This window comes from Sander lucioperca, chromosome 11 (genome assembly GCF_008315115.2).
Source record: "Sander lucioperca isolate FBNREF2018 chromosome 11, SLUC_FBN_1.2, whole genome shotgun sequence".
In the NCBI taxonomy this organism is placed as follows: domain Eukaryota; kingdom Metazoa; phylum Chordata; class Actinopteri; order Perciformes; family Percidae; genus Sander; species Sander lucioperca.
The window spans coordinates 17,783,538-17,855,626 of NC_050183.1; the positions used below are offsets into that span (position 1 = coordinate 17,783,538).

Here is a 72,089-nt window from a genome sequence, read left to right on the forward strand (position 1 = left end):
TTGCGATACTCAAAGTGTAGCCAAGTGACTCTCAATTGTTTTTTTTTCATTTCAAAGACCGAACAAGACAGATTTTTCTCTCGTAGATCCTGGTGGAGCTTTGCCAACCACAAGCGCCTCCTTTCCTCTGATAACTTCTGGCATTCCTCTCCCTGGTTTTTAATAACTTTTGGAAGTCGATAATATTCCAAATGTTTTTCTCGGTCTGACCTATTGGTACAACCTAAAACACGGCAATAATTAACCATTTTCCTTGACGACGTTCGGGCTCTACTTCAGTGCCTGTGCTTTGTTGTGATGCAGAGTACCTCCAATATGGCGACTTCCAGTCGTACGACGCGTCGTGAAAACCCTCTATTGTTTTTGTCGGAACATGTAGTCCTGCAGACACTGCTGTGCTGATGGTGTCTCCCTGTAATTAAAATATTTAATTTATCTTTACAATGGATCAGTATACATCTGCTACAGTGTAATGGCAGAAAGATAAAAAATAATGTTGCTTGATTTACCTCACTGGCTTACTCCATTAGATTTTAGTCTGGTAAATAAGCACAGAGGAGGAATCAGGATTGTAGAGCAGGCGAGCTGTGAGATCGAGAACATACGCACTGTAAAATTGTTCCATTATAAAAGTTGCATCTGAGGGACATTATAAACAACCCCTGCCAGGGGATTTATTAGTACTGAGCAAAACCGTAGAGAGTAGTAGCAGGGACAATGTCCTTTTTCACTCTTCCAAAAAACCATTAGTACAGCACTCTGAGTAGCTGTGAGAAAGAATGGGAACCATGCAGGGACAGAATGAAGGGGAAAACGAAAGAAGCTGACACATACATGATTGCAAAGGGGGATTGCATAAAAGAAAATTATGTTCTGAACTTTAAGAATGAACTTTAAAAAATGTATCAATGTTACACAAGAGCCCACTTTCAATTTTTTGTTAACAATTCACAGTTTTGGATTGGATGGTGTGGCTCAGAGCTGGTTTCATGCAGATCTGTTTCTGACAGAACTCAGTTCCTTGTCAATATCGATTTTTGTTCTTTTCAGTTAAAGTCAGCTTTCTCACACTGTCAAAGCTGATTAACACTAAACAAAACATTATAAACGGACATGAGGAAACTTGGTAGCCTAGCAACATTAAGCCTACAGACAACCCATAATACAGCACTCTTATAGCAAAAACACCCTGCACATCGAAGCGCCACAAATAGCCTGGAAGAGCCATAAAGCAGAGCTATTTTCATTTTAGCACCCATGTTCGCCGGCCGTGTGTTTCCGTTGTTAGTTTTAATGTATAAAGGTCACTCTATAACACATGGATAGGTACTTCCTATTCAAAGAGAACATCTGCTGTTAACTTTAGAATACATTCATTTAAATGTAATATCCAGAATTGCCTTGTATTGTGTGTGTGTTTAGCTCTACATCAACTCAAGTGACGTCTACATTACAATCTTATTTTAAGGTTGTTAAGATCTTAATACGCTCCTAAATGTGTATACTTACTCAAATACTGAGAAGAAGATATGTTACATTTCCAAAAAAAACGTTATGTTCACTAATTGTCCTTCCTGTTATTCATCAAAGCAACTTCAATCTTAGAAATAAATAGATTTTTGGCTAAAAAGTAGATTGATTTTCAAGCGTCACATGAACTATTATACAAAAGTAGGGGGTTTCTCGTTAGCAAACTACAGCGAGACTAAGTAACTTTTGAAACAAGAAACAACACATCATTCCTCTTACAAATGAAAAGTAGACTCATAAGAAATAAAATACACTTTTGTTCAATTCAGTACACTCAGTAGTGTTGCTGCTACAGTTTTAATCATCTGGGTATGACCAGTATCGTATAGCGGCTTGTGTTAGCTAATGTTAGCTAGTGCTAGCAAACTTTAATTAACTGGCTTCTAACTGACATTTAATAGCCCTTCTCTACTTGAAATTTGAGCGTGTCACAGATAACTATATGGTTTTATCACATCATTTATAACAGTAAAACAAGATGTAAACTTGGAAAATGGACAAGAGTTCTCTTAGGCCACGTCCACACGTACCAAAACAATCTTTTTTTCCCCCGTCTTCCCTGGCATAGTTCAAAGAAAATTAGCCTCCAAACGGATCCATTTGTAAATGACTCAGCACACTACTTCATATGGCAGGCATATAGGTGTCGCTGTTTCTGCTACAGAAATTCACCAAAAACTTAGAAGAAGAGGCAGAGCATGCTTGTGCGCCGTATACAAACAGACAGTAGAAGAAGAAACCAAACACAAGCTAACTAGCTATATGCTACCTTCGATGCTACTGTGCTGTGTGGTTGTAGGCATTAGGACGAGGTCGAAGGCTAGTGGTTCGAGGAGTGTGGTGATGACATCATCGATATCGATGATGTCTGAACGAAGCCGCGAGGGCGGCGTTTTCAAATTTTTTTACAATGGGACCAGGTTTCAAAAAAGTACGTCTTCAGGCAGTGCATTTACAGGATTCATTTGGACGATCGGCCAAAACAATGCAAAACATGTGCGTTTGTGCACCAAAAAGCGTTTCCGTGTGGATGGCCCCTTAGTCAAAACTTTGTCAATATACATGCATTATATCTCTCCTCAGTTTTTAAAGTTAGTGTTGGCTGAACCAGATGTTATGACTGGAGAAGTCTACAACATTTATGGGTAAATAATAGTCTTCAAAAGTGAAAATGTGAAAAGAAAGCAAATAATTCTGTCATGATTGTGAGTTTCTGTTATGTTCTGTTTCCTGTTTTATTTTGTAGTCTGTCTTTTCTCCCTTGTCTTGTCTAGTTTTACTTCCTGCCTTGTGTTTTCCCACCTTTTTTGATTGTTCTGCCCAGCCCTAATGTGTTTCACCTGTTTTCCAGCCCGTGTGTCACCTGTCTCTTGTTTGCTCATTACCTGGTGTATTTAGTTTCTGTGTTACCCTTGCCCTGTGTCGGATCATTGTTTTCTGTTGCTGTGCTGTCGTGGATTCTGTTTTGTCATGCCTGCTGTTCTTTCCTGTTGTGGATTAGTTTTTTGTTTGTTCCTGCCTGGCTACCTTCCTGAGGACACGTATCTTGTAAGACTGTTTTCTTGTTTAATAAATCACCTCTAAACTGCATTTGGGTCCAAGCCTTGCTTTTCCTGACAAACCGTGACAAATTCATTTTAAAAGTACTTTTCACAATAAATAAAATAAAATACAAGTGATTGTAGAATTTCAGTGTCTCTTTAGAATTTTTAACCCTGACCATGGACCCATTTAGAAATGCATTTTTTTTTTTATGTTCCCCCCTTTATTCATGTTTCATTGCTTGACTCTTGCAAGAGACATCAATTTAAATCAGATTTATGTAGAAGTTGTGCGACTAAGAGTTGCATTTGTATGAAACATTTATAGTTAAATCAGAAATTCAATTCATCAGAACTTGCAGCACATTTTGAAGTATGTTAATTGTAAACCGTAAATATGTAAACATCCATCATGGCAATGTTTTGCTAAGGAAGACAAGTGAATCTTAATGAGCTAACTAACATGGTTGCCTTGCTCATTGTATCTTCATGTATGATTCATGATGACCTAAAGTGACTTGGAACCTCGATCTTCTCTGACAGCTAAGAAGGCAGTTGTGGCGTATCCCACGGTAAGACAATGACCCTTACTTCAACACAGATTGGCAGCACAAACTTCCCAAGGATGACAGAGCATTAGAGCAACAGCAAAGGTTATTTCATTGCATTTAGCCACTGACTACATTGTGTGTCACACACGCCCTAGGCTGCTTTCAACAAGCCCGTCCTGCTGAATTTTATTAAACAATTTCCAAGCCCAGTCTGACATTTGTTTTTTTTTCTCTGAGAATTTAATGCTATTGCCTTTCTCAGTATACTGCGAGTGTCTCGTGTAGATTAGAAAGAGCACAGGCTAACAGAACCCAAAAGCCACTCAAGTTCAAAATGTAAGGGCAAATTCCCCATCACTTCAAACCATAGCGCTGTCACTTTGACGGGCCATAATAGTTATTAAGCTGACAATGCCATGATGACTTGAGCCTCAAAGAGAAACGTTTCATAAGGATATGGGCCAGAGCTGTGGCATTGGTCAAAGCTGTCATGGAGATGCCAATAGAGAGAGCCTTTCCTGACCTTGTGGAGGGGGGTTTATGAGTGGAAGAGATGATAGTTTTTGTCAGCATAAAGTTATTGTGCTTGCTGCTGTAACAGGATGATATCCTGACTCTGCACTGTCTGGAATATACACCCTCCCCTGATAAATTTCATCTCTTTATTCCTTGGAGTGGGAGCGCAGCAGCCCAGAACGCACTCCCTGTGGGTGAAAGAGGAGGATTAGGAGCTCCTCATGTGCAAAGCTGTACGCTTGGAAGTTGTTTTCTTATGTTGATAGAGTGAAACAATTTGTCTAGAAGTATGACCTTATCCTTTTTGGCACTCGCTTTCCATCAGAGTGGATAGCACTGATAGTGCGATGGATTCCAAAATGTGCTTTGTGAGGATGCAACCGGCTGACACCGAGCAGAAAAACAAGAACATTGCATCATCTCTTCTATCACTCAAAAGCATTTAAAGCTCTTAAATCATGTGCCATTGCACCAAATTGGACTGACAACCACAGGGAAATTGCTGCTGAGTTGTAAATGGATTAACAAGTGGAAGAATTGCTCTTTTAGCCTTACTAGTTTGGCAAAGGCTTCACAAATTAGTTTTCTTCGTTGAAAGGAACCCCATTAACAATTTGGGTGGGGAGGGTCCTCACCCAGAAATCTTTTGCACCTATTTCTACCCTTTTCTGAATCAATATGCTGGAAATATCTTTATGTAAAGGGAAACATAGATTACAATCCAAATATAAAAACATAATGGAAAATATTGCAGTAAGGCTCTCAGACACTGTATTGCTTTCAACTATTTATTCTCCTTTGGATCGACTTTTCTAATCATTTACTCCTCCCTCTTTTGTGTCTTTTGTTGAGGAAGTAACCTCCTTAAATGTGCATATGACAATTATTCACCTCAATGATACATTCATTTTAATTTATTAATATACCCCTGGACTGTAATATTTCAGATGTTTGAGCTTGGACATGAGCTAGATTTCTGCTCTGAAAACTTTGTGCACATTCAAAATATAACTCATCCCATCTGTGTTCTGAGGTTTGTCGTGATATTTTCAGAAAAATAAAGTTATAATAGGCTATTACAAGAATAAAGTCACAATATTTCTGAAAATCTACCTGCACCATAGTCTGCTGTGCATTATGTAATTGCTCTGCTGATATGGTAGATCTCAGACCGTCTGGCACAGAGCCCCGTTTGGGTCTCTGAATGAGACAAAGTTTAGGGAAGTGGCTGTACGCTGCTCTACATCGGAGGTGGAAAACCGAAACTACTGCAGAAATACACGGAGCACAAACGCGTCACATCTTCACGTGTCACAGCTTTTTACAGCGAGAGTGGACACTAAGCGACGCCCGGGTCTGTTTCAGAGTTCCGTGTGTTTGAGTCTGAACTGTAGACTGGACTGGTCACAGTTCCTGTGATGTGACGTTTATTAGTATTGCGCTCCTAAACTTTGTTAATGGCATCAATGTATTAGACTGATTTGGCTAGGATTCCTGCAAAAATTAAACCTTTCACAGAGCTTTCCTCACGTAGAGACAGTTGCTAGGTGATAGCAACAAATACAGCATGGTCGGACCCCGCACGTAGCTGCCCGTTCTGTTCGCCTGGGGAAAAAAAAAAGTAAGAACTGAGTGCGCTGGAAAATTACTTTCCTTCTTAATGTGCATGTGCCATTCTGGGGCTTTTTTATTCTATTATACTTATTTTTGTAAAAGGGAAAAAAAGAGTGAGAGATCCGGGGCTATTCATAAAACATTCGGGGCTGTAGCCCTGGCAATGACGCCGCCTCTGGTCGATCCACCGCATGCACACAAAATGAAAACCTCCAAGTGAGACGGCAAAGCAGATCTCTTGTCATTGAGTTACTTATGCTGCGTACATGTGCTCCTCGGATAGTCCCATTTCCCTAGGTGGGTCATTGATTCTTCCGACTTTGGTGTGTTCATGAGCTTTAAGTTGTAATGTGGAAACAACATGGATGCTACAAAGATGTGTTGTTTTGGTAACACTTTATAATAACCATCACTAATTAATGGTAAGGTGAGAGTTAATTCATCTTTAGTTAATAATATTTTACTGTTAAGACAATTCAATTATGATTTATGTTTACTAATTATTAGTAATTCTGTAATGTTATTTTATCATTAGTTTAGTGTCCTATACAATAAGTTTATAACTTCAGATAGTTAATTCTTTGTCAGTGGTTAAGAATTGTTTTGTAAACCGTTTATAAACATTATTTGAATGGCTATTATGTTGCAACTAATGCTTATAATAATAATAATAATTAATAATAAGTCAATGATTAATAAATGGTTTATAAAGCATCAAGTAACATTCATTTGTGCCCATTAAATCTTTTTTGCGATCTATAAAAGAGATGATTATTTGAGCACTGATAATAGCTATCTAATGTTTATGGATGCTTTACAAAGTATTTATTAACCATTAACAAGGTATTTTAATGTTTTAAAGTTTTTATATTGTGATTTTTGTCGCAGACTTGTTGCTGCACTACATTCCCTAAAACCACTAAAATATTGCTTTACCTGACTTGTTATGAGGTTTAATGCTAATAAATAACTTTAAATAACTAAATAATATAGGTCACTCTACGTGGACAGAAGCTTATGGTTACAACCTAATACCATATTAGAAATTGCATGTGAGACATTTTTTTTTTATCTGCAATAAAAGTTTCTTACCATCAACCCAACATTTTGTCCATGTGATTGCGTAGTATAACGCCAGCTCAGCAAGTCGTTGCAGATATTCCGACCTGCTGTTCCAACTTTAGGGTGTGTTCACGTTAATTTTCCCAGTTGGGACCTTATTTTTCCATTTATTCCAACACCACATGAATGCAGCATTAGTAACAAGCTAATATTGATGCATTGCTGAATGGCTCAAAACCAATATTAAAACATCGGAACTATGCTTTCAAGATACCAACTTTTTTGTATTTTTTTTTTTTTTAATCATTTTAATAAAAAGAGCTAAATGCTCCCACCTCTTAACAACTCCACGCTAAACGCCTGAGTATTGGTTATACAATAACTCAACCAACCAACAATTACTGTACCCTGACAGGGTGAATGATGCCACATCATCTATGTTAAGACCCCTAACGATAAATTAACCATTTGGAAAAAAACTCCAATTCTATAAAAGGTCCATGAAATGTTCTCAAACAATATATTAGGGTAACACTGGCATTTTTTTCTACCTTAAAGGGACTAGTGATATATCTGCACATGTTATAAAAATTTACAAAACAAACTAGAGGTCATAACACTTTTTTAATTCAATGTTTTTTATGTTATCTGTTCCCTTCCCACCCAGATTGCAAATCTGCCTTTCAAGGAATCTGATGCGAGCGACTAAATCACCATCATCTCCCTTGTGGAGAGCGATAATGTGTCAGCACTGCTCCCTGCTCTCTGACCCCCCCCCCTGGACAGGTTTAAAGGTTGCATTCTCCAGGTCACATTCAGCTACACCGCTCAAGTTCACCGCTCCAGTAGACTGGACTTCTCATGTCAGCTGCCACAGCCCAAAGCGCTACATGACTCTTAAATATACTGTATATTCCTTCCCCCTTTTCCCTCACTGCACCACACTGTAGGGTCCAAAATGAGATGCATGCTTCTAAACATCACTGCTACTACCGACATCCTGTGTGGAAGAAAATGAGCATATTCATCTTGTGAGCCGAGTTTATCTCATGCGTGTGCTATACTCAATTTCGATGTGTCTCTTTTCCTTCAGAGTGACAAATGAGATGGAAAATGATCACGTCAAAAACACACTCGCACACACTTCTTTCCTCCACAGTGGTGTCACAACTGGAAAGAACAGGATGAAAAGACGCTATATCAAAAAGCGAGAGGTTGTCACAGAATGGTGACATTTTGTGTACAGCGTCATTATGATAATGAACATGCATTCTCTATCACCAACACCTCATGGGCACCCTTCCTTTTAATGTACTTTTCTGAAGGTAACGGCCGCTGACAGTCTTATTTATTGCATTGCATAGCAGGGTTATTTCTGGAAGTCAGAAATAAAACATCTGCTACAGGGAACTGTGAAAAATCTATATCAAAGCAGCTTTCTACAATGTGTTATTGGGCGTCATGGGAAATAAAATCTGTGATGAAAGTAATAACATCTACAGATGTCCCCTTGCTTAGGCCTGTTTGTTGGCTCTGAATATGCATGCTTGCTTTTTGATTGACTGAACAATGATGAATCTTAAATATTAAACCAAAATCAAATCACAGAGAAAGATGCAATTGTGCACGACTTTTTTTTTTTTTAAATGAGCTGAACAGCCTGCTTAAATCTACCATGAAATAAAGTATTCATTCTCTGATTGCATATCTCCTCACACATGGAGTGATTGGGCCACCACTGCACCTTAACAACCCTGTAATGATCCAAAACCACTGCAATCGTATGGCACTGATGCATGACAATATTATCATTCAAAAAGCCTGTTGAGCCCCTCTGCGCTCGTCTTAGCCAAGATCAAATGCTATCTACTCTCATCTCTGGAGGTATAACAATTCATGGAATTCACACTCAGAGATTTTTAACAAAAGCTGCTATGCCATAGTCAAGCCCGACGCTATTACAAATTCTTTCAGGGGAAATGATTAAATGACTTTCATTTACCGTGGTTTTAAAACTTAAGTGCATGTGCAAATCTGCCCTCCGCTGAGACCGGCTTGGTAAAAGCTTTTCTCTGTTGCTCTGGTTTTTCAAGCTGATCCCAAAACACACCTGCAGTCACACACACCAACACACATGCACACACTGCATGCAGTCTGTGCACTTACTACCTGCCATTCACCTTCCTACTCCAGGGCTCCAATTTGCCAGTTGCCATAGGAACGCCTACGAAAGACACATCAGATATTACTGTGTGTTTCTCCCCTTGATCATGTTATTGATGGAGCCAAGGCTAATGGCATTTTCTGTACCTTAGCAACACTTTACACAGACTCAATAAGTTATGGGTGTTGTTTTCATTGAATGTAGAAGTGTTAGACAGTGTCTGTGCCTTAAAACTAGAAACAAATCACTTACCCAGCTCACCTACAAGGTTGCTCAATTTTGGCTGCTATTTTTCTGGGACTGGCTTGCAAAATCCCCCCCCCCCGTGCTGGCAGAGAAGAGATTGAGAATGTGAAATAACAAAAACACAACATTGCTGAGCGCTACACTGAATAGCCAGGGTTTGATTTCTTCAAGTTAAGAGCATCAGTTTTGTTAAAGTGCAGCTGGGGCTGAAAAATGAGAGTCTTGAGAGATGGTGTCAGAGGCTGCACCTGCCTACTGAGCCTGAATAATGCACTCAGACCACAGGACACCTGCTGTAGCCTGTGCATCTGCAGCACACACACACACACACACACACACACACACACACACACACACACACACACACACACACACACACACATTTTATATATTTTCTTTGAGTCCACATTACAAGTCAAATTTAATTAGGAATCAAATTTCTTGAATGATCCAACAGATTAAAACAGATTAGCACAATGTTATGAATTATACAATCATAAGGGTACAGGAAACATTTTTCCAAATAAACATGCTTCCTATACTGCCCTACAAAGCAAAAAGGCAGTAACTACGCAGAGTGCAGAACTGAGAAAAATGACTTTAAAGTTATCCTGTCATCCAGCTAAGTAGTTGTAGGTAGATTATTGGACATGTGGCTGTTTTTGTTACTTTATATTAGCTTATTCCTTGTACATATCAATCCTCATATTTAATTTTATATTTTACCCCTATTTTGCAGTTACTGTATTCTTGCTTTGTATTACTTACCAAAAACGTGGCACCATACCAAGGAAAAAGGCAGTAACTACAGATTCTCCAAAAACTATTTTGCCACAACTTGGGCTCTGGGTGTGTTAGATACACTGTATTTGAAATAGTTGGAACCATTTGTTTTCCTGAACATGGATATACCAAAACCAAAACTAATTTGACCATTTTAGGTCAATATTTTAATAATAGTTCTGGTGCTGAAACGGCTGCTTAAAGTCTTACATTGCTAAGCTGTTATCAAGTTATCCTGTCATCCAGCTATGTAGTTGTAGGTAGATTATTGGACATGTGGCTGTTTTTGTTACTTTATATTAGGTTATTCTTTGTACATATCAATCCTCATATTTAATTTGATATTTTACCCCTATTTTGCAGTTACTGTACTCATGCTTTGTTTCACTAGGGATTTTTGCAGTTACTGTACAAACGACTACCATTTTTCTCCAAAACAACACACATTTGAGTTAAGATGTTTTGTCACATAACAAAGGATGCCTTGAATGTCATGAAAATGATAATAACTCATTTTTGACCAAAAATGAGTTACTGCCTTTTTGTTTTGTAGGGCAGTATAGTTGCTGAGATTGAAAAGTACTTCGGCCACACACGCACACACACACACACACACACACAAAATTGAGAATTATCTGTCAAAGACAGGAAAAGAATATTATCTCTTCTCTCTTCATCGCTTTTCTATTTGCGCAGATGAGTAAGATCCTTCATTCAGTATTCATATAGGACCGACACTACTCAAAAACGCCTGCCATTGTCATGAGAGGGAGCTGGCACAGGGAGCGAGCAGAGTTTTTTGATCAGAACAGACCCAATATACGCTGCAGGTCTCCACAATGATGCATGCAGTAAAACACATTGTCTGTAATGGTGTCAGATGAAAGTGGGACAATAAACAAGCTTATTTTACTCATGTTGACTTGTGCTTGTGAAGAAAAAAAAGAAAAAAATCATGTCATTTCGACTGCAAAAAAACAACATCCCCAAAGCGATCACAGCTTCAATTATTGATAGCTTCTGCTGTTGAGCAGTCATCAGATGGTTGTCAAGCTTAAAGTGAAGGTTGGGAGAGTGGAAGGAGGGTGGATTTTTTCATGCTTTCTGTGCTTATAATTTCAAACCAATTACATGAAGGGGGGGGGCTTTGGTGGAAAAAACTGACTGAAGGGGAATATGAAAAAGTTGCTTCCTACTATAAGTTTCTTGGGAGGATACTTAGGATGTTTCATGGTTAGAAACAGAGCTGGAGAGAAAAATAGAGAGAGGGATTAATTGATTGTGATGTGGAGAAGAGAAATGAGCGGACACAGGATAGAAACTTGCTGTGTCCCACTTTTGCATATTTCTTCACTTCAGGATTCTGGCTTCCTGCGTTGGAGCAGTGCAGAGCCCGACTCATCAAAACTAGATGAGTTATATCTCTCTACAGTGCAGCAGCTGTCAGTCTCGGCTCGAACACGCTCCTACTGCCAACAGACAAGGGACGTGCACCTTACTGTATCACCTGTGTTTGGCTGTTCTGCCATTAACTCAATATCCATCAGTCAAATTGAATTTGACGTGTCTTGTTATTGGGAAGGAAGAGACAACTTGGACTTCAATTGCAGACTGGAAGATACTGAGTTGCGTGGGGCTTTCAGTGCAGCAGTGCAACAATTTGATTCTCTTTATGATGATTTCAATGTTGAAACAGGCCGCACAACAAGAAGAAATTTAGAAATGAAATAACTTAAATTGATATGTAAAGTTATATATCATGTGGAACACACTTATTTGCTTTTTCGTCGAGAGTTAGATGAGAAGATTGATACGACTTTCGTAATTGTTCTATGAATATAAGGCTACAGACTGCAGCTGGTTAGCTTAGCATAGCATAAAGGATAAAACCCCATGTAAAACAGTAACTTGTCATTTTCTCATATTTGTTTTTGCTTGTTGAGAGATTTGGTTAGCTTCAGACAGAGCCGGGCTAGCTGTTTCCCCTGTTTCCAGTATTTATGCTAAGCTAAGCTAACTGACTGCTACCTGTAGATAGATAGATAGATAGATAGATAGATAGATAGATAGATAGATAGATGTCAAACATTTCTTTTCAAGAAAACAAAGCAAAAAAACAGAATACAAATCTGTGAGCAGACTCATCATGGTCAGGTCTCGGGCCAATCACTTGCCTTCTCTGCATTAAATTTCAACCCCATGCTAAGACTACAAGGTAACCAATTGAATAAATGAATAAAGCCGATCCACCAAACTTCTCACCATGCACCGCTGCCCTGGGGCCACAGTGTTTCTGGTTGGCTGAGTTGATGAGTTTCAGTCCGACACTGCAGGTCAACTGCCCTGGGAAAGCAGGTGTCTCTCTTTCATTGAGGAGCAACACTGTATGTGTGAGTGCATGTGTGTGTGACAGAGAAAGCATCTGTGTACCTATATACCATATGTCTGGGCCTGTGCATGTATATGTGCACGCTCCCACCCCCAGGAGGGCGGTAGGAACACAACCCGGGATTTTGTGCGACACCTGGAGCCAGGCTTCCTCGACCTCATTTGTGCAGCCTCTGTGATTGGCCAGTTTCTCCTGTATTGTTATTGTGTCTTTTACAAAGAAAGTTGTAGAGTGGCCTTTAGCTCCCACTAACTGCTTTGCTTCCTTGTATCTATGAGTTATACTTAATTTCCCTGGATTTAGGAGCAATGTCTGTGAAAAAGCAAGACAAATGTGGACACAGTTTGAGAGTGTAGAGTGACAGGTTTAGGTCTGCAAAAAATAAGAATAGAGATGACTTTGGAGAAAAAAAGGGGTTATCAGTGTTTTAAGCCCCCAACGTCTCCTTCCAGACAGTGCTACCTAGGATTAGGCAATGGTTATGGATAGGGTTAGGGTTAAGGTTAGGGTTAGGGTTAGGTGCCTCGAAGTCAACGGTCGCACCGCTGCCTGGATGAAGACGTTGGGGGCTTAAAACACCATCGAGTGAAAAAAAGGGGCAGAGCCAATGAGGAGAGACAAAAAAAAAACCTTCGGTTCCATCTTTTTTTTTTCAGCACACAATGGGACAGGCTGATGTTTGAGTGAGCACGAGCCAAAGCCAACATGGCAACACACAATTAAAGCCCTGATGGATTAGGACACAGTTACCAGCAACAGCGTGTCAACATGGCCCAGGGTGGTTGCTGCGAGCGACATATCGAGGATACTGCGGCTACGTGTTGGAAACAGACTAATGGGAAGCGATTTGGGGTTGGCCCAAGACATAATTACCGTCCCCACCTCTGCTGTTCAATGAGGCCTGAGGCCTCCTGGGATACGCCTATTTCAGTCAGGTAATGGATAGCCCATGCCCAGGAGCGGATGATCAAATTGTCTGCAGCAATCTGCTTTTTTGCTCTCCTGATTGTCCCCAAAGACATAAAGAGCTGACCCAAGGATTTTTTTTTTTCATCTCTATTAGGGCCAAGCCAGCTTAAGAAGCAAAGCTCTCCCCCACCGTCACAGTTGTTGTATGGTGGCGGTGAAGTGTGTCTTTGTTTTTGTGCATGAGTGTTTGTGCTGGGGACGGTAGCAAAACTTCACTGTGATTTATGTGTTGCCATGCTAACAAGAGCATAATGGAGTTGTTTTTGCATATACATGTTTGGGCTCTGAGGGGCCAACTGTATGGCTGGGACAGGGGAGAATACATGTATGGACCAGAGAGAAAGATGGAAGAGAGAGAGGACAAGTCCATATGATAATCATTAAATGTGTGTTGATCATTCTTGATCTTTTTACGTGGACGACGTCTTGGGTTGAGAAGTCACTTTATTTACAGCTGAATTACCATTCTTAACCTTCATCAGTGTTACTATAGCAACCAACAATCATAACGCTTAAAACTAAGGACAGAGTAGAGGCTGGTGTAATATAAAAAAATATGTAGGCACTATATTAGCTGTCTGTGCCAAAAGTCTCAGATCTGGATCTTCATCCTCCAGGAGACTAGCCTTACCTCTTGTCTCTTCTCTCTCTCAGTGAATACTTTTCTTGAGTTTTGCCTCTGTGTGTATGTGTAGTCTGTTCTCTTTCCAGGCCTGTAAAGATAAGGTTGTGTGGCCCTGATCCTGCTTTTAAATTTGGTAGCAGCTGAGAGAATGCTTGACGTCTTGCTGGATCCTATTCTCTCTTTCTCCTGAGGCTTTCTCCATTTTTGTTTCTGTCAAAGTTTTTATTCTTTTGAGGGTTTTTCCTTATCCATTCTGAGGGTCTAAGTGTAAATACACTGACTGAGGGCTATGTTAATAAAATTGACTTGACAATAATTGTCACTTTATGGTTCTTAACCCAGCACTTGGCTTTATCTTAACTTGATACTTTATGACAACACAATTTGCAAACTTTCAGCTTGTACTATAATACAGGCTTTTTGTTATGATGTGTGGTCTACAAGCTCAAGGCGAGCTAACCTCCTGATGACATCATCAAGGGCCATTTTCTCAGACTTCAGAAAGCTCTCTCCAGAGCCACAGAGGACATTATACCAGATGAGTAGTACTAGCCATGACTATTAAACTGACCAGAATGTGTAGAATTGAAGGAGTTTACCTTTAAATCTTGAAGAATTAACCAAAATCTTTGGGGATATGCTAGTACACAGCATTCATACTGAGAAAAAATAGAAATGGAAAGAAAAACCAATTGTAGTTTATCTTTAGTCCAAATATTGTATGTATCCAACCATGAACCATGTAAGAACAAAAGCTCACTGAGCTGAATGCATCGTTACATACAAATGTTTTTTATCTGACTTGGGAGAACACAATCCTTTTGAATCAGAAATCAAGGTTTACAGGAAATGTGATCTTTGTTTTGACAAGCACACGCTTCTGCTTGATGTCCTTTTATCCTTCAGGGTTTACACGGATCAAGAATAATTGACAATACAGTATATCTGTTAGACGCTGATAGGAGGAGAGAATAAAACCAAGAATTACTCTCTTGCCCTCCCACAGCGACACGTCTTAGTATTTTAACAGACGAAAAAAGGATTGAGCAGTGTAGATAAATCCACGCCACACAACTATCACATTGTTTGCTATAATTAAACTCTGCCATCCCTTGTGGTTGGGGAAAGAGACTTCAGTTAGTGAAAACATGTCACAAGCTCCTAGCAGGTTGTTTGTATTGTCAGTGATAGTTTATCAATACCCTGGATCTTAATCTTGCTTTCTCTGGCACTGGGGGTCCCCGAGCCTTTCTACATCGACCTTTACCCAACTGGCATTACAACATGAGTGAATGACTTCTGGTGCGGAGAGAGATTGTCTTTAAATCCCCATGGAAATTATCCTCAACGCCAATGTTTTGCTTCCTATATCCGCTTTTACGGCCTTTTAATGAAACCGTAGAAGGAACCCCTTTAAATTTAGCAATTACTCGTAAAACTTTAATGTTAAGACAATGAGTCTAGTAAGGGGCCTTTCAGAGACATGAGGTCACCACTGATTTAAGACTATGCCATGCTATAATGTAACATGAGGATGTGGATGATTCAGAGTCTTTCATTTTGATAGAAAAAGTCCACTAAAGGTTCATCAAGCCATTTGTACCCTCAAAACATAATAATGGCAGCCATATTGGAAAAGAATAGCAGTATGGAGGCATTTCATCAAAATCAAAAACTATTTCCCTTAGGGTGAGCTCCCACTTCTTCATGGGGCCTTGACACCAGAGGTTAGCGAGAGGTGATTGTCTCTCTATCTACAGCGAATAGAAGAATGGACTCCCACGTGTACCCGCTGGCCCTGAAGGCTATCAGGTTCAGGCATCTATACCTTGAAAATGCTCCCTGTCCAGTGTCCCCTTTCATTCATCATCGGCCTTATAATGTCTGGAAGAAATATGCTGCTGTAAGTATCATCATTCATGGTTGTCACAGGTTGAGTCCCCCATTTGTTCTGGAGCCATAAAGTTCCTGTAATTCTTTCAGGTAGCCTGTGCAGGCCTCGGAGTCTGACAGTTAAGTCTATTTACACAAAAAGACAACAGGGCATTGGCAGTTTGGGAAATACAGTAGAATGACCAATGTGGGGAATTTGTGAATTTTGTGATTTTGTTTAGTTTTGGTTCATGTTGGACTTCAAAAAGCAATGTTTGTTGTGTTGTGTTAACATGTTATTCTGATGTTTTTTTTACTCATTTCATCAGCAAAGGACACTTTCCTTTGTTTAATTCGTTTGGCACCAACACATTTTCTCTTTTTTTAACGTCCCATCAAGTTTTTCCTGAACACGTAAGGGACAAAATAATGACATGTTATCCCTAGAGTATGATGTTGTGCTATATCAAACCAACTTGGCCTTAAAATGACTTGTTAACTGGAGAAAAAAAAATGTTGTGATAGAAAATATCTATGAATAAGCCAAAAAAATGTATTGATTTATTCTGTTGTGAATGGATTACCTACTCCTGCTGTTCTTACAGTAATTGCACACATTTGTTATTGCTTTGATGGTCAAGATTCATACTTACACCCAAAAAATACTTTTACAGTATACACTTACTTTCTTACTTCCTTCTGTATGTAAGATGTTACCTTTGATTTACACTTTAAAAAGGAATCCAAGACTTGACTTTGGAATGTAAACAAGTTATTTTTTACCAGCAACTTTTTAATCCAAACTTTCTCTCTACCTGCCTAGTCTCACTTTGCCAGACCCTCCTTCAAAGCGCGCTGAAGGAGGGTCTGGTTAGTCCACATAGCATTCGGGGATGGTAGGAAAATGTGCTCTGGTTTAATGGCATTTCTTTAAACCAATCAGAATCGTCATGCGGTGGTAAACTCCACACAGAGCCACTGCAAAATAGTTGTGCGAGAAAACTCAGATTGGACAGATAGTCGAGCTAGTTGTCTCAATTTACCCTGCAGAGATCTGAGGACCAGTCAACAAATTTAAAATTCCAACACAAAGAAAGCAGAAGGAAACGGAAAATACATGCATCCGGTGGAATTTCCTGCAGCACCAGAGCAATCCCGGAAGTGGAATGCGAAAGATATAGACTACTACCTGCCTAACCAACCAACTCAACCCTGTCTTATGCCAGCCCAGTCTCATTGCAGTTCATGAAATGGTGACGTTATTTAATCTATTGATTCGTGTACAGGGACACGATTTTCTCGTTTTTATCGTGGTGGTGAGCACACATTTTAAAGTAATTTATTGCAATGGGAAGCATCTTTCGTGATAACAGCACGATTATGGTAGCGAGTAATGTTGAAAAGCCAAAAATCCACGGAGACCGGGGATCGCGTCCCACGTGTGGCAGTTCCTTTCCGCATTCTTCTTCTCCTAACCACAACTGTCCCGTTGTTGTCGCCATCTCCTGTGTGTGATGGTTCCTTTTCCCGTTGTTCTTTTCCAAACCACAACTGTCCCAATGTAGCGCGTCCCGCGTGTAGCGGTCCATCCCGTTGTTGTCGCCGGCATGTGACGTTTCATTTCCCCGTTGTTGCGTCCCCCAGAGCAGCCCAGTGTCATGGCAGTTGTCGCCGGCGTTTCATTTTGTCGTTGTTGCATCCCCCACAGACCGCGGATCGTGTCCCGGCGGCCGTTGTCACCATCTACCGCGTATGGCGTTTCATTTCCCCGTTGTTGCGTCAGCCGGCTGAAGCCCAGTCTCATGGCAGTTCGTGAAATGGTCACGTTCCCATTTTGTGGTGACCACCACGAAAAAAACAAGAAAATTGTGTACCTGTTGACGAATCAATAGATCAAAATAACGTGACCATTTCACGAACTGCCGTGACACTGGGTTGCTTATGCGCTTGTGTGAGAAAGTGGCGAGTAAGCTGGCAACCCTGCTAAGATTAGGGAAGTGCTCCATAGCCATCTGCTTCAACCACTTTCACCCCACACTACAAACACCAACAATTCCCAAAGTGGATACACTACTATGCAGGGTAGATTTACTTACTGCTTAACAATTTATTTTCTCAAACATGATCAAACCTTGGCTTCTTTGGTCCCGCGACTAGCTTTGCAACCTTGGACAAAAGCTGCAGACTCAAACGGAACCCCTTATTTAACCCTTGTGTTGTCTTCCTGTCAACCTTTGTTTTTGCTTTTTCCAACGTTTTAAATTGTTAAATTTTTCTTCTACACATTTTCAGCGCTTATTTCTGTGTCCCATATTTTCTGATATGAAACAAAAATTGAAATGGGTCAATTTGACCCGAAGGGCTAATAGCATCACCACAATAAAGAAACACAATTGCCTTTTACAAAAAGATGGCCAAAAAAGGTAATCCCCAGTCATTGACATCTGCTTCTAGTTCACTGATGGCACTCCAGCTCCACCCAACCAGAAACCTTCAACATGACAACATACACAAGCCATGGCAGAGACTCTAGAGATGGCACAGGTGGATGAACTCATCTCCTCTTAAACTGTAAGATGATGTAAGCAATGCAAACCATGGGTAGATATAAAATTAAAGAAGCTTTGTGCTGTGGAGAGACATTTATGATGGGTTTATGGTGTTGTCATTTATACATATGTTCATTTGTCTATTTTCTTAGTTTATTGTGTGGTTTAGAATATTTTAGAATATTTCACTGTGTCATCTATAAAAGACTGTCATCTTTTCTTGTTTTTTGTCTGGGTGGGTGGTGATGACGAAGGGGGGGTGGGGGTTCATGTTGCAAATTATATGTTTTGTCTGTCGTGTTTAAAGTGCCCATATTATGAAAAAACACTCTTTCTGGGATTTGGGGTGTTATTTTGTATCTCTGGTGCTTCCACACGCATACAAAATTTGAAAAAAAACAACATCTATGCTGTTTTGAGTGAGATATGGGTTTCTGAATGTGTCCTGCCTTCAGTCTCCGGGTGAGCTGTTCAAAATCTGCACGGTTTTCTACGTAACTAGCCGAGACGAGGGGCCTAGGGGGCTAACCGTTAGCATGCTAGCTCGTTCTCAATGGCAAAACACTGCTACAACACACACAAATTCACCCTAATCTACAAAATAAATTGTATAGAACTACTTACATGTCCCTGTTCTGCAGGTATTCCACACAAAGTTGGAAGTGCGCCCTCATTTAGAAGAAATCTCCCGGCTAATCCTGCCTTGTACAGGACGAAGTTGCAGAAACAGCTAGCTAGCTCATGTAATCCTTACCTAGCTACTGCGCATGTGCAACTGACAACAAAGATGTTACAGAAGTTGAGATGTCTCACTCTGTAGCTAAAACAGAGACCTGACACAGGGTGAAAAGAGGAGCTGCAGCAATGTGCAGTACAACAAAAATATGGTGTTTTTTGAAAATTAAACCATGTAAACCTATTCTGAAACAATCTCAAATTACAATTATGAACCTGAAAATGAGCATAATATGGGCACTTTAAATTAAAAAATGTAATCATACAAAAAAAAAAAAGATTTAGATCTTTGATTTTGTTGGCAATTTTTGAAATTATGTGTCACTTCTAGAAGAGCCATTTTTTTTCCGGCCCAAAGAATTGTACATGTGTGAATGAAAATTGAATTTAAGTGAAATTATCTTGTCCTGGAACTGCTGTTGCACGCATGTGATGCTCAAGATCAAGAAGTGCATCCCTCTATGCCCCCAATCTCTACAGAGAATGTACCATTCACATCTCTAGATACACCATCTGAGTTTCTGTTGCTGTCTGAGCAGTGAATAATCTTTGAAATGGCTAATCATCCAGAAGACTGAACATGTGAAGTCTTACTGATACATCTTACGAAGAAATTGTGCTGTTAGCTTCATCACCACCATATGCTGTGTCTCAAGCGTTATGTTGGTAGAAGTTGACAAATGTGATAATTAGCCCAGCATCTTCAAACTGCAGCCTTGGTTGATGCATCAACATGTCATCCAGTTGACTGGCCAAAGCTTCCCCAAGAATAGGACCAAATATCACCTCAGATGTGTCAGATAATAAATTAGCAACACCCCCGCTGCCATAAATCTGTTGACATGACAACAGTTTTAGTGAGTATCTCATCTTGTCCTTCTGTGCAGTGCATTGGTGTTCACATCTTGTTTTGGATCATCCTTTGTCTGACAGATAAAACTGATATAATCTTAACGTTCCCATTGTTAGAACCATGCACTGCTGGCATCATCAAAAAAATGAGCTTTTGTGCACTGCCAAAAATCATTATATTATTATTACACATGAAATATGATTAACATATTGATAAATAATCAAACCATAAATAATTAAAACTATTATTATTAATAAAATCATGGTCAGCCTGGGCTACAGTAGGCTTACCTTCCTAATGCCCCTTTGCTAACTCAAATTGTGCTGCATGACTGACTGGCTATACAAAACACGTTAAAGTTTAACAAAATGGATATGGAACTGAATCAAAAATCCCCATCTGCACCACATGCACCAGAATCTACAGGATTTACTCCTTCAAACTCAGAACCACCATCAGTTTTTAATATCCTAAGCGACTTCTCCAAGCACGATCAACATGTTTCTCTCCTTGCTTAGTCTATCCACGACGTTCCACTTCCGGGATTGCTCTGTTGCTGATTTTACTCTTTTCGGCCGGACGTCTGGTACCTTCCTCTTTCTTTCTGTTGGAATTTCTGTCTAAACTGAGTTTTCTGTTGCACGTGGGATCTATGGCCATATAAAACAGAGTGCCCACCCATAAAAACCATGTGCCCCCTTGCTTATAATTGTCTGACGCTTCTGATCTGAATATATATAATAATATATATCAGTGAATGACTCAACTTCCAAGTTTAGATTTTCTATTTGAGAACAAAAGCTCCTCTCCATCCTTGCCATCTTTTTTTTTAAAATCCTTTAGGTACATCAAGGCTCCTTGGTCCCCCTCGCATATGTCTTATTTCTTGTTTACCTTCATCTATTCTTGCTCATATTTTCTGGTCTTAGTTTAAAACAGCAGTATCTTCATGGTCAGCATGTATAGAGTGAGAGTAGGATAGATAGGCAGGAGTTTCATACTGCAGCTTTAAATCTGGTGTAAAATTTTGCAAAGAAGTATACACCTGAGGAAATTAATATTTTTCCTGTCAGGCTGCCATGCCGTTTATAAATCTAGACAGCTTCTGTTTATCTGTTCTACAACATGCCATGTGAAGATGTTTGGATGAGCTGTAGTAGCTGGAAGACATAATAAGATTTGCATAAAAATTTATTTGACATACATTTGATAAATGCAGGCTTAAAAAACACTTTAAATTTGAAACAACTTGTGAAATACTGTGGTTATTTTACCCTGTGGTTGTTTCCAATGAACTATAATTGCGCTATGACATTATAGCCAATAAACATTTTGTCCTTGCTTATACAACTAGCAACTAAATAAATGTATCACATTGAACATTATAAAGGGTACGTAGAGGTTGGGCTGAGTTAGGAACTGTTGCTGATGTTGGCCGGTGATGTTGCCCTATACAACTAAACTTGACATGACTTAACATGACTTTTATTTTTTCATATAAAATCACTCTGATGTTCCTTGTATATAAAATGTGCCAAACACATTAAGGATGACTTGATGTCATTTCAAGACTCTGTGGTGGATTTGCTTTTCTGTAATCTTTGAAAATTGCTTCAACAAAGTACTGTTTGTAACTCAATTATACAAAGGAGGCATAGTGACACTGTCACCTCACAGCAAGGTCCTGGATTCTATTCCCTCTCTTAGAAGAATTTGCATGCTGTACCCTTCTCCTTTCACAGTAGGTTACAAAATACATGCAAGCGGACTGGAGACTCTAAATCCTCCAGAGGTGTGAATTTTAGATTGAAATAACCGTGTAAACCCATTAATGGCATGGTAACCTTTACAGTGTGTTCCCCTGGCCTGCCTTCAACAAAATATACTGTGTATTCTACCTGTCATGACCCTAAAGTACAACACAGTAAGGGCAATAAATTTATGAATTACTGAATATTAAGATCTGATAAAAGTTACATAAAACTACAATTTGTTTGCAATCAGTAATTCCCTTTCTTTTTAGAATGATGAGATTAACATTTACAGTTTGAAACTCAGGTCGGATTATTGACAACAGAGAGTTCCATGGAGCCACAGACACCCACGACCACAGGCATAGATTTACTGTTTGTCAATTGGTTTTGTTGTAATGTCATTACATGCAAATGTGTTGGGAAATATATATTATAGTATAATATAAAACTCAAAGGTGGTCTTAAGGGGACATCTAAATTATTATAGTACTGAGGGCCTGTCTTGTAGGGGGACCGGTTGTCAGTTCAGTTTGTGTTTACATGCACCTACCCAAATACATTAATGTTAAATCAAATTACCGCAGAGTCATTTACACACAGCAAACTTGGGGGCAGAAATATTCCAACATAATGGAGCTCCTATGTAGAGTACGCTGTGTGATTTGGGGTTCAATAGGGGCTCACAGCTTCTACCTTCAGGACCCCAGTGGGTTAATCCAGACATGTTGGGAAGAAAGCATGGATACTCCCTGGACAGGTCTATCACAACAACACAAGTCTACAAACTCACATACATTCACACCTACAGCGCAATTTATAATATAAATTTCAGGAAACTGGAGCACATGGAAGAAACTCACAAAGACATGGGAAACATGTACCTGCTAGGACCGTCTTGCTTGGGTATTGGTGCTAACTAAGCTGCTACCGTTGGCTATCACAAAGCTATTATTAAAGTAAATGGAGATCAACAGTATTGGATAGTAACTTTAGCCATAACAGTTCTCTTTTTTTTTTTACCATTTGGGGGCAGCGGAAACAAGTTGTGAAAATAACACTGACATATTATCACCTTTTAATTTGATAAGGCAAACTCATTAGCAAACATTTGCCTATTTACACATCCAAAAGTTATGGAGCAATATTATCATTAGTTTTGTGTCATGTTTCTGGCCACCGGGGCAGATATAAGTCCAATATTCACGTTCTCTCTCTTTTTCTCTCTCATTTAGCTCCGTTGTTGATCTTTACCAAATCCTGAGGGAAATATATGTCTCTTTAGCTGCTAAATGCTTCACTATGTTCACCAGCTAATCTCTTTCCGTTTGATGCTAAACAGGTAATGTACAGGTGCTGTTAGAGCAATTTAGCTAAAAACAGCTACTTACTGCAGCCGAAAACACCATGAGAGCTGCGAGAGTGAACCAAAACAATAAAGTTGCGGAACGGTTTTTAAGGTCATGTGTGTCTGTCTGTCTTTTTCAATTCTTAATTGATTCAGATTAACAAATTTCTATTCCAAGGATGGCATTCCTATGTCCTACTCTGTAATATATAAATACTAAAAGGTGCATACATTCCAAGTAGTGCTGATGTGAAATGGTGCATTTGGCCACTATATGATGCCATTTTCAAAATGGGTCTACAGGGGATGCTTGAATCATAGGTCAATACAGCAAGACATATTGTCACTAATGGAGTGCATGGTTTGTAGGGGACAATGTGTTTACTCATGCCTTGTTTATATTTACAAAGAAAAAAAAATTCCCTGTTGACATAATTTGATGAACAACCACTTTAAGAACATCAGTCTGGTGAGACATATTTGGCACAGGACCCCCTTTGCTAACTTTCCATTCTTTAACAATTTATCACACTGTCAAGTAAATCTTTTCTGCTGCTGCAAGCATTAACAATTATAAATTCAAGCTAGTGATTGCTATCAATATTTTTTACATGGGTGGGTCTACTAAACTTAATCAATGGTGATAAGAATAATTTTTTTTCAATCATTGCTGCTAATGTCATCAATTATGCTCAAGTCCACAGTACAGATGCTAGCGCTGTTTTGTTTCTCAACTGCATCTGATTTCTTTTCACCTGATGTAAGCCATTTTGAGAGCGACTGGAACAGCTCTAATCATAAACTGACGCAATTTCAGAAGCAGCGTAGAGAAAGTGATGTTTTGATGTTCAGTGTTCATTCTTGTGAACTCATTTGCATGTGCCTAAATAAACCTGGATGTCAGTCAGTTGTCTGTCAAATTAAGAGATCCCTGATGTGAAAATCATGCTAAGGTGGTGAGCCTGGTGTCTTTTACGAAATCATGCAAATGTAGAATGTATGCAGTACTCATATTTTTTAATGTAATATTTTGAAACGAGGGCTGTCAATCGATTAAAATATTGAATTGTGATTAATTGCATGATTGTCCATTAGTGATTAATCACAAATGAATCATCACACATTTTTTTATCTGTTCTAAATGTACTTTAAAAGGGACATTTTTCAAGGTTTTAATGCTCTTATCAACATGGGAACGGACAAATATGTTTCATTCATGCAAATGTTTATTATTGCAACAATCCAAAACAATGACAAATACTGTCTAGAATATTCTCCAGAATAACCTTAAAGTAACTGTATGTTAAAAAAAAAAATCTAAAAGCATAATATGGCAAACTCAAGCCCATGAAGCAACAACAGCTGGGCATATTGACCTGAATGTATCATTACTTGGTAATACTAACACAATGTAGTGTCCCACTTTACACTTGTACTTTTAACTTAATTGCGTTCCTGGAAGGGCTGCGGCCCCGCGAGCAATTGCAGTCATTCAAGTCAATGCTTGATATGGCACGTCCCACATGCTTGCGTGATGCGGCTCTCCGCTCCGCTAAAGATACGCGCCAAGACTATTTTCACGCGAGCTGCTGGGCATTTGAATAGCCGGGCAGGAAGTGAAACAGGAGAGCATCCAGTCAATTTAAAACATAATAGACACCACAGATAATTTTTATAAGGACACCTGAAAAGGTAATGGTAATTCAATTCACATCGACAGTACATGCAAATAACTTTAGGGTTGTCGAGAGAACCATCAAGAAGGGCTTTGAAACTGAACTCGTCATTCATAATACCCTTTTTTATCCATTTCTGCTTAAAGAGGTTTATTTCTGATAGCCAACAACGTTACTGCTACAAACTACAAACTATGGAGCGGGTCGAGGCCCAAATCACAGAATGCGCATGTGTTAATCGCATGTCAAAAAGTGCCGTTAAAAGGAATTTGCATTAATTCGTTATTATCATGTTAATTTTGACATCCCTAAATAAAACACTGTCATTTTCATAGCACAACAACCACTAAGTGCTAAATTTTTCACAAAACAGCATTGTCAATCAAAGTGCATCATGTCAACAGTCCAAGGCAAGCATCAGCACCTGAAGCCAGAATGACTGATGACTTCCTTTATTATCCTTGCATGTTAGAACTGTGTGACCACTTCACAAATCAATAATCACAAAAACCCTCAGTCCCTCCCCCCTTTCCGCTGAAACCCAAAACGGTCTCCTACGCCCCTCCCCCGACAAGGGAGAATGAATGTGTGTGCATGAGCAGTGATTGACACACAGTTAGACACCCCCCCCCGGCCCCAATTGGTGCATCTGAACAGGAAGCTGTGGATATTTGCAAATCGCACTACACGCTGGAGGTGGTGCCAGAGGAGCCAAATTTTTTTTAATTACCTGCTTCATGTAGTTCTACTGGAACATAGGGTCAGTTTCAGTTTCTTATCTACTGCACCTTTAAATGTCAACACAATGTCTTACAATCAAATAACAGTTTTCATCTATAAATGATATACTAATATATTAGTTTATGTTGACATTTTTGTGGGATACAATGCATAGATGCAATGTTAGTAATTCTTAGTAATGTGTACACTGTCACAATTGATTTAAATGCAGAAGATGGGAAAAAAAACTCAACAACCCACTTAATCAATTGCCTTGTTATCAGCAACCAACGTCTTGTTGCCTAATACAACACCACAATTCAGACAATCATCACAACATGTAATTTTAATTGAATTATATACACTTTATGGTGGTATTCATTTTACAAAGAATTAGCTGTTCCTTTGAAATGGAATCTTAATTGATGATGATAATAATAATACATTTGATTTATATGGCACTTTTGATAACACTCAAAGACAAGTTACAGAGTTTAAAAAAAAGAAAGAAATCCACACTAAAAATCCCCACACATTAAACAAACATTAAAAGCAGCTCTAAAATGGTGAGTTTTTACTTGTCGTTTAAACGTGGACAGATTAGTGCGGTTGCAGATGTGTTTGGGGAGAGAGTTCCAGAGGGAGGGGGCAGCTATGGAGAAGGCTTTGTCACCCCATGTCCGGCACTCGGTCTCGACTGGTGAAGACAGCAGTTTGGGAATTTACTGGGTGTGACTGTGACCATTTCCTGCCAAAACCCCATGATGCTTTGACCTTTTCCTTAATGACTCAGAAATGGTGTTTAATTACTGTGGCTCACTTGGTGAATGAAATATATACAATTCCATCATTCTGTTAGTAGTGCCACCAGCCCATTCCCTGAAGTCTGCAATCCATCATGCTGACATGATCTGGCATGTGCTTGTTACATGTAGCTGACAGCTCAGTGACCATACATGTAAGAGAGGCCCTTTTAGTAGCTCTTGAAAAGGTCACAGACTAAAAAACCTATTAGATACTGAAAGGTATTGAGAATTCTGATGTTGGGTAATTTGCCTCAGATTACTAGACCTTAAGTCAAGGAATCCTGGCTCCTGATGCTTGTTACGTCATCCTTTAGCAAATTTCCATTATAAGATATTAATGACCCATGTTCCGAGACTTTCCATAATCTCAACTTTTGGGATCTTGCAAGACTTGGGTGATTGGTTCTTCTATGCAATTTCTATTGCAGTTTGCACTAAGATGTTTGAATCGGGAATCCAAGCCGATCAGTGGCCCCAAATCATGTCCAGGGCATTTTAAGTGGAATTTTTTAAGGTTTGCTCCACTGATTGTGATCTTTGAATTTCCAAACCTTTTGTTCCATTTTTTTTATCTTTTCCCTGTGCTGTGCTGCAACATCCTCTGCTGCACCTATGTGTACAGCTGATTCCAGCAGCTTCTAGAAGACATCCAAGCCATAGGTGACATTGCTTGACCCTCGACCATTGCTTGACTATTTAAAAATCAACAGCACTGCCCTGCCTAATGCCACAATCATGTCATATCAGAATTACTGTTAATGACCAGTTTTCACCTTGTAAACAGCCTTCACGTCACCTGTCATAATTAAAAGTGGGGAATTCAGATTTCAGTCTGATATATCTGACTTAATAATATGGCAGTAGCTGATAACCAAACAAATATTGTTGCCTCACATTACCAAAGTCTGTTGCTCACTGTAAAGTTGTTTTGATATTGTGCTTTCAATGATTGTAATTCCATTCACAATTTTGATTTGATTTATTGGGATCTCCATTAGCTGGGGCCATAGCCACATCAATTCTTCCTGGAGTCTGCCCAAAACCTGTGCATCTACACAGAGATAAACATAAATAAACATGACATGAATCAATGATGGTCAGATCGAACAAAACATACATAAACAAAAACCCTTAATGAGACTATATATTTTGATTTTGATGGGAGTGGCAGCATCCATTAAATATTAGCAAATGCAGAGAACTGCTCAGCAAGGAGAGGTTCCTCAAGTAATATTTTGAATCAGTTTTTTTTCTTGAGATTTTCCGATATGTTATGATCCAGTAAAATGAGTAAAATATGAGATGTATTAATCCCCATTTTTGTTATCTTTGCCGCCATCTTGACTGTAAAGCTGCTAATGGAGCTGGGATGTAAAATGGATGTACATGGCGGCGCGTCCATGAGTATGTCCATGGCGGTTTATTTTGGCCTTAATGGAGACAGGAGGGACAATCGAGTGAGATTCAACTCTTCTTTGTTCGGTAGGAGAGGGAGACACATCTGGTGGAGAGCTGCCTCTACTGCACTTTTCTAGTTTGCCCTGTATTCTATCCAACAAATGATTTTTTTTATAAACAGACATTTTGACTTCATTAAAAATTAGAAAAAGAAAAGCAGGGTTGTAATTGATACCAATAATAATGGGTCCATTCCATTTGAGTGTCAGTCATGCCATGTCAGCGCACAAGCATTCATTATTTTCAGTAAAAAACTGAAACTGGACCACCCAAATGTAATTAGTTACACCTCTGCTATTCTTTGTATGAAATGTCAAAACAATGATAAAAAAACAAGCCTTAATCGACTTTCAGATTGTGCATAAGGAAGATTGCAGTTATTAAATTCAAGCACATTCAAGTACATTCAAAGTTTCACGTTTGTTTGAAATACTAGTGGGTGAAACTTTGGAAACACACTAATGGTATCTGTGTATCATTAGTGCTGCTTTGCATCAAGAGTGCTCAAACACAAATGGAAACGTACTGCATATTAGTTTCATGCTTCAGTTTTTATCATGGATAGTACAAACATTTGAGTGGATAAAAGAACACAGTATGAATGTCTGCACTCACTCATAAATTCCCATGGTTTTTAATACACAGCACAAGACAGAAGCAAACACATTTCAGCGCTTCACCTTTGTCAGCATTTTCTTTTGTTCTTAATGTGTTCAGCCATTCTCTTATAAAAAAGTTTTAAAGTAAGGTTGGCTTTTGCTTTCTTCTAGCTCACATGCTGACAGGGTTTTTGCATGTGTATCCTCTAGAGACAGATCTCTCTAGCTGGGAGGTGTTTTACAGGCTTTAACAGTACAGCTCTTCCCTTTAGGGACCCTCAAACAGACACAAATCACTTTGACATGTCTTTCTTCTTCCCCTTTTTTTCATACAGGATATAGGCATTTGGAGAAATGGCCAGTTCTTCATATTACATTCTCGATTCCAATAGCAAGCAATGACTTTGAGAATAAATACTAACATGTGGACATTATGCTGTCAGTCAAAATAGCATTAAATGCACAAATTGGACTGTGACAGGAAATTCTTTTTTTGGTTTCAATTACACAAATTTGATATTGCTTGAACATGAAATGCTGCATTTGTACAGTTTTAGGTTCCCTTGGGTCCGCATTAGTTCAGTTTCCATGGCACGCAGAGACTTCCAATTGCAATACTGCAAATCCAGCGGAAAAAACTTCTTGATCACATCAGTGCAGGCACAGCAGTAATATGGAAATCCTTGTCATGGTTTGAACCAACAAGAGGGGGATTAATGGAAAGAAACGAAGCTGTGAGCAAGGCTAATACACCGTTAAGTGTGCTTTATGTGCTGAAGGGTTGCTTAGTCCAATTTTGGTTTTATGCTATCACTCTCTTCCTCACTGAATTTTTACTTGACATGTGGTAGACTGTCAACACAACCTTTCAGAAAATAATACATTCGCAAATAATTCAAGCTTACTTGTAGGCAGAGAAACACTATCATGTTTTCTCTCAATCTCTTTATCTAGTTCTGTCTCCATCTGGTGTTTTAGCCCACTGTTTGGCTGCTGCCGTATGAAGCCAGCCTGTGATCTGTAACACACATGCAATGCTTCAGAGGAAATCATGTTATCACAAAAATCATGAATGGCAAAGGCTTCAGTAAGTTTGCATTGCACACTATGACCAATCTTTTAAGGTCATAGGTATGTAAAGACTATACAGTGTGCCTAAAACTATTATGAACACATCAGTGAGCAACACTGTTAAACTGGGCAACTGTAGTCTATTTTGACTTAATCCCACATACACCGTCCTGCTGCCCCAAATACTTACTAGAGCACCAAATGTGGTTTAATCCACCACTGAAAATGGTCCCCAACAAATAGACTATTTACTTCTGTAAACATTTTAACTACAGTTCCCACTAGGGCTTTAAAAAAAAGCCAAAGTACAGATTTGTGACCTGTCTTTAAAGATGTGTGTCAAGATTGGTCATCAACAAACAAAAATGTAAAGCCTAATAAGTTGTATTTTTTTAATTGCAATAGTGATATGAGGTTGTTTTTTTTGTCCAGTGCTTTAAGAGCTTCTTTGAAAGCTAAGCTTGGCCTAGCATACTGCAGAATAAATCACTAACAGTTTAGGCAGTTCCGAATACAGCCAGTGAGAATATAATGAATGTCACTTTACTCTTGTTATAAAGAAATCAATTATTTGAGTGCATTTAAACACTAAATTAACATTTACTGAATTTAGTGATTGTGGAATGTAAGCAGGGCAGTTATAGCTCATCTAGATACTTTAGCTACAGGCATGTTTGTCTACTTTGAACTGAGGTCAACTGTGTAAGCTACCTTACAGGATTTACTCATACATTGCAGTTTTTTAATTGAGAGGCAAGAGGGCCAGCCTTAATTAACACCCTCCTTTTGCCAATTAGCAAGGAAAACTGAATGTTTGTCGCTTCAATGGTTAAGAGGTTTAAGCCTCTGAGAAATGTGAGAATAGACTGACAAAAACTCCAGTGCTCTTTTGTTGCCCTATTTTTTTTATTTCTCTGGAATGCAGTAGATGCAGCATCTGTGAAAGCATCCTGACTAATTTACTGTGCGAAAACTCTTTTGTTCTTCTCGGTCCTTCACAACTTTCACACTAACTATGCAAAGTTGACCCATTCTATAAGTCTCTGTAGCATAGCTAATGTAAATTTAATAGAAGCGAGAGCTCCCAAGTAGCAAACCTGACAAGTATAAACACAACACTAACTAATATGCTTCAACAATGAAGATATCAACTTTATTGTAATGCAACTGCTGACATTCTCTGCCTCTGCTTCCTCATAGACTGGAATTAAACTAATGTCGACCATTTGCATAGTGTATGAGCTTGAGTTTGAGTGACTTGTTTCTTGTCAGAAGCTAAAATGATATCGCCTTCTGATCAATTTCCGCAGCCATGAAGTGGATGACCTTGATGAAGTACGATGCTTCATCAACTAGAAAACCTTTTCTTCAATTTAGGCCCTTTCCAGGATTTTTTCATTGTAAGACGCAACAACATCAAAGCAAATAAGCTCAGACACGCAGTCAGAGCTTTCATTTTCTTGTCATCTCCGATCCCCTGCAGGGAGCTCAGGAGGAGCCGCAGTAATAAATTACGTTTTTGGTCATTAAGACGAGGACACTGTTGAATTTGTGTTGCTCAGTGAGTTGACAAACGTGTCTCCACGTGCCTTAGTTGCTTTACCCTATTAATTGTGATATGAGAAAATAAAGTGCATTACAGCAGTGACGGCAAAGCCCAGCGTTATATGTCACAGTCAGTTTAAATTTTGGCTGCAGTGTGGGCAGCTGCTTAGAGAGAGTTTTGTACTGGACTCATATAGGTTCTGTACGCATCATCTGCAATCTCAGAAAGTTATACAACGCATGGAGGAAGCTGTGTTTCTTTGTGTGTTTTTGTTAGCTTTTCTACCTCCTACCTCCATCTGCATGTGTGTAAATGAAACAAAATAAATAAATATGTTATTGAATCTAAAAATGTGTGATGCTTCTTGATTTTCAGCCTTGGCAAATCTCTACGTGTGTGTGTGTGTGTGTGTGTGTGTGAAAGATTGCTGTTAAACCTGAGTCAAGCTGATGTCTTCAAACGTACGGCAGCCATAACACTTTCCTTATTTATTGTAAAGTGCTCCAGATGAATAAAATAATGCTCTATAAACGTACTCAGTGATAATACCTAAATGTAATTTAGGAGAATGTTTTGGCTTCAAAAATAGGAAACAGTACTTTACCCTTTCTGTAGCTGTCAAACACAAGACAGACAAGTAAAATAGCTACACTGTGCTTTTTTGCTGGCTTCACTCCCATTTATCAAGGCAACTCCCTGTCTGACTTCTAAATAATGGCCCCTTTCAGTTCATTCCCTGTCTGAAATGAGAAATTGACTTATTGTTGGCTAACACTTTCTAAAAAGCAATTAAGATTTTTTTTTCATGGAGCTTACTCTCCCACTCCTTACTCAGTGTTAAACACAAATACTTGCTATAAAGCAACAGATAAAACGCATTGGTGTTAAAAGTGGTCTCCTCTGCCCAATGTAAACATAACAGATCTATTACTCCAGCTCATAAATAAAAGAAACAATCAGATGGGGAATCATATAGTTTCTGTAAATAATACAAGGACAAAAACGGCAAATTAGAAAATGAAAAGAAATGTTAGCCGTCTGCAAAACATTCCCCAAACAGAGGTTCACAAAGGAACGTAAAATAGCATGTTTCAGAACAGTACGTTCTGTACAATAATTAGACCCCACAGGACCAATTGTGAGGTTACTGAGAGGGCTTCTTAATCTTGTCATGTAAGGTAAATCATAATGAAAATGGTAAACCGTGTTCAGAGCCTGCCTTTAAGAGTGAGTGATTAAACATGGATTACACTTGTCTGTTGTCTGTTTCTTATCATACCTCTGCTTTATTCTTAGAAAAGAGCAGTAGGGTTGAAAAGCAATGATGGTAACAAAGCACAGTTCCTCAAGCCCTCTATTTAAGTCATATTTAATAAATAATTTAAGGTAACTGTACTTTTTTCAATACCACATTCTTTGGAACCACATTCTTTTGGAAGTAGCATACAACCATTTAATTTTCAGATTAAGATGCTGCATACAAAACCAATGTTCATTTTATGAATGCTTTTTATGATTTTATACAATTCTCAACCTGATAAATTGTTATAGATTAAGCTGCCCAACAACATTAGCTCCACCTAAGCCAACCAAAAGAATAAATGCGTACAGTTATCATTAGTCTATATCTACGATGTTACACATCCGGGATTGCTCTCGTTCTGCCATAAATTCCGCCGCATGCCACTCTTTTCGTCCGGATGTCCGTTACCTGCTGCTTTCTTTGTGTTGTAATTTTAAACTGCGGTGAATTTATGAGGACTATTGTTAACTGCTCCTCAGATCTCTGCAGGGTAAATCCAGACAATCTGAGTTTTCTGTTGCACGACTAAAACAACCTTTGAACGTGCACATGTTCCCCCAAAACAAGTTCCCTCCTGAGGCTATTTTGCAGAGGCACCGTGGCTCTGCTCGGCACTTTGCCACGCCCAAGACGATTGTGATTGGTTTAAAGAAATGCCAGTAAACCAGAGCATGTTTTTCTCCCATCCCGGAATGCTGTGTGGACTCGCCAGACCCTAATCCCCAGCGCTGTGGAGGAGGGTCTGGCAATGAGAGACTACATTATCATCAAACTGCAACATTTGCATTCATTTGAAGTCATGTTTCTGGCCATCTGATGAACAAGTCCTATATTTACTATTCTTTTGTCTCTTGTTTGGTCTCTACGAGGGAAATATCCATAGATTTATTAGAAGAAAACTCCAAAATTGCTGAACAGCATAAACCCAACAAATGTCTTGCTTTTTTGGGATGCCTTGTGTTTTAATACACCCACAGATATATATACGCCTCTTTAGTAGCTACACACTCCACTTTGCTAGTCGCTAACTGGTCCAGCTGTCGTCTGGTGGTGGATAGGTACACTCTAAGAAATAAATCTGTAAATTAACAGAATAAGTTCTGGCAGCTCATTACCCAGACTTTATCTCGTAATTAAAAATGGAAATTGTGTGTGTAGCTTCAGTAAAAATACAGAAAATATTCTGTTTTTTAAAGTTCTCTCATAGAAAGCTGCTCAGTTAGTAAAGTTCTGAAAAGAAAACCGATATTGAATTAATTAAAAGCTTTATTTAAGACTTTTTTTAACACTTTAAACACTTTTGACACTCGCTAATGTGAATATATAGCCTGGGAAAACCCTAACGAACTTCCAGCAAATTTGAGATTTGCTCTGCAAGTCCATCTGAAGCCAAGAACCCATTCAAGCCCATTTCCACATTTTCCAAATCGAGGTACCAATCACAACCTTTGAGGCGGGCTTTACACAATGACGATAGCGCAGCGATGGCAAGCAGCTTTTTGTTTACATTCAACATGACGGCAGCAACCCGTTTATGCCGCTGTTGCTGCTAGGTCACCCGGATCGTTGGTCTGATTGGTTGAAGGACTATCCAATTGCGCCCAGAGGCATTTGAGCGGCGTCCGTTGGTGACGCCCTTTTGGAAATGAGCTGTGAATGAACCTTCCCCAGACCCACTCTCAGTTACAACTGAGAAGGGTCTGGTATCAACCAGGCTAGTGAATATAGCTCACTATGACAACAATTCACATATGTAACACATGACCAACCCAAACAACATTTTAAACTAATTTACATCCAATAAAACATGCACATTGTTAATTTTCCCACACAATTACTTACTGCTGAAATGTAAATATACTAGGGCTGTCAGCATTAACGCATTAATCGCGATGCGATTAAGGGCCGGGCATAACGCGTTTTAATCGCATTAATCGCATGCCGGCATTTATTAATTTATTTTACACTTCACTCGGCTTTGTGTCGTGCCTAAGAGGCTACTATTTTGACCCTTTGCCGCACCGTTACTTATCAGCAAGCTGCGATACTTCCTCCTGCTGCAGGCTGCAGGCATGATGGAGAAAGACAGCAGCAACAAAATTCTGAATGGCGCTTTTTATTTTCCAAAACTCCCAGACGGCTCGTAGACAAGTCGAAAGCCACATGCACATTGTGTAAAGCTGAATTAAAATATCACTGAAGCACATCAAGCTTGAGCTACCACCTACGAGCTAATTAGCGTGACTCAGGTTGATGCTACCCACTAGCATGCTACCCACTCAGGCAAAGCACTATTTTGGAGAGTGCTACTTGCCAACCTGTGGATGAAACCAAATCCCAAAAAATTACTACAGCTCTTGCGAAATGGGTGGCAACTAACTGCAGACCTGTCAGCATCGTAGAAGACTCGGGTCTTAAAGACGTACTGCGGTTGGCATGTTCTGACCCATCTTATACACTGCCGTTGAGGTGGACAGTAGTTTCACGCACACACAGCCTGTATGACACGGAGAAAGCAGCTGCAAGGTGCTGCTGCAAGGTGCTGCAAACGATGTCTCATTAACCAGTGATCACTGGACGTCAGTGAGTAAATCAAAATTATTTAGGAGTTACTAAACACTATATTGACTCTGGTAAGGATAGGGTTTTTTAGTTAGGTACTTGGAGGAATTGTGCAATAATGACAGATTCACACATTTTTCTTTTGTTTACAGTAAATAAATACTAAACAAATACAAATCTTAAAGTCAAGTTCATAAAGTAACTTTCTCTGCATTAATTTGATTCCCAGTCAAGATACACTGGTAAGAATTGCTTTCCATTGTTAATATGTACTTAAAAACAGTTCTGAAATGCAAACTAACAGAATTTTAATCATGTGATAAAATATGCGATTAATCGCGATTAACTATAGAAATTCACCAATTAATCGCGATTAAAATAAATTAATCGTTTGACAGCCCTAAAATATACATAAATACAACTGTAAATCACATTCTATGGACACATTTCTGTTAAAATATACAGTCATACAAGTTTTATTACACTGATATTTTGTAGCTTTTTTTACTAAACATAGAGCTGCATGGTGGTGCTTATGAGATCGGTGAGACTTAACCAAAAGTTGTGGGCCTTAAAACTAAAATACCTGACCTGACCTGAAAGATAACAAAAAAAATCTGTAGAGCTCAGGGGAACAGCAGAGTTAGTTTATAATTCTCTGTTGGTTCATCAGTATGAGCGACATCGTTCACGTAGTATTTGACCTTGTCATTTTGAGTTGAGTCAAAGATCTTAATACGTCTTTCCTTCCTTCTGATGGAAAGTTTTCACTCCTGAAAACTTGCCCTCTCATGTCTGAATATCTATATACTGTATATAAAATCTTAACGGCAGACAACGACAGTAAACACACCGACATTATACACAATGTGAAGAAAATCGAAGAAAATTAACCACATGAAAAATGGCACTTACATTATTCTCACAGTGTCGAAAAAAACAAATTGGAACATGGCAAGACCAAATGAGAGTGAGGATCTCAGCAGAATATCTGTGAAATACTTTTAAGGAAGAAATACACTCCGATATTATGTTTATATTCCTGAGGCAGAAGTACCAGAGCACTGTACTGAACTGTGGCTGTGCATGAACGTGTGAAGAAATAGTAAGCATGTTTTATTCATACAGTATACCACATTTCCTCAATGCTGGGGAAAAAGTACATACTGTAGAGAACATAGCTTTATACCCTCAAGCCTGATGATGATGCCAGTGATGTTAATTACTGGCATAAGATCTTCTTGACTGAGGAGAGATGTTGATTTCTTTTTTTTTTAAAGTGCCCATATTATGAAAAAATCACTTTTTCTGGGATTTGGGGTGTTATGTTGTGTCTCTGGTGCTTCCACACACATACAAACTTTGAAAAAAATCCACCCATGCTGTTTGGAGTGAGATACAGTTTCTGAATGTGTCCTGCCTTCAGTCTCTGGGTGAGCTGTTCAAAATCGGCACGGCTTGTGACGTCACAAGCCGAAAGGAGCAGGCTAACCGCAACCATGAGCTCGTAGCGTTAGCATGCTAATTCTATGGCTAACGCTAGCATGCTAACGCTAGCATGCTAACGCTAGCATGCTACCTCGTTCTCAATAGCAAAGCACTGCTACAACACACACAAGTTCACCATAATCTACAAAAGAACTACTTACATGTGCACCCTCATTTAGAAGTCTCACAGCTAATCCTGCCTTGTAACTGACCAAAGTTGTAGAAACAGCCTTTCTTTTACTGTCTATGGAGCTAGCTAGCTGACATGATCTACATCTGAGCTACTGGGCATGTGCAGTGCAATCAAAGATAGAACAGAAGAAGAAGAAGAAAAGAGGTCTCACTCTGTAGCTAAAACAGAGACCAGGTGAAAAGAGGATCTGCAGCAGTGAGAGAGAGCACTGCAGTACAACACAAATATGGTGTTTTTTGAAAATTAAACCATGTAAACCTATTCTGGTACAACCTTAAAATACAATTATGAACCTGAAAATGAGCATAATATGGCTGCTTTAATATTCTCAAGAAATGTTTACCTCAGTGGCTGGCCATCACCCAAAAGCATAATTTTGACACCAAATTACCAACCACTTCTCCTATATGCTATTTTACTTGCCAACATAACTGCTACTTAGATTATATTCACATTCCTATACTGCAGAGAAGTTGTAGGGAGCAGGTCAGGGTTTAAGCGGTTTTGTGTACAGAGCATTGGACACAGAAGACCATGGTTTGTGTCCTTCCTTTGAGTTGTTAGGTGTAGGCTAAAAAATGTACCCCATAAAGGGTAAGGTGAGGCTCTAACATGTTTTTCATACCTCCATCCACCCGAACCCCCTCTTTAGCGACTTTCATTAATAACAATTTGTGATACGTCAAAAACAAATGTGTTTCCCTCAAGACATAATTAAGAATGTAGTTTGTATGGGGATATCATTTTTTAGAGGCATAGCCTACCTTACTTTGCACGACAGCTGGATTCTTGCAACATCACAAGATCAAGCGAAAATCTATCTTGTCAGGCTTCAAGTAGTCTCACATTGCCAGAACTTCCTTCACAGCGCAGCGGAAGAGGGTCTGGCTAGTCCACACAGCATTCCGGGATGGGAGAAAAATGTGCTCTGGTTTATTGGCATTTCTTTAAACCAATCACAATCCTCTTTGGTGGCGCTAAGCGCCAGACAGAGCCACTGTGCCTCTACAAAATAACCTTGGGAAGGAACTTGTTTTGGTGGAACGTGTACGTTCAAAGGTTGTTTTAGTCGTGCAACAGAAAACTCAGATTTGCTGCGGGATTTCCGGTGGCACCGAAGCAATCCCGGAAGTGGAACGTCTAGGATATAGACTAGACTTCAAGTAATGCATAGTGTCCAAGCCACCGTGGCCCGGCCAATTGGCGTCTTGTGAGGAGCTAAAGGCTGCTAGGTGCGTAATATTTCTTCATTGAAAGAAGAGCAAAGAACGGCACTGAAGGCTTTTTCACTCTTCTCCCGACTGGCTTCGGCAAGAGTTTGAAAGACAAATGGTTCAACCAATCACCTGCCAGGTATTTTTTGAAAGTGCCTGCCCTTTTCTAAACAGGTTCCTGTGACCTCTTCTCAGATGGTTCTGTATAACAAACCATCTGGTGCGTCAGGTTACTCCATACCTACAGTAATAGACAAACATTGCCAGCAAAGACTTTTGTCAGCACCCTCCAACTCCATTACCAGTGATCACTACGATGGAGATTTATACAAGCATTTTTGGCTATGGTTTTCTTTAGGCAACTGAAAGTACAATTTTGGTAGGACATGTGATGCAATCAATGGCCTCTGGCACCAAATTCAGACAATTCCTTCTTCATCCCAACCTTCTCCCTAAAAGGTATGTTCAGAAATATGAAGTTGTGGTGTAATATAAAATGTAGATGTGTGCAATTGCATACAGAGTAAATGGAAAGCTTCCAGTAGGAGCAAACATGCTAATTTGCTCTCTGCGGTGCAGAGATTATGAATTGAATCCAATTCATAAACATACAGAGATAAGAGAAAAAAGGATAGAGACTGTCTGAAAATAACTAAAAGAACAGGAGGTAATTTATGAGATTAGTCTGTCTGAATGCACCTTTACAGGCCATTTTCAGCCTGAGCAAACGGCCAATGCTGCCATTTTCCTGGTGAGGACAATCTTTTGGTTGAATATTGAAGAAAGTCAGCAGTTCCAGTCTTCTCGCCAGCGTTGATTGAACCAAGACTATCTTTCCCTAACCCCAAGTGCTTTGAGTTGTTATTTATTTATATTATCAACAGAAATGTCTCCTCATTAGGATGATTAAACATGTGTACATCTGTACAGCATTGTGTCCTCCTAAGCAAATACATATTGCAAATTAGTTGTAAATTAATGTTCTATTTCGTATAGCCTTTGCTCTCTAAGGCTACACTATTGGGTTTATCCCTTCGCGCATGCGCAGTCGTGAAGATTTTCTTTCCCTCCCTTGCGTCCAGCACAGGCTTCACCTACAGATATTGTATATAAACAGAACGGACCCGTAGCTCATCTCCCAGTTTTTCTTCAAGCTAGCAGTATGAAGACCTCGACTTCCAGCGGTGTTCGCCTCTGTACTGACTGCCAGACCGGCTACATCCTGCCATCCGATCTCCACCCCCGCTGTGAGTCCTGCCTCGGTGCCGCTCATGCGGGCCTGGCACTCACCCCCGATGCCTCCTGCCAGTACTGCGCCCGCCTGCCATCTAAAAAGCTTCAACGGCGGGCGGAATGCTTTCTGGCTTGTCAGGTTGTCGGGGAGGGGGATGGCAGCTTGGCAGACCGACGGGACACCGTCGACACCCTGGATCTGCCGGATCAGGACGTCTTCGACGGGCACGAGTCTCCCTCGGATGACGCCTCTGTTACTGGTTGTCCCTCCTCCCCCCTGGGAGAACTGGACCAAGAGACGGGGATGCCCTCCCACTGCGGCTCTCCCCATCTCCGGAACGGCCAGGGGCACCGCTGCGGCGGTCTTCCCCTCTGCCACAGGTGGCTCCACCCTCCACCGCTAAGGCTCTCTTCCTGGATCTGCCGGACATCATTAAGAAGGCGGCGGACCTGAGAGGACTATTTTTATATTACAGACGGCCACGTCCCACCTTCACCAGGCGGCCGAAGAGGCAGAGCGGTTACGAAGGCTCGGCTTTTGGAAGGCAGCTCCCCCACAGCAACTCCGCCACCACGGCAACCGCCATAAGAGGAAACGCCCCACAGCCTCTGCTGCGGCTGCATCCTCTCAGGCTTCGACCTCCGCTCTGCTGCCCGGCTCCCCCCAGCCGCAGCTGGCCCCACCTGACCGGCAGGCTTCACGGGGCCGGAGGACCATGAAGGCGGCCCTCACCTGGTCTAACCCACCCCCCAAGCCACCCAGCAAGCAGCAGCGACGGTGGCAATGACGGGGCGCTTCCATCCATCTAAAGAGCAGTTTCCCCTCAACCAAGCAGCCCTTGTTCCCACTTAACATTGCGCTGACAACATGACGGTCATTCCCCACACAAACACACACCAGCTCACCGCAGACAGTGGGAGCGAGCGCCTAATCACTATGAGCGGCGACGCTCAGACATCCTTCTCCCTCAGGCTATGCCAGCGGGATGAGGAATAAGCAGTGGGGATAATGACCCGGTGGCTGCTTCCGCCCCACACGGCGGTGATAAGCCACCGCCCTTTCGACAGAACCCTGCCATGGGACATGATCACATGTCAGAGGCGGAATGGGCTCTGCGCTCCTTGCTGTCTGTAAACAACACACAGACATGCGCGCCCGCCATCAGAACACAGCGCAGCATGGATAAGCCTGACACATGGATTCATGGATGTCAAAGCTGATAACACGGGGCTACACACTCCAGTTCGCCTCCCCCCCGCCTCGCTTTGCGGGCGTGTTGGAGACAACCGTGTCATCTCAGGCAGAGACAGATACCATGACGTCAGAGCTAGAGGAGCTACTGACAAAAGGGGCTATTTCCCACGTTCCTCCAGGGGAGGAGAACGAGACTAGGCTTGCCCCCTGCCGTGGTGCGCACTATCCAGGGCGCAAGAGCTCCGGCTACTACAGCGTGTTACGCAGGGCGCTGGTCGTCTTTCCCGCACTGGTGCACGGAGAAGGATACAGACCCCACGTCGTGCCCCCTGCCTCTCGTGTTGACTTATCTCCAAACATTCCATCCATTCCATCAACATCCAAACGAGAACGGTTTTTGCGCACCCCCTGGTGAAACGTTTTTTGAAGGGGGTCCTGCGACAGAAACCCGCCGTGCGCTCTCTCACACCCCAGTGGGACCTAGCCCTGGTACTCCGAGCTCTGGGGAAACCTCCTTTCGAGCCTCTGGCACAAGCCTCTCTTAGGATGCTGTCACTGAAAACAGCGCTTCTCCTTGCCCTGACGTCAGCTAAGAGAGTAAGCGACTTATGTGCGCTGTCAGTCTCGCCATCCTGCCTCTCCATTAGAGGGGACGGGAGTGCAGCCACCTTACAGCCAAATCCCTCATTCACACCGAAAGTTCTAACAAATTCCTTTCGGTCAAGAGTGTTTTCCCTCGAGGGTTTTTTCCCCCCGCCTCATGACAACGACGCGGAGGAGACTTTTCACCATTTGTGTCCAGTGCGTGCGTTATAACAATACGTTTTACGCACGGCGGACATCAGGCAAACACAGCAGCTGTTTGTACACTATAGGGAACACTCCCAAGGGGCGGCCCTTTCAAAACAGCGTCGGTCTCACTGGCTGTGTGAAGCTATGACCCAGGCTTACAACATGGAGGGGGCGGAGCCCCCCCAGGGCATCTGAGCACATTCTATGAGGGCACATCTGCACAGCAGCCTCCTGGGCATCCCCATGCCCATTCATCCGGTTCTATCTGCGTGATATGTCTGAGCCCTCCATGACCCACTCAGTCCTATCCACACTCAACGACGAATGATGCGCCATTGCATGTGTGTCCTGCCTGCCGTCCTCACCCCTCCCTCACTGGGTGCTGGGGGGAAGGCGGGCGTCCCATAAATCGCCATTCATGATACGGTTTTTCACTCTTCATGCATGCCTACAATTACGGAGTAATGCACCGCTGCATGTGTGTTTCACCTGCGGTCCTCACCCCCCTACACTGGGTGGCTGAGAGGACCACGGGCGTCCCATAAATTGTCAATCATGTGCGTTTTCTCTCTATCCATGCATGTCTTCAATCATGACTTGGGCCTCGCAACCAATTAGGCCAATGGCAGGCTTTGTCAGAATAACGGATTATCTGATACAATCTCCTGTCACTGCATTGGAGGAGAGTTAGTCTATATTCTGCTTGTGGGCCCTGTGTCGCAGGTGGCATTGACTACATCAGCTTCGCCCTAACCCAATAGCGTAGCCTTATAGGGGAAGCCTATATGAAATAGAACAATAGTTACGTATTGTAACTCCAGATTCTGAGTATAGGCGCAGCCCTATAAGATTAGGGCCACCTGCTCCAATAACATTAGCTGAAGAAAAAGCTGATGTTGGGAGATGAGCTACGGGTCCGCTCTGTTTATATACAGTATCTGCGGACGTAGGTGAAGCCCGTGCTGGACGCAAGGGCAGGAAAGAAAATCTTCACGACTGCGCATGCTCGAAGGGATAAACCCAACTGACCCTTTGCAAACACGTCACACGACCACGTGACGGCGCCATGACGGACGGCGGAAGCACAGGCTAAACAGTAGTGGACGAGCGGAAAGTTTCATAGTTTCAATCAGTTTGAAATACATAACACTAAAACTATTTATGGCTTTATGGCTTCTTCTATTGAACAACAAGTTGTCGTGCCGTTATCGGTCGAGGTAAGGCATCTGGTAGGTGCTCACAAAGAGCAGTATTTGGAGAAGTTGGAGCTAGCAGGATTGGATACCGACCCTTAATTCGTTCTCCCTCCATTTTCACGGACCTCATTAAATCACAGAGTCTGCCCAACTTCAGCCCACATGATCTGTAACACTGTGGTAAACGGAGTATCCCCATATACCGGTGCTGATCTTAAAGCTTTTAAAAGTCTGAATGCTAACAAGTTCTTTGTAGCTGGCTGGGTTACAGGTACGCGATGCTACACTAACGGCGGGGGGAGGTACCTCATAATGGCAAAGATAAGACATCAATCTAGGGTTTATTTTCTATTAACATCTATTCTTTACTTAAGTAAAGATTTATATAACACGTAGCCCATGTTTGAGAACATGGTCGGTCGTGGCTACCCACATACCGTTGTTCACTGGGTGTGCCAATGCAACTTCCTAGCTAATGGATGCCTGAACACATCCCAGCTCTGGGAAGTGCAGTCATTAATTATCTATCACACGTTAATCCATGCAGTAAATCACGGAGTGTCTATGATCAGTAGTAACCACACATAACTGTAACATCTAGCCATCTTCTTATCTGTGACTATATTCGCTGTGTAGCCTATGCTTAGATTTGACCGGTGGCTATTACGACGCGATGGGCAGCAGCTAGCGAGCAGTCCAGAGCTAGCTGCAGCTAGCTCGTCAGCTAGCCATGGTAGGAGCTCCGCAGACCCGCATTTAACTCGTTTTTGAAGCTAGTTTCCGTGCCATGTCATCTTTAATTTAATCGATATTTTTTGTATGTGTGTTAAGTTAAATGATCAAGGGAACGGCTCTTTTTTGGATATGTAGCTAGGTCAGTGAATAACTGATGTTAGCTAGTTATGTGGGTCATCATCGGGTTGGACCTGTTAGCAGGACAGCTGGTTAGCATGGCAGCTAGCTGGTTGAGGATCATTTTATTTCATTTAAAACAGAAAGGCAATACATACATATGCTTGTGTTGGTGAGGATTACTCTGCAGATTGTGAATGTGAGAACACAAACACGAACGAAAACGTACGAGTTTAGCTTGCTGTCCATCTACAGCATAGCTCTTCCACCGTCCGTCATGGCGTTCATAATTCGCGCGAGTGGAGCGTGACGTCACGTGCAAAGGGTCAATAGCGTAGCCTTAGAGGGCTGCGCCTATACTCATAGAATCTGGAGTTACAATCCGTAACTATCGTAATTTCCTGTAGACAGGTTCAAACACATACAATACATGATAATTATTCTAATAGAGACCAATGTCAGGAACATATTGTATGCTTGAACTCTCCTCCCTCGCCATGTCTCTCCATCTCTTCCTTGATCACAGCCTACTTTCTCTATGAGGCCGCTGGATATAAATGTGGACTGTCAATGAAAAATATAAAATTGTTGGAGGCCATTACTTCCAAGTCATTAGTTAAAAGGTGGGTGGACTGTGCAGTCTCATGAAATCATCAGTGCTGCTCTTCAAGTCATTCTCCTTGCTGCGGAATTGGTTTCTTCAGCACAGTTGTGAGTGATTGCATCGCTCTGTGCTCTAATATGAATTAGTATGAATAGGTAAGAGAGGCAGAACTTGTACTGTAGCAGCAGTTAGACTTACAGGGAACAATACCATACTACATTTTCATTTGGTGCGAGAAAATTGCATTCAAGTGCCTATTACTCTTAATGTTAAAGTAAAGGTGATCTAGCCTGTTCCTCATTCATACCAAAATAATCATCTGTACTAACTGTAGACCTAAATTAATATATATATCATTGGCACTGGGTTCACGGTCGATTCATTTGTTAAATAAAGTACATATTTCAAAATTTAACAAAGCTTGTGTGAAATGATAATGATTGTTGATGTTTATTTTTTCTCAAAAACCACGTTTTCCAATGGATGGGTCAAACAACAGGACTTTTACCCAGGATACCGGGGTTTGTGTCCCATTCTTATCTGGCGTGTCACTGAAACATACATTTTGAAACATACACATATCCTGTTCTTGTGCTGCATATTAGTTAAAATAATTTTTTTGAATGATGCCAAATCGTTCCCGACCCAGAGCGTCAAAAAGTGACACCAAGAGTCCCGAGTCCTGACCATGCGTGAATTAGTTTAAAGCCCCACTGCATCTGACTGAGACGCTAAAGGAGACTTTTTGCGTCAGTAACAAGCACCAAAGGCACCTGACCAAGCGTTGCTTTCTGACGCACTGGGAGTGAGAATGTGTTGGTGAAGCACAATCTCCCTTTTCACTCTTGCATCACTAATAATTATTTTTTAAGAACCAAAAAAGTGCTGTTGTAACAATTTATGACATTTCATCTTAAAAGTCTTGTTTTTATTAATCTGTTCTGATGTCTGAGACATCAAATCTGGCTGCCCGGCAGCAAAACCAGAACAAGACTACAGCCATGCAAGGGGTTTTGGAAGGCTGTACTGAAAGAAGACACAGTGGTGCTTTGAGCTACATGCTAACATCAGCATGCTAACATGCTCACAATGGCAATGCTAAAATGCTCATGCTAAGGAGGTATAATGTGTGCTAGGTTCACCATTTTAGTTTAACATATTAGCATGCTAACATTTACTAATTAGCACTAAACACAAAATACAGCTGCGGTTAATGGAAATGCTATTAGCTTTGCAGGTGGTGGTATTGGACAAATACAAATTTTGACCTGATGATGGTGATAGAGGAAACATCGGTATCACCATAGTTATTACAATTAATCATGAACATCAATAGCTGAACCAGATTTCATGGCAATCCGTTCAATAGTTGCACCTCGGGCTACAGAAAAAGGGGATCTCCAATGGGTCATTAGGACATGGGAACCGTGAAAAAAAACATTTCATAGCAATCAATCCAGTAATTGTTAAAATACTTCAGTCTGTACCTAAATGGTGGACTGAAGCAGTGGACCGACCGGCATGAAATTGTCATCTCCTTTAACCTAAATACAAGCAATGTTGTTTTGCTTTTATGACAGTCATTTGAATTTACATTGTAGATAGAAAACTGTGTCACAGACAGTGAATTCTGACAGCAAAGGGAGAAGGACTCAAATACAGATGAAATACATGTATGTTACAGAATACATGGTTCAGCTTTAGAAGGCTTGAAAGCAAATGTGCAAGGCAACAATGACAAGCAATGAAGTGGGCTGGTTATATAGTGCAGAGGTAATGAGGAAAGTGGGAACAGGTGAGCAGGTGGGTGGGGCAGTCGGGATGGGGAATGGAAGGGACAGGGGTTATTGCAGGTCAGAAGAGAGTGGCTTGATATGAAAAAAACTGGGTTTTATTTTCAGCCTGCAATTCTAGTAGTTATGGCATTGTACTCAGCAAAGTCATAGCTGAGATCTTGAAACAAATAATTAAGAATAGGTCCAACAGGGCAAAAAAACATGGACAATCAGACAATCATACAGATTGTAAACAAGACAAGAGTATAGCCAGATTAGCTACCGTATCATTTGGAGGTAAAACCAACCAGACCAGAAAAAGTCAGTCTGTAGATGTACAGTGCGGGTAATCATTTTAAATCAGTTTGACTAATTTAGGGATTTGTTTAAAACATGTCCAATAGACCATTGTTGCCCCGCTGGGCCATTTATGGCAATGTCACAAGACACAACACATGCAGAGATCCCAATGATTACTTTAGTGAGTACACTTTTATCATGCTGGATAGATAAAATCCAAGTTCTAATAAAACACCTTTTTTCTTTAAGTCAGACTAATGCTTAAATTAGTTTGGCTTAGGTGATACACAGCTTCATTTAGAGGTCTTATCCTGCAACAACTTCAAATGTTCCCTTGTTCCAGTTTTGCCTCCTTTATTTTTTGACAAACATTTTAAAAATCAATATATCTGCTGTAATCTAAAAACCTTTGTATGCAACTGCGTGCTGTTAGATTAAACACTTTCACGACTTACTGTAGTTATTGTTCTAATGTCATATTCTTGATTTGTTTGTCCTCATAACAATTTAGGGGTTCATTGTCCACAAGGCCATGGGCATCAGCTTTAAGTTCAGAGGTCTGATAAGCACCAAATGAGAGCCACCTGAACCCTATTAACCCTGTTCTGTATGTTGTCCTTGGTGTGTGTGTGTGTGTGTCAGTAGGTAGAGGTATGGTACTGCTGATCCACAACGCTTGAAATCTTGAGCGGTTAATGTAAGCTGACGGTGACCCTGAAAGGATAATATAATTGTTTTTTTTTAAATTGCATACCCCTTTGTCAGTTATAGCATGAGGTCACATGATTGGGATTTGATATAAAATCATGAGTGCTGAGGGTCAATTAACCCATCAACCTTTGTTGACCAAGCAGAGGCAAGGCAGCTTTGGCACATTTTATACATTGGGTAATGAATAAAACAATGCCAAAACAACAAAATAAATGGCATGAATTAATTAAAAGAAATGAATAAAAGAAGAACAAAAACAAAGAACAAGTCAAGAAAATAAATTTAAAAAAGAAGGGCCGCCTCAAGTTTCAGTTTCAGCAGTATCACAACTAGGTATGATTAAGCTTTGAAAGTAAATTGTTGAGACAAGGGTTTCGATCTTTTGTAAATTTGGTACAGATCTGTGCAGCATTTTAGCTAAAAGGAACTTCACCATATTTGGATTTCATTTTGGGAACAACCAGCAAGCAGTGCTTGCTTTTGGGTCCTTGAGTGAGTAATAATTAAGTAGCTATATTTCAAAGTCTATCTTATGACGGACTGGAAGCCACTGGGCACATATTAAAACTTACGTGATGTGCTCAACCTTCTCAAAGGCAGGTCAGATGACAGTGTCAAAAAAGGGTGTTCAGACGCAACAATTTGTAGTTTTATCCTGTCTAGCATGTAATTTTGAAAGACAACCAGTTCTGTTTTTAGGACGCCGTCTCTTGCCAACAACTATGACAGGCTCCAATAACGCCATGGTCATTGATATTCCAAATTTAGGCAGTCTTTCTATCGCCAGATCTCTTTTGCATTGCAGGAACATTTAAAAAACATTTTGCTTTCTACAATCTTTGCACATGGCTACTACGATATAATGAAGTTTGGGAATTAACAACAAATCGACTATGGTTAAGGTGTGGTTAAGGTCCGGCATCTAAAATGTTTGGTTCAAGGGGCTGTACTTAAAATACTGAATAAACAGCATGCTAGGATTGCCTCTACACGGCTCTAGATCGTTTCTCAATAAGTGAAATACCTATGTTTTTCACAGCCACATGCACTGACTATGGCTTGCAAATCAAGTTAAATTGTTCCTCTTTAAGAGTGGTTCCAAATGAATGATTATTTTGCAAATCTAATATCACTAAGGTCTGTGACAGGATGCGAATGCTGGTGTCCTGCCTAAGTCTGATGCACTACATGCAATCCACGACCCCCACCTCCTCACTCTTACTTTCCGCCTCATTTCATAAAAGGGCATACTAGTTCCTGCCCCGGAAAAAAACGTTGATATTGAAAATAAATTGTCATATGCAAAATTCTCTAATATAGATGTAATTAGGAAAACTGGGTGGAAAAAGACTGAAAACTTATTCGGTCGGGGTTCAATGTTTAGTCTGACCTTTCCCAGCCAAAACGTGCCAGAACTATGATCACCTAATCTGACATAGTAACCATCTGGAAAGATAAATGTTCCTAGCATTCATCTTTGCTACGTCTAAAGCTGAAGTGTTCTCTGAGTGATCTGCAGCTGTGGGAAAGCCTTTTTTTTTTTTCAGAAACCTGGGAAAGTAAAAATACCAAGTCAATGGACATGCTGTTTATTGCAGTTAGCAAGGACACACAAGTCTTTGGACAATCTTAGATAGTTTTATTTTTGTCTTTTGTAGAGTTACAGCCTGTTTCAATAAAGTTTGAATGGCTCTCTGCAATTTAGGACAGATCATAAATATTCAGTGTCATCTTGTCTGAACAAATGCTAAACAAAAACTCTTTAAGTCACCACAGCAGGATGTGAATCCTCCCTCCTTGAAGTATTCATTTAAAGACTCATAATTTCCGCATTTAGTCAGACGAAAGCCGTCAGCCAGCGGATCACGCTGTGCGTTGTGGTGGGGGGAGGGGGGGTTGAGGGGGATGAAGGCAGCACAGCGACAGCTTGCACTTGTTTTTTTTCCTTCCTAATTGTGGTTTTCTGACTTACGTGTAGAATATGCATCTCACGCTTGGTCTTGCTTTTGTTTATCAAGGAGGTGAAGCAATGCCGTGGATGTATCTCTACTAATCAATTGACTTCAGTGAAAAGCTGTTCCAAGTCTCTTAATGGGAAAAAAAGTAATAATTTCGTAGTAAGACAATGGTTAAGAACTCCAGTGAAAAAGTGTTTTCACTAAAAACAATCATGTGTTGTTTATTATTAGGTCAGTGTGGCATTGTGAGCTGTTTATTATTATTATTATTAACAAGGAACAAAAGGACTTTAAAAAGGTGGAGGGGTATGGATATGGGTGTTCTCAGATCTTCCTGGGTGACCCTCAGGCAAAACAGAAAAAAAGTCTACACAGGCAAAACCAGTGTATGATCATCGCTTTTTAAGAAACTGTCATCGTTATGATGATTAGTCAGGCAGATTTAAGAGGCTCTTTGAATATGCTTGAGAGGGAGCGAAGCACCGCGGTGACAGATGCTGCCTGCCTTTTCCCATCAGGCAGTGTTTTAAATTGTTTACAATGAAAAGTGCTAAGGGTTGATTTGAGGGTGTTTGTGTGGTTATGAATTCACGCTTCAATGAGGTTTATGTCAACCCTATTGCTGCATGTGGTACACACACAGAACGGGGATTGGGCTCTAGGCTTGATTTCCTTTTGTTATCTCTCATCTCTGATCCCTGAACTCTGCGTCTGTGCAGCACCTTCTGTGTTTCTTCTTAGGGCTTAGCAACAACACGGGCGAAAAAGGATTAATATATTAATTGTAGCTTTTAAAGGTATTTGTAATAAAACCTCAGGAGAACTCAATGCAAGTCTGATTGAAAGAAGTTGATTCCAAAGGCACACAATTAAATTAGCTGGTTTTTTTTCTTCGAGAGAGTGTGAAGGTGAAGTGGGGGAAATATTCTTCAAACGCTGTTGCTAAATGTGTCAGTATTTGAGAGTCAGCACAGCACTACTCGCTTGGAGAGGAAAATAATTGGCTGTGCAAAGGCATACATGTCAGTCTTCCTCGGAGCAACCATGGATGTGATAACGCCTATGAATTGTGCATCTTTCAACACTGGCTCTATGTAGATGTGCGTTTATGTGCAATAAATATCCCTTCAAAAAATTCACGATTAAATAGCAACTTTTCTACTTTTTCACGCTGCGACTCAACAACTTTTCCTTTTGATCAATGCCTGTCCTTGTTTATGTGTGCCTACTAAAGGTTGCTCAATGTTGTGATTTGCACTGCTGCCATTAACATTTCTATTATGTTAATTAACAGAGATGTAATGCCTCTGAGAGGACTTCAAAAGGACAATGCCAGAAGAGTAGCTGAGATGGAAAATGACAGGTTGCAGTATTTTGATCCCAGTTGGTGAATCACCCTTTGCAGAGTTTTCCTCACTCGCTTCCTCTGAAGTTGTTTCACGCCTCCATGGTGGTTCTCCCTTTAGGGGAGAAAAGAAGGAGAATGGCTGATAACATTTTTAATAAAAGCAGAACAGGAGGTGCATTTGTGAGTGAATGTGTATGTATAAGCGTCTGGCTCTTGTTTTGCTTTAATAGAGCAAATGCATTGTAGACCAAAAATGTAACTTTCCTTCCTCTTATAACAGCAACTTGAAGAATGTATTTATCCAGCCTTCAACTCCTTCCTAATAAATGGTCAGCGGATATCATCTTTAATATCCACCTGCACATTAATATTACAAATTACTATAACAAGCCAGCCATTGAAGCATAACTAAATATATGGCCCCCACAGGTTTTATTAAATGCAGAATTTATTATTTTTCAACATTCACTCATCTCTCCTCAGTGACACTTCCTCACCTTAAAGTGCCCAGTGGCTTTTCACAGCTTGTCAGATTGTCATATATGGAAAGTATACAGCAGCGGCAGGACAGGAAGACACTAATAAGGTGACAAAATACAGAGCCAAGCATTTTCTAGTGGGAGAATGCTGCCACCAGTATGTCATATGGAAAAGAAAATTAATGTGCCGCGCTACTCCAATCCTGAATCTTATCTGTTCCCTCAGAATTTCTCTCAATAGTTATTGCCACCAAAATTGTTGGATTTCTCCAGGCTTTTTGGAGAAAAAAAGGAGTCGGTGTGATATGCTCTCGGTTTGCGGCTAATGCATAATGATTCAGAAAAATGCTGGCACAGTAATATTCATCTTTTCATGACCAGTGGCTTTTTGCATTGGTTTATTTCAGGAAAGTGATGGAGAATTAGGATGCTCAGCTATACAGAAAACTATGCGACTGCTCATAAATAGTATACGTAAACAAATATCCAAGAAACTAATTGTGAGTGAAAATTAGAATGATATTGCTGACTTAAACATACAAAGATATCATAAGAACCGCGGTAATGTATGGAACACCATTTAAATCAACATTAAATAAATAAATAAATAGGCTACATAAATGAATATGGCTTTGAAATAAATCCTGAACTAAATGAATGAAAGAATACATATATACATGTAATATAAATATAGAGATAAACAACATCATTCAATAAATACATAGGTTTTGTATGGAAAATTATATTTTTTAAAGACAACATTTATTTTGGCATATTTTAGGGGACTTCTATTTCATCACTTTGTTTATTTATTTCAGGGGACTTATTTTCATAGTTTTACATTTATTTCCTTCTCTTTTTTTCCAATATATTAAAACAAAATGAATAGGGTGTCGTTATCTCACATATCCAGATCAAAGCAACCAGGCATGGAGTGTGCGTCCCATGTAGGCTGAGTCCTTTGCATTGGCCCGGGTTCGAATCCGACCTACGGCCCTTTACTCCGTGTCATCCCCTATCTTTCTCTCCCCAAAAAATAATCTTAAAAAAAAAACAAAACACAACAACCATGGCCAGGAAGAGCAGACGCCAGCTTCAGAGATGGACCTTCAGTTCATGGTTGTAGCAACTAAAATTAAGCCAGGGAAAACCCCAACGCCGGGGCCCGGGTCACAGCGGACTGGCGTCCAAATCTGCCCAGCTCATGTTTTATTTACTCTGGCAGATAGTGATATGCAGGCTATGCCAGGCTATGAACTAGTTGTTTTGGTCTGATCTAAATCTGTAAAATAACACCCCCCTCATTTGAATATAGGAAATGGAGATTAAAAAAGAGTGTGAAATAAATGTGGCATCAGGAAATAAAAGTCTGAATTGAAAAAAAGTAGTCCTTCGAAAAATGTAATTTTTAAAATAAAAAAAACGATTTCTTTATTAAACTATATTTATTCCATATACATATTTATTTATTTAATATTTAATAAAATGGCACTCCATATAAAAAAGTAGCTTTAAAGTCTAAATTCTCCCTGCCGATGTTAAGGCAGGGAGGAACGATAAATGGAAATTTTTAATTGCTCCATCTTGATAGCTGATGTCAATTAAGAAGCCCCGAGAGACACAGTTGTTTTAAAACGTGTTCATCAGAACAGAAATGACGCGTGCGAGCCAACAAATACAAGTTGCAGATCCCTTTTTTTCCGTCTCGTGTCATGAACCGCTCCATTGTGCTAATGAACACTCTCAGCTCCGCATCCACGGGAGAATCATTTCTAAAACTGTACCCTCTCATCAGCTCTTCATGGATGTCAACCGACAGCTGTCAGTTTGACTCACAACAGTCACCAGCTTGGCATAGAAAACATAAACCCTGCCCATAAATGTATGATTCAGAGGAACGTAATACCAATAAATGTGCTATACATAGGAAGGCTTGAGGGAGAACTTCTCTAAAGGCAATGTGAAACACCTGCACAGCCTACTGCTCCATCCATTAGATATAAGCTAGTCTCAAATGGCCTATTCTCAATTGGACGACATCATTAGTTTTGCTTGAGCCCCTATCACTACATAGACTTAACTGTTATCTCACAAGGGACTCCCACATGCAGTCCTGTGCATCGCTTCTCCTCCCGTGGGCCTCCTCCGCTTTTTCACATTACTTCTCCCTATGATGCCCCATCATCCTTCACTTCACTGTTGCAGCCTTCCTATCCATCTCCATTCCATCTCCACTATTTTCTCTTTTAGTTTCCTCATCAGCTTTGTTTTCCTATATTTTCATCCTCAACCCTCCACCAACTTTCCACTCTGCTACTCACTCCTTCTCCTCCTCTCACGCCGCATTCATTTGTTTTTCTCTCTATCATTTCTTCCTTCCCCTGTTTCCCCCCCCTCCTCCCTGCTCCTTTTCTAACCCATCCACTATTTTCTCCTGTCCTCTACGCCTTGCTAAACAAAGCCCCACATTATCCCCCTCCTGCTTCTATCAGGAGTAGCTAGCCTGTCAGCCCCAAGCCTTAGTTAATCACTCAGGCAGTCGGGCAGCTCGCTGCTAGCTCCCTGGACACTAATAGCAAGACAAGCAGAGAGCGAGAGCAGGGGGGGGGGCTACTCATTAGGAATACAGGTATTTAAGGAAATGGTCCATTTCAAATCAAAAGATAATTTGTCTCCTGCTCAAGTAAAGGCTTTTTGTGAGACAGGCTGGAGTTATAATAGGTCAGCTACAGATGTGAAGTGGTTGGGTTGTGCTGCTGGCTATGCCGGGCTGTTGACATTATCAATTTGAGGCTTGATAGATACTTCCTGTGTTTGGACGGCATATTTTATTCCCAGAAGAAGAGAGGTTGAGTTTGCTTCCCGAAGGCGTTTTTTTTTTTTTTATGCTGACTCCATGTTGCTGCGTTGCCGATGGGGCAAGACTCGATAAAGTTGAAAAATGACCTCCATTTGCACAGTGACATTACTTGCTGTCAGGCCTCTGAGGTGATCAATGCCTTTCAACAAATACCTCATTGCCCATTTTGTGTTTGCATGGCCAAATCAATACTAGTGTGAATAAAAAGTTCATAGCTAACAGGCAAATGAAACTAAGGTGGAAGACAATGCTTTTTATTTAATAAGACATAGTCCACACAACAACTTCTTGTCTTACTACTTATGGATCCATTCTTTATGTTCAATTGATGAACACTTACACTGGGTTATATTGAAAGGTGTTAAGTAGACCATGTACCCTTTGAAATTTAGAAATATTACAAAATAACACTTCCTATTGCAAATCAAAAGTTGCAGAGCGACATTAGCCCTGCATGAGAAAACGCAGCCCCCTCATTTATTTGAATGAAGCCAGTCCATCGAGCCAGTAGTGGTGCCAAAGCAGAGGCCACCGGCAAAAAGTTGCTCAACTTTTGTCAGACTGCAACATGCAACATACCTCATGCTGGCTAATAATAGCCAAGGTTAGCACATTTTACTGTTGTGTAACTGATGTTTGATGACACAGTGGCATACAGATTTCTCAAATGAAGGTACTCTTGTACTACATATCTACCATGTCACAGATAAACATTTTAAAGATTCACAAACATAAAACAGAAGGTAAACACTCTACCACACCAGGTGACATTTGTGTAGTGGCCACATTCAGAAAAAAACAAAGAATCGTAAACACTCTGAAATGACTTTGTCTGTAGTAAGTAAGCAAGTATTTAAATAGCACCTTTCCAGATCTAGATGTCACAAAAAAGACAAAAAAATACATACACAATGTAAGAACCGAGATCCAATTGGGTCCAATGCAAAAGAAAAAAAGAGACCCATATCAACTATATGTTTGTATGCAATCATGTGTGGAGAGTCAGCCAATGAAGAATTCTCAAGTTCATGCTCTATGGGACCAAAAGCATTGATGCCTAAAACACTTTCAGTGAGCAACTTGGTCCCTTGTGGTGCCTCTGAGTCAGGTGACCTAATGGTGACATATTTAAAGCAGATGACTCAATATAAACTTGGGAAACAAAGAGAATGTGGCATTATGCTATCATTGTCACTCGTGGCCATAGGGGGCGCTGCTCAGCAAAAGTTACTTAGTCTCACAACATAAAACGACAAACTATTCTCAATTTTTTATTTTGTTTTTATTTATAAAAAAAAAAAAAAAAAAGTAATGTCACTGTTGACATTACAAGCTTGGATGATGTAATGCTGCACAGGTGTTCCTGTTATTGCATCCACCCCATGCATTCCAAAAATGTGTCCATTATCAATTAACAGAATAAGTAACACTTGCTGTACAAAAAAATGCAGCAGTACAGTGGGTACAGAGGAGGTGGACCTGTCACCATGTTGACATCCCTGCTATTAGAGGAATATTCTCAGGTGCAGTGGTTGGCAGTCTCCAGTGTTTACCAAGCAGCATCATTAGCCTGGCTTCTCACAGCCTTAAAATGTCATATATCCACAGTAATGAACTGTGAGAGCGCATACTATTCCCAAACTTCCCCGCTGCAGCGCCCACATTAATCCAAATGCTCAAACTCTGCAACTCGAGTCCCTCCACTCATTAACAGTGGCAGATATCAAGATAGGAATAATGAGAAAGTGCCTGCAAGTCAGGACATATATTAAAGAAATAGAAAGGGCAAGAGAGAGAGAGTGAGAAGATATCCTGTCATAAATGGGAAAATACCCTGGAGAAATGGCCCCAGCTTGGATGACAAACAGCATGCATTCATATTGTTTGGAGACTGTGACAGCTTCTTCTTGTAGTGCCAGAAACATAATCATAAGAATGTACAACTTGTGCAGTCAAACAAAATGTATAATAAAGACTGCTTTCATACAGAGCAAGTGTTTTTTCGGAATGTTCTTAACATTCAGCTGAGTTTCATACAGTTGTTTTACAGAAAAATACATTAAAAAAAAAACATGTATACAACTGCATTTCCGTGTCCTGGCAGTCCAGTAGAACTGAATTTAGATAGAGTTATTCTTGCACTTCTACTGCTAGCAATTTATTTATTTATATAGTTCTGGCCCCAAAGCTAAAGGGCCTAATCCATACAAGTAGTGGAATATTGTTTTTATACAGTATAACAATGTGAAATGGAAAGATGAATTTGGCCTATTCCAAATAGTAACAAATTAGTAGGGAAAGCTGTGGGATATTATGGTACTTCAAGCAATTATCATTATTATTACATTAGACATTAGACATCAGTGTTGTAGTCAAGATAGGGTTGGGTACCGAAACCCGGTGCTAATACGGTCCGGTGCCTAAACGACCGGTATCTACCAGACTGAATTGCAACGCAGATTTTGGTGCCTCATTTCGGTGCCATTCAAGAAAATATTCTGTTCCGTCTCTACGGTTGGAATCCTGCATCCATAGCAACGTAAACTCAGTAGCTGTTTAATACAACTCTTCGTCTAGTACTCAACACCACATTACGGTCTGTGGTAGTAGCCGTATATTTTATGGGGTGCTGCCGTGGTGGACAAATTACCCAGCTGCTGTTTTAATCACTGCAGGAATTGATACAACATTAGCTGACACGTTGTAGTGAGCTAATGGGCTATTGGCTGCTCTAATTCACATTAGACGTTCACGTGGTGAACAGAACTGCGTCCATGGCAACGATCTGCTATGCATGGCAACGGTGTGTTATACTTATCAAGAAAATAACAGACCGCATTCTACATTAGAATTCAACCAAGCCATGTAATAAACACGGTTTAAATGCTGACAGCTAAACGGTGTAAAGGGTGTCTGTATTTCACTGTAGAGGATTCCAACAGCGGGACGTTAAGCAGTGTGCAGCTGCCCTTGTCGAAAAAACAACACAGACGGTGCATTCACTTGAAACTAGTAAGCCTCGTGGTGCATTCAAAGTTATTGTAAAATACCCTATTCCCTATTACCCTATTTTTTTAAGTATCGGTCCAGGCACCGTTTAAACACTGGCACCGTTTTAAAAGTATCGTTATAGCACCGGTATCGGAAAAAAACCAAACGATACCCAACCCTAAGTCAAGACCACCTAAACCGAGACCAAGTCATCGCCAAGACCAGAGTTTATCGAGACCAAATCAAGACCAAGACTTTGAGGGGTTGAGACCGAGTCAAGACCAAGTTAGGGGGGCGGGGGAGAGGGGGTTAACAGTATCACATTTCAAATTAGAAATGAGTCAAGTTATTGGTTGCATTTGAAGCAGGAAGTTTTACGTCCAATCATAGTAACATACAATTAGACAATGCAGAGGCAATTTAGTGATATCCCTGCAGCTTTGGTCTTGAAATAAAATCCTGAGTTCTCTTAATCCTAGACCGAGTGAAAATGCGGTCGATTCCGAGACCTTCAAAATGTTTTCTTGAGAGTAAGACTGATCTTGAGTACAACACTTTTAGACATTACTTTTTAGGATATGTCACTAACATGTTGACATCCAGTGGGCAATTGCAGAAAGCGGGAATGTAAAAATGGGCCAGATTCTATCTTCTAAAATCCACAGAAATGTAATCATTTTGATCATGATAAGTCCTGATCACTGATGGCAGTTTGAGTTGAATTAAAACCAACTGACGGTTCCAGTTAATTCTCTACACTGGAGACACAGGACATTTTGGGGAAATAAATGATTTGTAAGTTAATCAAAAAAAGTATAGCTTGCACTACAAAAATTGTTTGCACTTTTCTTCTTCCTTGAGTTTAAATCTGCTTTATTAACGATAATCACACAGAATCACTGGCCAGCCAGTTCAACTACAATTCTATGTGAAGACATTTAGCAACTTTACAACATAAATAATCATCTTTGAACTTATAAGTATCACAGGCTGCACAGACCGATTCTTATTACACATCCATCCATCAAGGGATGAGATAATATCAATATGAAAACTTGCCAAAGCATTACTGTGCATATATTGACTAAATATTATTTGCCATTCTAGAGCATCACAACATATTGCAACTCATTACACTTCTCCACTGTCAAGATAATATCTCATGCTGATGATCTTTTCAGAAGCCAAATGAGTCCATCTGTGACTTGAAGATTTATGACAAGTCCACCTTGTGCGAGACATTTAAACTGATTATAGCACCTTTTTAGATGACTTTCAAATCTTAGTTTGACCAAGCAGGATTTTATATGATGTTCTTATTCCCTCTGGCAAAGGAAACTCTGCCAGTCTCAAAATCTCTGTTCTGTGTGAAGGCCTGATTAGAAAACTAACAAGCTTAGAGACAAGATTATATTTAAATGCAAAATCGGTAGGATTTATGAAAGTAAAATCTGAAATAAGTAAAATCTTAATCTCCTAGACAAAAATAAAAGTCAATACTATTATGTATGCTTTATTGACCAAGACCAGTGGTCCTCCATTACTTGGATATCATCTTAAAGGCCTTGAATCCTGGGGACTTGGTAAAAAAAACACATCACGTACAAAGAACTGAGAAGACTGGAGTTGTGTACAAAGTATGCTTGGGTTTCTGTTCATGCAATCGAACTGATTGTGAATGACAGCATCTACTTATGCAGACCATATTTTACATCCAATCTAGATTCTAATCAGTTTATCTACTTACACTGACAACTCGTTCCTCTTATCTCCTCGACACTCAATCTCTTGTGTCTCATGTGGCTTGAGCAAAAAGACTTGCATTAATTTACATCCAGGACAGCGCTTATCAATTTGCTTGTTTTGATCACCGTGCTGGATTATTGTTTTTTGCAGAGAAAATGCATCCCTGAAAGTGGCTTCCAGTAAAAGTGAAACATAAGAGTCTTTTGGCTTTAGAGACATTTCAGAATTGCTGAAATACCCTAATATTAACTCATGCCCTCATTTGTTGCCCTGACACTGTTCAAGTCTTCGTAGGTGAAGTGCACTTGTTGTGTTTTTTGAAAGTCACAGTGCCTGTGCTCGCTCTTACTCCAAGTTTTCTCCTCCCCACAGACAGATGCCCCATAATGCATTTGCAAGTCAGGCAGCATTCGCCACATTACTCACTCCATTAGCTGCAGTCAGACTGAATACATGGAAGTTCCAAAATGTTACCGACAAAAATACCAGTGGTTATTAACAATAAATGAAGGAGATGGTGAAGGAGAGAGTGTGTAGGCAGAGAGGAAGCAGGAAGTACCAGTTTCGGGAGAGGTGTAATTACTGATTAGGGCTAGCAGGGAGCAGAAATTGCTTCCGTATTTTCATATTTCCATGTAACTTATTTTAGATGCCAGAACATCAGACATCTGAAACTGATTTTGCATTGTTAGACTATACTTAATAATATACTATCAATATATATCTGGCGTTTTTTTGTTTTTGCTTTAATATTTTCAATATTTCTTTGTTAACCCAAAATCAGCTTACTTAAGGTAGAGCCTGCAACATCCATGTGTAAATATGGACTGTTGCTATTAATAACTAAATAATTGCAAGAAGCATTTAGCATTAGAAGACAAATTATTATGATATTGTAATTGTAATTTATTTATTTGAACAGGGACAGTGCACAAAAAAACATTAATAGATGTCTTGTGCCAGGTTGTAGCAAATTGCTAATTTCCCCCCGTAGTCCCTGGGCAGGTAAATGGCACATTAAAATACAGACAAAGTATTTACAGTACAACATATACAATACAGATACATAAAGTCATAAAAATCTACAGACATTATTGTCCCTCTATCCCACCCCAAAAACACACAGTAATGCAGCACATCAATTTACTGGTGGGAGCAAGTCTATTATATTGTATATTGTATTGTATTATTATATTGACACAGTCCATCACAGGCTAGTTAATTCCTTAGATTTTATGTTGGGAAATTATCCTTGTCATCCTTTAATCTTCCATCCAAGACAGTGGATGTATTGAAATTATTCTCTTTGAGCATTAAAAAAAAAAAAAAAGCTGAATTCAATGTTCTTACGCTAGTGAATTGTTTGAAACTGACAAATCCTGAAGACTAAAACCTCAGAACACAATGCATGCTTTCACCACAGCCTAAAACACTTGAACTTTTTCTCATTAAATGCCACCACAGCTCTGTTAGCCTCTCGGAGTTGAGCTGTAGTGGGGCATCAGCTTTGATTGCTCCCTGGCCTGGAGTGGAGCTGCAGACCCACACATGGCGGCAGTGGGCAGGTGTAGGAAAAGGCCCTGATAATTGGCTGGCTAGTGTGGCCGGGCCTCCGGTGGGGCTGGGCTGCGACTCCTGACGAAGACACACAAAATGAGCTACTGCATCAAAAATTGAGGTTGGCAACCTCCATGCACGTCTGGGCGATTTTTCAAATGAGCATTTCTCAGCCCCAGAGGAAACCATGGCGCTTCTGCTATCATAAGCAATTGGAATAGAAATGGACACAAAATACATTTTTGCTGGCATGCATAAGTAGGTTGGGCAAGAGGGCAAGCTGTGATGTTCAAAGAGTAGCTGATAAGAGAGCAGGATCAAAAAGAGATGTGTTTTATTTTCTAAAGAAATGAGGTTAGCATATTTTTGTTACTGTAGTATTTCTTTTCCCTATTTCTTTTCCCTCACATATTATTTTCCTGTCCTTAAAAGAATGAAAAGAGATCACAGAAATGGGCTGCGAGTCCTAATAAGAACTTTAAGAGCTGCATGATGCGTTCTGTTCCCTTGTAAAGCCTAGAGCAAAAATAGCTCAATTTTCACATCAGAGCTTCTAAACCTCTTTTAAAAGTTTCATAAATGTTACTCTAGACAAGTGTGCTATCAGCTTTTTTCAATCCAAAGCAGCTATAATACCTAAAGGGTCTGCATTGTTTTTCAGTTGCATATGTAGCCTAATGTTTAACGATGCCACAAAATGGCAGTTTATTCTTTAACTTGCCTAATATGACACATTTCAGAGACAGAAAATGTGAAAATAATTTCAGGTGGGATTTGGGATTTGAATTGTTCAGACATTTGATTTGATTGCTCAAACGTGGGTGTGATAGTGAGCATGTAGTCTCTGGAGAACGACACTTCACCCACACCTGGCTCACCAGCACTGGGAAAGGGGGTTGGGAAAAGACTGAAAAAGAATTACAATCACTTAGCACTAAAAAGAAGAACTAACAAACAGCTTTCAAAACTATGAGCTAAAAGAGGCTAAAACGCTCTGTAGCGTTAATTAACAACTCAATGTGGGTCCATTACTGCAGCTTTAAAGGCAACCAACAGAACAGGATACACACAGCCTCAAAGCCGTTTCCAAAGTCCACATGGTTTCTAATTCTTTCTACTCCATTATCCAAAAATTGTATTCACTTCGGGGCTATTCTGAAATCTGATGATTTGAGGAAAAATGTTTGCCTTGAATCCAGTTTGTACGTCACGCTTGAACAGACCTTGGCAGTTGATTGAGCGACAAATTTGCATTTGGCCGACCAAATCACTATTTTTATAGACCCCTTTTGCAATTACATATTCTCTGTGTTAATGTTACTTTCAGATGGAATTAGTTCTTTATGTGCTCCGATGCTTGTAGTCCATTAATTTAGTTTTATTGCAGCTAAATTAGATTCGCTTACCCCCGCTGGCAAGGAAGCATAATGTGCATAAAAATAACTTATACCTCTAAACATTTGTTCTCTAAATATTCAGCTCAAGTACACTGTAGGTAGGCCACATGAATGTCAATAACCTTCAAAACTCTTTCAGGTTTTCAGACGTTTATTGTGATAAGGACTGAATTACTCTCACAGGCTGTCTCTGCCGGCCGAGGACACCGTGTCTCACCGCCTACTTTAAGTTTCCGAGGGAATGTTTTCTCTGAGGATCTGGCATTGAGATGATGATGATATTGTCACCTTCACCCACCACATTCTGTGCAGACGGCGCTCTTTCACTTTCATCTTTTAACATTATGTTTTAGTGCCACTATTAAGGCATTATGAGTTTGCATTGTGTTGGAGAAAGGGCTGTGACTCTCGGGGTCACTTTGGGAATTGTGTCTGATTGCAGCTTGTGTGGTGAACTATGAAGTACATTTTCAAAGAGCCGTACAGATTGCTCTGTGGGGAACTGCAGCTAGTACTAGGCTGAGGAGAAACAACACAATGCTGAACAATAAAAGCAAAGCAGCGCATGCTGATTGCGGAAATATTTTTACTCGAATCACAGAACATGTGTCTCTTGAGGAGGTAAATGCTGCTACTTGAGAGTTGTAAGCCCATCATTTAAAGAAGAAATAGACCCAATGTGTTGTAATGACATATAGAGAAACCTTTTCTTGCATGACAAAGTAGCTATAAAATAAACATTACAAAAGGAAAAGATGGTTATATTCTCTAAGTTGTTGCTACAAATAACTAATGATAACAATCACATAAGAGTAAATTCTACCCTAAGGCCAAACGAGATTCATTTTTATTACTGTTCATGTCAACTTTCACAACATGGATATCACACTTTGGAATTGAAGTTGTTCACATTCAGTATTAGAACGTTATCACATTTCTCTTTATTTTAAACAAAGCTGTATACATGTATCTAAGTGTTTGCTCAGTGTTACTGCATCATATTCTGTCTGTGGTGAGGTTAATGTTTTCCTTTGAGTGTGATATGTGTGTGTGTGTGTGTGTGTGTGTACTCTGCTACATTAGAGTGTGTTCAGCAGTACTTTGACTCAACAGCTGTGAGGTGGATGAGAAGAGCACTGTATCTCCAAGTATGAAAAATGGTGGATTGATTTGTTGTGAGAAATAAATAAATCTAATACATGGACAATTCATGTGACACAGTTATGTATGGAGGGCATGAACCATCTTTTTCCACTCATTAGATTGCCTTGTTTTCAGTGATAGTAGTATGTGCTTCTGTATTTTTCAGACTGTCCTGGCCAGTGGTGTAGTCTAATGTATTGTAGTGGGTATACTGTACTGTATATTGGCCAGAATCTGCCTTTGGGGGAGGCTGCCTTTGGGGGAGGGAGGGCCATATCATAGTGGGGGGTCTGGGTGTCCTCCCCCAGGGAAGTTTTGAGCATCAATGACTTCATTTCCTGTATTCTGATACACTTTTATGCACCAATTTACAGTGGAAATACCTTTGTTTAGCCTAAGTGAAGAAGAAAAACACAGATGACAATTCAAAATATATCAAAAATATAATGGAAAGTATGTTGTTGTGGGTCATTGGGCATTTTTAAGTGGGTATATGGAAATCCTGGAGCTTTCTTAGTGGGTATACTGTGTATAATGTACCTGCGTATCGCATAGACTACACCACTGGTCCTGACCAAGAAAACAAGCATATAGGTTGATTGTACAAGCAGCTCATAACGACCCATATTTACATTTTGCAGCGACCTATCATGGCCTAAGTAATTATCATGGGAGCAAGCAAGGAAGTCAGGTGAGAAATTAGAAAAACGCCCGGCTTAGGACTTTCACTCAGGAGACTGGGGTTCATGTCCCATGTAAAACCAAAAGCCAACGATCACTTTACTTTTTAATTTACTGACTTTTGCAATATAGACGTCTGTGAGGCAGTTACCTCGTCATTTTAGCATTTTTATATGACTCATTTTAAGCCAATGCCTGATTATTTCCTTACCCTAAATATTTGTTGTGTAAACTCAACTAGCTCCTTTTACAACCTTAAAAACTTGTTTAAAACGACGGCCGTTACCTTACATTCCCATAAAAAAAAAAAAAAAAAAAAAAAACAGCCACCGCCGTTACGTGTTACGGTCACATGTTTAAAAATGGCCACCGCGTGGCAGTAAATAGAACTGTGATTTTTCTGTGTGTGCCTATAACCGAAATCATCTCAGTGTGTTTAAGTGGACTGTTGCTATTAATTCACTGAAAGAAAAAATGATAGTTTATTACAACCATGTTTACTAGCTTGCAGGCTTCGTCTTTTTCTTCTTTTCTGTCTTTGCTGGTGCATTGCTTCATTTCTCAGCAAATGAAAGACACCTGTAGATTAGCAGAATAGTATGAAACCACTGGCAGGACAGTGAAACGCGTGCATGCATCCCAGTGCAGGTTGACCAGGGACCCACAAAACATTTCCACAGCACTATTAGAGGTAAAGAAAATTACACAGGGGACATTTAAGTTACCAGGAATACCTGGGTAACACTTTATAATAAGGCTACATGAATTATTATGAATTCATGCGTGACTTACCAAATCCTGTAAATTTCTTGGTTTTTACCTAGGGAGGAGATGCATGTAAACATAGTTAAATGGTATGCATATTTAAACAGTATGATATTTGATAGTTTTCACCAAAATAATATGGCATTCAGTTTATCCTGTTCTCTCTGTTTTCAAGACATTGGATAAATTCATATTATTTTCATTGAGGATTTTTAGTAGCTTTCAGTGCTCTTTAGCTAATAAGTTGGTTGAAACTGACAAATTCCGAAGACCAAAAACTTGAAACATGATGCATGCTTCACCACAGCCTAAAACACTTGAAGAATGTTTCCCACTTACTTCCCCCAAAGCTTTAATAGCCTCTCAACGTTGAGCTGTAGAGTATCAGCTTTGAGTGTTCCCTAGTCTGAAGTGGAGCTGCACTTGGGTATTCCCAGCCTGTTCTCATGAACCATTCGTTCAAAAAGCTACGAAAAAAGCTCCATAAAGCTCCATTGTGTAATTTTTTTTTTTATTTCTTAGCAAAAACCCCTTTGTTCTTTCACAAATATGTGCTCATTCATTACATTATTACATGTCATTTAGCTGACGCTTTTATCCAAAGCGACTTACAATTGCTATATATGTCAGAGGTCACACTCCTCTGGAGCAACTAGGGGTTAAGTGTCTTGCTCAGGGACACATTGGTTGATGTATCGCAGTGGGATTCGAACCCGGGTCTCCCACACCAAAGGCATGTGTCATATCCACTGCGCCATCACCACCCACTACACATTCATGTGTAATTACTTCCACCAACTAATCAAAGTATTCTCGTAAGCGTTGAATCTGCCATTCAGAATCATTCAGAATTAGTGCTGTCAGGTAAACACGTTGTTAACGCAAACCCATTTTAACGGCGGCAATTTTTTTATCGCGAGATTAACGTTCTTTTTCAATTCAATTCAATTCAATTCAACTTTATTTATAGTATCAAATCATAACAAGAGTTATCTCGAGACACTTTACAGATAGAGTAGGTCTAAACCAAACTCTGTAGTTTACGAAGCCCCAACTATTACAGTGGTTGCCTCAAGAGCAAGCATTAGCAGTAGCTATTGCGACAGTGGCAAGGAAAAACTCCTTTTTTTGTTAGGAAGAAACCTCGGACAGACCCAGACTCTTGGTAGGCGGTGTCTGACGGCACCAGTTGGGGGAGTGGTGAATGGTGGCAATAATAGTCATAATAAAGATAGTGAAACAGTGATCACAATGGTAGTCGTAGTAGTTCATGTCATAGTAGGGTACAGCAGGGCGTTACGGGGTGTAGTGTGGCACAGCAGCCTGGGTGGACGCGGTTGGACGCGGCAGGAGGGGAATCGCAGAGCGTAGCAGGGTGTAGTAAGTCCATAGCGTCAGCCGCACCCAGTACCCCAGTGTAGGTGCCACCCAATTCCAAGGCGATGTTATGGGTGAAGAAGAAGCAAAGGGACTCCGGGGAGAAAAGTCCCCAGAGCTAGGTTAGTAATAGGCATTTCTGGGACTAAGATGCACACAAAAGGAAACAAGTGAAAAGAGAGAAGAGGGAGCGGCTCATTGTGTCCTTGGAAGGAGCTTCCCACAGCAGTCTAGAGTTATAATAGCATAACTAAGAGAGGCAGGCTAAAGAGAGGGGCCCTGGACCGGGCTCGTACTCTCCCCTGCCGGAACGGGCTTGTACTTCCTGCCTCCCTCTACTCTACTCTACTATGCTGCAACTCCTCACTCCCTAACTATAAGCTTTATCAAAGATGATGGTTTTCAGTTTATTCTTCAATGTGGCGACGGTGTCAGCCCCCCGAACCCAAGTTGGGAGCTGGTTCCACAGGAGAGGAGCCTGGTAGCTGAAGGCACTGGCTCCCATTCTACTTTTAGAGACTCTAGGAACCACAAGTAGCTCTGAGTTCTGGGAGCGCAGTGCTCTAGTGGGACAATAAGGTACTAAGAGCTCTTCTATGTATGATGGTGCTTGACCATTTAGTGCTTTGTAGGTCAGGAGAAGGATTTTAAATTTAATCCTGGATTTTACAGGAAGCCAATGCAGAGAAGCTAATACAGGAGAAATGTGATCTCTTTTGTTAGTTCTTGTCAGAACACGTGCTGCAGCATTCTGGATCAGCTGGAGGGTCTTGAGGGACTTATTTGAGCAGCCTGATAGTAAAGAATTACAGTAGTCCAGCCGGGAAGTAACGAATGCATGGACTAGTTTTTCAGCATCGTTTTGCGAGAGGATGTTCCTGATTTTGGCAATGTTACGAAGATGGAAAAAGGCTGTTCTTGAGGTTTGTTTTAAGTGGGCGTTAAAGGATAGATCCTGGTCAAAAATGATTCCTAGATTTCTGACAGTAGTGCTGGAAGCCGGGGCAATACCATCTAGGGTAGCTATATCTTTAGATAATGAAGTTCGGTGGTGCTTGGGTCCCAGCGCAATAACTTCCGTTTTGTTTGAGTTTAACATCAGAAAATTGTGGGTCATCCAGGATTTTATATCTTTAATGCACGCTTGAAGTTTAGCTAACTGACCGCTTTCGTCTGGCTTAATTGACAGATATAATTGGGTGTCGTCTGCGTAACAGTGAAAGTTAATTGAGTGTTTCCTAATAATATTGCCTAGAGGAAGCATATATAAAGAGAATAGAATTGGTCCAAGCACTGAGCCTTGAGGAACGCCATGGCTAACTTTAGCGTATTTGGATGGTTTATCGTTAATATTAACAAATTGGGATCGCTCAGAAAAATAGGACTTAAACCAGCTTAGTGCGATTCCTTTAATGCCAACTAAATGTTCCAGTCTCTGTAAGAGGATGGTATGGTCAATAGTGTCGAATGCAGCACTAAGATCTAATAAGACAAGTATGGAGACAAGTCCTTTGTCAGCAGCAGTTAGAAGGTCATTAGTGATTTTCACCAGTGCCGTCTCTGTGCTATGATGCTTTCTAAATCCTGACTGAAAGTCTTCAAATAGACTATTTCTATGCAGAAAGTCACACAATTGATTAGCGACTACCTTCTCAAGGATTTTGGAGAGAAACAGGAGGTTAGATATAGGTCTATAGTTGGCTAAGACCTCAGGGTCGAGGGTGGGTTTCTTCAGAATAGGTTTTATCACAGCTACTTTAAAAGACTGCGGTACGTGACCCGTTAATAAGGACATATTGATCGTATCTAGTAATGTGGTATTGACCACGGGTAGTGCTTCTTTAAGTAGCCTCGTTGGAATGGGGTCTAAGAGACAGGTAGTTGGCTTAGCTGAAGAGACCCTTAACATTAATTGTTGGAGGTCTAAAGGATAAAAGCCGTCTAAATAAGTATCAGGTCTTATCGTTCTCTCTAGCCCTCCTACGCCCAATGGTGAGCCGTTAGAAGCTGTGGGCAGAAGGTGATGAATTTTTTCTCTAATTGTTATAATTTTATCATTAAAAAAGGTCATGAAGTCATCACTGCTCAGAGCTATAGGAATAGATGGCTCAACAGAGCTATGACTCTTTGTCAGCCTGGCTACAGTGCTGAAAAGAAACCTTGGGTTGTTCTTATTTTCTTCTATTAGTATTGAGTAGTAGTCTGATCTGGCATTTCTGAGGGCCCTCCTATAATGTTTTAGACTATCTTGCCAATCCACACGAGATTCTTCCAGTTTGGTGGAACGCCATTTACTTTCAAGTTTTCGTGAGATTTGTTTTAATTTGCGAGTTTGGGAGTTATACCAAGGTGCTAGTTTTCTTTCCTTCATCATCTTCTTTTTGATAGGAGCAACCAAGTCTAAAGTAGTCTGTAGGCAGGCCGTAGCAGCGTCTACAAAGTTATCAAGTTGGGAGGGACTAAAGTTAACATAACGGTCCTCTGTTATATTAAGGCATGACATTGAGTTAAGTGCTGTTTATTTTATTTAAATTTAGCTATAGCACTGTCAGATAAGCATCTAGTGTAGAAACCTTTATTTAATTTCGTATAGTCTGGTAGTAGGAATTCGAAAGTTATTAAAAAATGGTCTGATAATAAAGGATTCTGCGGAAATACTATTAAATCGTCAATTTTGATGCCATATTCTAGCACAAGGTCGAGGGTGTGGTTAAAACAGTGCGTGGCCTTATGCACCCTCTGACTGAAACCAATAGAATCTAGCAGTGAATTGAAAGCAGTACTAAGGCTATTGCTGTCAACGTCCACATGGATATTAAAATCACCTACAATAAGTACTTTGTCTGATTGAAGGACTACGCATGATAAAAACTCAGAATATGGACCTGGTGCTCGGTAAACAACAACGAATATAATTGGCTGTACTGTTTTCCATGTTGGGTGTTGAAGATTAAGAACAAGGCTTTCAAACGAGTTATAATTTAGTTTAGGTTTAGGATTAATTAACAGGCTCGAGTCAAATATGGCTGCAACTCCCCCTCCTCGGCCTGAGCCTCGTGGAATTTGGGTATTATTATGACTGGGAGGAGTGGCTTCGTTTAAACTAACATATTCGTCATGGCCCAGCCAGGTTTCGGTGAGGCAGAATAAATCAATGTGGTTATCTGATATCAATTTGTTTACCAATAATGCTTTCGATGACAGAGATCTAATATTTAATAGTCCACATTTTCCTATTCTGTTCTATCGTTGCAGTGGTTGTTTTAATTCCAATTAGCACCTCTTTTGTTAGTGTTTTGTTTAAACGGTCTCAGTCGGGGGACAGACACGGTGGTTATGGGATTATGAATGGGTGATTGCTCTGAAGGGAGCACAGAGGGGCATGTAGCGCTGTATCTCTGATTATTGACTTTGGGAGAGTGTGTCTGGTCAGTGTGCTTGTGGGAGTGTTTACGGGATGTAAACAGTCAATCAGAGGTCTGGGTATGCAGGGCGTGGTGCAAATTTCCACGTAGCATCTGGCTTCCGCGTGTATTGGGATGAATCCCATCCCTGCTGAACAGGGAGCCACGTTCCCAAAACAGATTGAAGTTGTCAATAAAACCTATCTTGTGAATGCTGCATGTGAGCTGGAGCCAGGTGTTAAGGGAGAGTAGTCTACTAAAGAGGCATGATCCGCGACCTAGAGATGGAAGTGGGCCCGAAATAAAAACCGACTTCCCAGTGCTTTTTAAAGCCTTAATGAGAGTGGTAAAGTCTCGCCTTGTGCGCTCAGACTCCTGAATCCGAGTGGACATGTCGTTATGTCCACAATGGACCACGATGCGTTTGATAGAGGTCGGAAATGAGGGTATCAGGTCCATAACTTTAGCCAGGATGTCTGCAACTTTGGCTCTGGGAAAACAGTGTGTGACAGCATTATGAAACCGTAGGTCTCTAGTGATGGAGTCCCCAATTATTACTGTGGTTAGGGGGAAGAGCGGACGAGGAGTGGGGGGGTGTGGATAGCCGGTGACGGGAGCAAAACAGTCAGTGTCGGTTTCAGATGGGCAGGGAAAAGAAGAGGAAGATTGCTTACCGTTCGGTTGTGGGGATTGTTTTTGAGGAATGTTGTCATTTGGCCGATCCAGGCAGTGTAGGCCACCGAACCGTCTGACTACCACATCCCTCAGAAGCTTTCGCCGCGTGGTAGCAATCGTCTTCTGTGACGACAGCTGGTCAGTCTGCTTTGAAGCGGGGCGAGCCCGGTGAGCCGCATTGGCCGCCACCGGCTCCGACTCCGACAAGGCATTGAAGTGGTTGGAGAGGCCGAGGGCAGGAGGCGATGGAGCCCTACCCGAGGCTCTCTTTCGGCCGCAAACCACCTCAGTCCAGGGTGGCTTGATAACCGGTGTCGAGCAGGACGATGGGCGTGGGCAGGCAGCTGGGTCCCATGGCGCGGTATCCTGGAAGGCCGCCGAGAGAGATGAGATCCGGAGCGACTGATTATAAGCCACGTCCAAGCAGGCAGTTAACAAAGCATCTTTGGTTTTTAAGTCCTCGGAAAGCCGACAAACATCTTCCCTGAGGTCAGCAATTTCTTTGTTTGTATTGTTAAACAACGAGGAAATCCTGAGGGGGAGTGGGGACTCGCCAGGTGTAGAGGTTGCCATGAAGCTAGCGTTAGTTTAGCCGGTAGGCCTAGTCTTGATAAATTAGCGTGAGGCTAATACTTACTTACACGTAAAAATGTATCTTTGGTTTTTTTTTAAAAACACTTTATTAGTATAATAAAAACTAGGCGATAGAGCCGACTGTTAGGTAGGAGGTTGAAGGCAGCTGCTGGCTGCCTCGTCCCCGCCGACTGCTGTCGCTTGTGGATGACGTAGGTACGTACGTAGTTACGTGACGTAGTTCAGGAGCCTAACAAACTTTGTAGTTTTTTTCACATGCTGTTGCAACAACTAGTAACGTTAGAAAAACTACAACACCACACCGGAAACAAAACAACAGGCACGCTGCATACACTTGTTTGGGCTTGCGAACCGGCCAAAGAGTAGTACATACATTGGTCCGAGACCCGGTGCTAATACGGCACCGGTGCCTTAACAACCGTTATCTACCGGACCGAATAGCAACGTGGATTTCGGTGCCTTATTTAGGTGCCACTTAAATGCCTGCACTTCTCTCTGATTCTCCGAAAACGGATGTTAGAGGGAACAGAAACATCGCCGCACGGGACGCTAGTCAACATTACACTTAGCAGCAGGTAACATTAGCCTACCTTTAGCTAGCAGCTGGAGTAAACACGGTTAAAATGCTGACAGCTAAACGGTGTAAAGTGTGACTGTATTTCACTGTAGAGGATTCTAACACCAGACTGTAGCTGCCGTTGTCTGAAAAACACAGACTCAGCCTCGCCTAGCCAGCCTCGTGGTGCATTCAAAGTTGTTGTAAAATACCCTTTTCTTATCCAGTGGTTGTTTTTGCCGTTTTGTGCTCCTTTTTTTTTTTTAGATCAACTTTTAATTGTTTTATATTTTTGAACATACATAACAGACAAATACAATTGAACAAGGTGCTCCTTTTTAAATATCTATATATATATATATATATATATATATATATTGGTTCAGGCACCGTTTTAAAAGTATCGTATCATGTTGTTTAAGAGCATTAAAATAAGAAAAAATAATGGGACAAAAAGAAATCAAGGGACATTTAGATTAGATAAAAATGTGTAATTAATTGAGATTAATTGCGAGTTAACTATGACATATTAAATATTTTAATCGTTTGGCAGCACTACTTAGAGCGACTCGCTCCTATGCATTCTACCATGTTGCGCCTCCATCTTTAAAATACATTAGCCAAAGAGGGACATACCTCCGTGTTTCACGCTTTTACACTCAGTGGCAGCATGACGAATGCCAGGGAGGGGGAGAAGATTAGTAAGTAAGTAAGTAAGTAAGTAAAATTTATTTATAAAGCGCTTTTCACAGATAAAATCACAAAGTGCTGTACAAAAGAATAGGTAAAACAAACAATATAAAATGTATATACATATGTAAAATTAAAGTGACACTAGTGAAAACCCATCAACCAAAAGCTTTCCTAAATAAACATGTTTTCAGATCCTTTTTAAAAGAGACAACAGAGTCTGCCAGACGCATGGACAGGGGCAGGGCGTTCCACAGTCTGGGAGCAACAGACTGAAAAGACAGGTCCCCTCGGGTCTTATAATGAGTCTTAGGGACTACAAGCAAGTTCTGGCCAGAGGACCGAAGAGTCCGGCCAGAGAAATATGGCTTCAAAAGGTCCAGGGTGTACTGTGGGGCCTGACCGTTTAAGGCTCTGAAAGTCAGCACTAAAATCTTAAAATCAATCCTGAATTTTACAGGGAGCCAATGGAGAGCTGACAAGACTGGAGTGATATGAGACCTTCGAGGGGCACCTGTTAAAAGTCTAGCAGCAAAATTTTGAACAATTTGCAGTTTGTTCAGTGCAGACTTTTTCAGACAGGTAAAAACAGAGTTGCAGTAGTCAAGTCTTGTTGATATGAAAGCGTGAATTATCATTTCCAGATCCTTCTTTGACAACATTTTGCGAATTTTAGAGATGTTCCTAAGATGATAAAAGCAATTTCGGACAAGCTGTTTTGAGTGTGTCTCCAAAGACATGGCCTGGTCAAACACAACCCCCAGGTTTCTGAGGCTGGATTTGACAGAGGGGCCCAGAGAGCCAAGGTGCTGTTTGATCAGCGGGATCTTATGGTCTGGAGCAAAGATCAGCGTTTCAGTCTTGTTTGAATTTATCTGCAGGTAGTTAGTGGCCAGCCAGTCTTTGATGGAGGACACACACTCTAGGAACAGAGACAAACGACGGAACTCAGCATCATTAAAAGAACGATACAACTGGACATCGTCGGCATTGAAATGATGTGATACATCCTTGAAACAACCAATAATTTGACCAAGTGGCAAAATATACAGTAAAAACAAAATAGGACCCAAAACTGACCCTTGTGCCACTCCGCAGAACAAATTGGTATTTGTATTTGTAATTGCACATTAATCAACATTCAAACTAAAAAACTAGTCTTCATTGGCAGTCCCTTTGTCTGATGTTGTCCCCCACAGGGATTTATCTGCTTAATTGCATACAACCTTGTCTCTTTTAAAGAATTGTTTTATTTCTTTTTTATGGGTCACTTGTTTGCTATCAACATCAAGTGTAGTTTATTAGAAGCACACAGCATTAACATTGTAACATTTATTTATGAGCATGCCGTGTGCATGCGTGCATGTGTGTGGGTTATATCTTTGAGAAAATAAGCACTTGAATTACAAAAAGAAATAAAGGTTCTTTCAATCTTTAACCCTGTATAATACAACCTAGAATGTTTAATAAACAATG

General features: G+C 40.5%; 1 long non-coding RNA gene across 1 annotated transcript; it reads right to left on the reverse strand.

Annotated features, from left to right (window-relative positions):
- Positions 1-18,090: 18,090 nt before the first annotated feature.
- Positions 18,091-32,062, reverse strand: LOC118496235. Its single transcript, XR_004898758.1, has 3 exons — positions 32,051-32,062; positions 22,523-22,531; positions 18,091-18,224 (listed from the first exon to the last, which is right to left on the reverse strand). It is a non-coding gene; the product is annotated as an uncharacterized LOC118496235 (long non-coding RNA).
- Between the last annotated feature and the right edge of the window lie 40,027 nt (positions 32,063-72,089).